The 71,186-nt window shown below is 43.7% G+C and overlaps 3 protein-coding genes, 1 long non-coding RNA gene and 1 pseudogene across 8 annotated transcripts; 4 read left to right on the top strand and 1 right to left on the bottom strand.

The window, feature by feature from the left end:
* The first annotated feature begins 12,115 nt into the window (after positions 1–12,115).
* LOC150064954 (uncharacterized) lies at positions 12,116–29,921 on the top strand. 3 transcript variants are annotated; one of them, XR_016534871.1, is made up of 5 exons: positions 12,116–12,300; positions 24,999–25,145; positions 25,344–25,456; positions 27,779–28,101; positions 29,306–29,921. It is a non-coding gene; the product is annotated as an uncharacterized LOC150064954 (long non-coding RNA). The 3 variants fall into 3 exon arrangements; XR_016534869.1 differs by lacking the exon at positions 29,306–29,921 and having other exon boundaries at positions 27,779–29,299; XR_016534870.1 differs by lacking the exons at positions 12,116–12,300; positions 24,999–25,145; positions 29,306–29,921 and adding an exon at positions 24,853–24,957 and having other exon boundaries at positions 27,779–29,299.
* On the top strand, positions 12,826–16,041 carry LOC150064955 (PC4 and SFRS1-interacting protein pseudogene; annotated as a pseudogene).
* LOC150064956 (large ribosomal subunit protein eL42-like) lies at positions 21,078–21,493 on the top strand. The gene has a single exon (XM_090329022.1). The coding sequence runs from the start codon at positions 21,078–21,080 to the stop codon at positions 21,408–21,410; it is 333 nt and encodes a 110-aa protein (XP_090185148.1). The 3' UTR covers positions 21,411–21,493.
* On the bottom strand, positions 23,683–44,883 carry LOC150064957 (uncharacterized). 3 transcript variants are annotated; one of them, XM_090329551.1, is made up of 4 exons: positions 32,058–32,219; positions 29,471–29,607; positions 28,027–28,381; positions 23,683–24,745 (listed from the first exon to the last, which is right to left on the bottom strand). In XM_090329551.1, exons 2-4 carry the CDS (start codon positions 29,534–29,536, stop codon positions 24,528–24,530), a joined length of 639 nt encoding a protein of 212 aa, XP_090185677.1. In that variant the 5' UTR covers positions 29,537–29,607; positions 32,058–32,219; the 3' UTR covers positions 23,683–24,527. The 3 variants fall into 3 exon arrangements, with proteins under 3 accessions (XP_090185677.1, XP_090185676.1, XP_090185675.1); XM_090329550.1 differs by lacking the exon at positions 32,058–32,219 and adding an exon at positions 44,725–44,883 and having other exon boundaries at positions 23,684–24,745; positions 27,925–28,381; XM_090329549.1 differs by having other exon boundaries at positions 23,685–24,745; positions 27,925–28,381; positions 32,058–32,218.
* An 11,444-nt stretch (positions 44,884–56,327) lies between these two features.
* Positions 56,328–59,751, top strand: LOC150064958 (peroxiredoxin-like 2C). The gene is made up of 4 exons (XM_090329059.1): positions 56,328–56,510; positions 57,075–57,143; positions 58,998–59,138; positions 59,581–59,751. The coding sequence occupies exons 1-4, from the start codon at positions 56,328–56,330 to the stop codon at positions 59,647–59,649; spliced, it is 462 nt and encodes a 153-aa protein (XP_090185185.1). The 3' UTR covers positions 59,650–59,751.
* Positions 59,752–71,186: the final 11,435 nt, after the last annotated feature.

Below are 71,186 nucleotides of genomic sequence, written 5' to 3' on the forward strand. Positions count from 1 at the left end.
TTTGATGCGTGTTGCTGAGCTGGCTGATGAGTGGTAGCACATGGATTAGGGGGCTCGTCCCCAGAAAGCCAAAGCCTGGATCAAAAGGCTGGGGCTTTTCAACTGGAAAAACAGAGTCTACGGCAGTGCTTATCACCACTGGCCAATCACGTAGCTGCTCAGGCCTACATGATGAACCCACCATGAAAACCAAAAACCATGGGGTTCACAGCACCCAGACAGTGCTCTGAGATAAGGGAGAGCACTGACAAAGGAGGTGCCATTCACCAAAGCAGTTTATGAATATGTTCCATTTTGATCAATGTCACTCCTTCCAACATTCTTACCCACCCTGTCCAGCCCAACCAATCCCTCTTCCCTTACCGTTTTAGGTTATGTATTGGGTTTTTTTCCATGTAACAAAAAGTTTCCATGTACAATGCATCTCCATGTGTCACTACTTCAATATCTTCATCCTCTTTCAATCCACCCTCTTCCGCTGTATTTCTCAATTCTGTGGTATATACACTGAATTCCTCCCTGCATTCTCTCTATATATTAACCAAAGTAAGCCAACTCTGAGAAACTTAAGTTGCATAGTTTCTCTCATTTTGGTAGTTAGAATGTGCCTAGAAATCTACAAATAAACACACTGGGCAGTAAGCTAGAGATTTCAAATGAACAATCTGAAGTGTAATAGCCTCTATGGAGCACAGATAGCATAACTCTTTAAAAAGACTAAGTCAAAGCCAACAAAATAAGTACCAGCAAATAGGTACTTGCAAAAGGGGAGGATGCAGCCAAGGAGAGAAGGGTATTTCATGGGTTTGATCCAATTGCAAGCTAGATGTTCTTTAAGCACTTCACCATGTACACACTATCTATATGTAAACACACTATCTATATGTAAATACAATCTATTTTTGTCCAGTGTCCCTGGTCCCTGTGACTTCATTAACCCTGCTCATTAGTGCTAATAGATTTTACTGATACCAGGGAAGTTCCTACATAATTACGTAGTCTCTAAATAGAGATAGTTTTACCTCTTTCTCTGGTCTGACATAACCTTCTTTCCCTTACCAGACTGCACAAGTTAGGATCAGTACAGCTTTGTTACATCCTCAGTATCAGGGCAGCAGTGAATCTTAAATTCAATACTGTAGTCAATACTTGTAGTTCACTATGTAAGAGTCTGAAATCTAAGGACTGCAGGTTGAAACCAGCCCCTTACCAAAATCTGTGAGGCTCTTATTTCCAATTAACTGCAAAAAAGGCCAGAAGTAGAGTTCAAGTGTCACCAGCTTTGAGAAAAAAAAGGGACAGTGCCCAAGCACTGAGTTCAGGTGTAAGTACTGGAATCGATTGGATAAGCAATTAATATGCAGTTGTCCAATGGAATTTCCCTCCTTTCCATGTGCTGAGTTTTCGATCATAAAAGAGTGGCATTTTGTTAAAGCTGTGAGATATGTGCAGGTCTCTGCCTTATTCTACTAACGTAGCTAATTTTCTCCAGAACAGCACCTGCATTCCTAGATGAACCGCAATGGCTCATTTTCCTACAGGCCTGCCTCCACTCTTCCTCCAGATCCCCACAAACCCTGTGTGGTTAATACTATCTATGTGCATACTTTCTAAACTTATCACTCACAAGACAAAGCAACCTAATCCCTCTGGATTTCTCAGACATCAGAAACCCAAATTGTGAAGATGACCAGTGTCACACTTTGGGAAATGGTGTTAGGTCAGAGTGCCATTCCCAATCTAGAGCTCAGAACACACAGCATCTGGGAATCTCAGGAAAGACAGAGCCTTGCCCACAGAGAAGAGCCACACTTACTTCAAGGATCCTCACAATCTTGTCATCCAGACCTCTGGAGTTAGCTCCAAGTCCCTTGTAGGAAAGCTGTGAGGCTGAAAAAGGCTTGAAAGGTGACCATAAGGATTCCTAAGGAAGCCAGGTCTGTCAGGTGCTGGTGGCTCAGGCCTGTAATCCTAACTAGCTACTCAAAAGACTAACAGCTGAGGATCTTAGCCATAGGTCAATGCCAGCCTTGGCAAGAAAATCCAATTAATAACTGAAAACCAGAAGTGGCACTTAAGTGGTAGCTCTTGAGCAAAAGAGCTTAGGGGCAATGGCCAAGCCCGGAGTTCAGGCCCCAACCAACAACAAAAAAGCCAGATCATAAAGGGAGCTGTGCCACCTAGTGGTGGCAATACCCCAGGCCCCACAATGCTGGATCAGACTACCAAAAATGAGGGCAAGACCTTAAAACACCAAATAAGTGACATTGTACTCAAAATGAATGGCAGTCATTTTGACAACTAAAGATAATATTTAAAAACTATGCAGAAAAAAATGAGCCAGGTTCCAGTGACTCAAACATGTAAATCTCACCTTCTTAAGAGGCTGAGATATCACAATTATGGTTCAAAGCCAGCCCAGGCAAGAAAGTCTGTGAGACTCTTATCACCAATTTACCACCAAGAATGCTAAAACGAGTAATGTGGCTCAAGTGGTAGAGTGCCAGCCGTGAGTAACAAAGTATAAGGGAGATTTCCCAAGCTCTACTACTGGTACACACACATACACATACACCATATGGCAGGCTCCCAGGTCACTCATGCAACTGCTTTGAGGCAACTTTAGGAACTAGCAATCACACATGTGAACTAGCAATCACACATGCCTGGGCATGACTTGCCAACGTTCTAATGTGCCACTTCTCCTGCAAGGACACAACCCACAGCAGAATGATAAACTCTTCCCTGCTCCTACAAGCCCTTCCACCCATTGCCAGCAGCATGTTCAATCTCACTGAGCACAGGCTTACCCAGGACACCGAACTTGCACAGAAGGTTCCAACAGGTGCTCCCAAACTGCCAACCACCTACCCCCAAGAAAAGCAACAGAAGGAAAATCACATGCTTTTGCTCCAGACTCCATGGGGCTTCATTCCTAGGCCGGTATGGGAATCCTAAGCTCAAGCAGTCCTCCTGCCTCAACCTCCCAAGTAGCTGGGACTACAGAAATGCCACCTTAGAATGGAAACCTTTTTATTTCCCTGCCTGGTGCTGTGACAAGAAGCATGTAATGCACATGCCCTGCCTGTCCTCAAGCTCAAGATGATTCTGTTCAGACTCAATAGAGTAGGTTTGTTTTGAGTGTGTGAAGAATATAACATGGGAGTGGACCCCAAGTTTATTGATTCAAGCCTCACGAGACAATTAGGACAAAGTAAGGCTGAACAAAGAGCCAGGCACACAGCACTGAGGCCTCCAAGATACTAGGCTCCCCATAGTGAGCTGCAAAGCTACAGTACAACAGGTAAGCCACAGGGGAATCTTCCCTAAACACAAGCCACTCTCCAAAGAGCTTGAAGAGACAAGGGCCACCACAGGCCTCACTCCCTTGGCCTCCCAGAAAGCCCATTCAGGCCTTGAGGCCCTTCCTTAGGACAGGATGTGACTCTGCCAGTTCATCACAGCAGGATCCAAGAACAACACTGTGTTCCTCTGCTCCTCTGCCACAGAAGCAGGGCAGCAACTGAGGGAGGCGGTGTCTCATCACCTGAGGGAACCCCATCATCTGGAGAAGGTCTCAATACCTTTCTTTTTGGTGCCAATACCAAAAGTTTTGCAAGTTCATTGGAGATAGAATCTCCCAGACTTTCTGTCCTGCTCAGCTTCTAAACACACTTGTATAGATGACGTGACTTCAGTCTCCTGAGGAGCTGGGAGGACAGGCAGGTGTTACTACAACCTAGCAGATATTTTCCTCAATGAAGACAATACAGCAGAGAAACTCCAGCTCCTCCCTACTGCTCAGTCCTGGAGGAGATACAGTCAATCCTACTAAGGGCCTAGACCAGGGCAGAGGGGAGAACGTTAAGACATGATGTTGCACATGGCTTCCTAAGGACCAGCCATGCTTACAACAGGGTCCTTGGACATAGAAATAGTAGCAAAGAACACAAGAAGAAAGTGGAAGTTCCAGCTGGCTGTGGAAGCCTATGCTACTTTAGCCAGATCAACAGATCCTAGTACTTGACGCCCAGTGCTATGGGCCAGTTCTGCCATGGGGAGGTAGTAGACAGTCTCAGTCCTGGCCTCCTTTACCAGAGCAGCAGGAAAAAATAACCAGGAAGGTGGAAGTCTTAAATCCTGAGCACACACAACAAACTCCATGGGCCTGGGCCCACACTCAATGGCTCATCTGGAAGGTTGAGTGCTCCACCTCCCTGAGACCTAGAGCACTGGGGGAGATCTGGAGGAGTTAAGAGAGGAAGTGGTCATTCTGCAGATAATGCTGGAGAATATAACATGTGGCCTCCTAAAGGACAGAAGAGTGGACAGGAAAGATGGATAAGGAGAACAGCCTTGTGCTGTGACACACACCAGCACTTAGGGGTGGGCCACTCCATCTACCTACCTGCTGTCAATCAATAACAGTCTGCTACTGGGCTCAGAGTGGGACAAGAGTCCTCCATCATGACAAGATTCTTTAGTCCTAAGCTCAGTTTATTCCCACTGATTACCATTACTAAAAGGAATGAGTATTCCCCAAAGTGATTACTTTCTCAGCATACATCATCCTGTAACAAACAGTACAGGACAGACAGTAGCTCACCTCTGCTGGGGCTTCAACAAGGATGTTACAACTTGAACAAGTTGAATAATTCAGCTCTATTCCCCTCCTGCTGTCAAAACACCATGATCAAAATGGGCAGTGTGGAACAAAGCTCCTGCCCCATTCAGAGAACACAAATGAGGAGGTGAGGATTCCTGGCAGAGGGGGACTGCCAAAGGGGTGAGGTGAGGATAGCCCCCCACCCACCTTAAGTGTAAGCCCATGGTCTGGTCCAATCTCTCCCCTCTCTATAGCTTCACCAGCAGCTTCTGAAAACACAAGAACAGCTATGGACCCCTTACCACAGACAAAACAATTATTATATTAGACTGACCATGACAATGCCAAGTCCCTTGACATTGAGTGCTGACAATGGAATGCTCTAAGCAGTTTTGTTGGTCTGAGCTGCTGAAATACTGAAGCCTTCTTCAGTCTCACTCCTTCCTGGACTCACAGACTCAAGTACAAATCACAGGGAAACCATGGCACGATGGTCCTGTAGCACACTGTGCCCACAGTGCAGACCCAGCCCTGAGCCTTGAACATCCATTGCTCTTCATCCTGCATCTATCTGACAGGATGCCAAGTCCCATACAGATGGATTTAAGGCACAGACAGATTTAATGCCATAGCAAAATTTCTCACAACCCCAGGGCAGCCTAGGACCAGCCAGAGCATTAGGCCCACACTTGCCCACATGCTTCACATTGCCGCTCATACTCCAGCTACTCCTCACTGCTTCTCTGGAATGGAAGTAGGCCATGAAGACCATGTGCACTGGATCAGCCTCCCATCATTCCCGAGGTGCCCAGCACAGGCCTGAGTTCCGTGCTTCTTAAATTTATGGTGCCTTCTATGGGCCAGCAGGTACAGGGTAGGTAAAGCCAGTGCTCTTACATCACTACATGGCAAATCTGATCTGAACACTTAGTGTGAGCAGATGCTGTTACTACTCCTCACTGTGCACACAGAACAGATGTCACACAGCCAGCAAGCATTCCTGCAGGACTTCAGACAATGACTTTAGAGCCCTAACCTTTTCTAATCAATTTCTAACCAAACAATATTATGGGTAGAGAAACAGAAAGGTACTTAGTGTGGAGCCATTTTGGCCACTGGTGAACCAGCTGTCTGTGAGGCACAGAAGGGTCAAAGGCTTTGTGGTAGACCCAAGTCTTCAGCTGTCCTGATAGACTCTTCACCATCCAAATGAGGGCAGCTCAGGAACTGGCAGTGGGGTGAGGACAGCTGACAAGGGCCAACATGGTGAACAGATACTAGCAACTTTCCAATGCTGCCAGCATGGGCATCTACCCACAGAGCACCAGGCAAGTGCCAGTAGAGGCTGGAAGAAGAAACACAGTAGTCTACTACATCTCTCTCACAGATGCCATGTGCCTTTCTTTCCCTGAGTCAGGTCTCTGCTAATGTGAGGGCAACTGCACACATTCAGCAGCCTCAATAAATCCAGTCTTTTACTGCTGCACTTGAGAAATTCATAATGCGTTTCACTGGGCTAAACACTGGTATCAGTTTGGTTGTGATCCTTTTGGAAACCCCAGAGAGGATTCACCTTCTGCTTTCCAACAGTGTGAAGCACCTATATCCTTTGGCTCAAGGACCCTTCCCACTATCCCACAGTTAGCAGAGGCTGGAGCAGGCCTTCCTCCCCACCTCCCTGAAGCCACTGGGCCACCCAGACAACCCCGAATCATCCCTGGCCACAACCCAGCTCCCAGACAAACTCATACAGGAACACATTCCCACCAGCACAGCACCAGTCAAACTTCAGGTGAGCAGATTTTGAGTGTGACGAGATCACCAGGGTCACATGGGCAGGGCAGAAGGCAGCCCCACAGGTACAGCTCACCCACTTGACCCTTACCTCCTCACCAGAGATTCCTTCAGCTTCTCTCAGTGGTCCAGCTTCCTCTGTGAGGAGCCCATTGTTCTCCCTCATCAGGACTGGCCATAGTCACTCCAACAGCCACATATTGAAAAGGAACCCAGTGACCCAAGATCAACTGGAGGCAGATCAGCCACACCAGACTCCTCAACACAGTGAACATTCTTCTCCTGGCATCAGTTCAGCTCCCAATTCACCCAGGACAGCTGCAGCAACTTGAACTTCATGTTCCTCATGACAAGTGTGTCTTGCTCCTTTATACAGGCACAGCTTCTGCTTCAGGTCCTTTGGGAGACAGACACAGAGGACAAAGGACAGTATGCACTAGGAAACAGGAAAACTGCCTCTACTGGTAGAGAAGCCAGGAGGCTGAGATCTGAGAATTTGCAGAAAGTCAGAAGTGAAGGTGTGGCTCAAGTAATAGAACACTAGCCTTGAGCAAAAAAGCTAAGTAGAGCAAGAGGTTTCTGAGTTTTAAGCTTCCATATCTGCATGCACAAACACATATGCACACATGTGCATGTGCATATACACAATCAAAGCAGAAAAAGATAGAGACATGAGTCACAGAGTAGATCAACTGCTTAGCAACTGTGAAGCCCTGAGATATAATTCCACTATTACAATAAATGTATGTATGCATGCATGTATGTATGTATGTATGTATGTATGTATGTATGTATGTATGTATGTATGTATGTCATGGAAACCAGAACAGTCTTGTGCTCAGTCGTGCCAGGATCTCAGTGATCTCCTAGTTCAAGTGCCACCCACAGGCCCTCTGTGAAGCCTACTCTACCTAAGAGTGCCTCTAGGTGGCACCTTTGTCATACATTTCTAGAGCAGCCCTGTTCACCACACACCAGAAGCCATGTCCATGGCACCTTACCACCATCCAGCCCTCAGTTCCCTAACAGCAAGATTTGTCTGTTACCTAAGACACTCTCCTTGCAACTTAAGTCTGCTGCTGCTGCTGTGCAAACAGTACACCCAAACAACTGCAAGGACAGGACAGGAAAGGTTTTCCTTTATTGGATCTTTCACCTTAGGACGCAACAAGTCACTGAACAGGGTGAATAAAAATCAAGACCAAACAAGTCAGCCATTCAACAAGCCCAATGCGGCCAGCTTTGTCTAGATGCCAGGTCAAGTCAGGAGAACAAGGTAACACAGAGGACCAATCTGGCTGTTTATACAAATTATGAGAAGGGTCAACGGCTGCAAAAGGAAAGGTAAAAGTCAGGAAGAAGATGACAAAGAAGGCAAAAGGGGAAGGGATACACTAGCAACGAAGGAGAGCAGGGAAGGTAGAGAGCCAGCTGGCACAGATCTCACCCAGAGTATGAATGTTCTCCTATTGGCAACAGAATACTCGGGTGTGATCTAAAGGCACCATCAGTCCAGAAAAGAAGTGCAGCCTGAATGCAGGTCAGGTGGCATGGTGTGGAGACACAGTTCAGTTATGGCAGTTCAACTCTCAGTGAAATTGCAGCCTACCTCAGATGACTACTCAACCCTCAGGTTTCCATGGGTTCTCCAGCATCAGAATATGAGTCTCTCAAAGCACTTTCTGTGACCCTGCTGGCCAGCGGACTACCTGTGCACTATCCAACTTGGACACACAGGGACAATCTGCTAATGTCATCACATTGTATATAGCACACTCCGCTGAGAAAGGCCTGGGGTGGCAGAAGAAAAAGGCCACCAGCTTTTTGTAGTAGCATATGCAGGCTGATATGAGGCAAACCACCTTAGCCTTCGCTCAAGGTCTTGTTTGTTGGCTGGTTTGCAGCTCCTTGATCTCCTGATTCACTTCCTGCCATTGTTTATGGAAAAGAGAGAATGTCACATGCAAGGCTAGGCCCCAGCATGATCCATATATGCCTGCTTCAGGGGAATGACAAGTCCTGGATTAGCCCCTATGCCAGCACTATGGCCTCAGTATCCTCATCTGCAGGGGACAATGGGTGACCTGTGTACTCCTGGCATGGATGCAGGCAGCAGAAGCCCACTGGAGCCTTCCCACTCCTCTCCTCCAAGGACAAAATGCTCCTAGATAAAAATTGCTCAGGGATAGGGCCAGCTCTTTGGGGAAAGCATATGGCCTTCCATGTGCCTCATGTCCATATCTGATTTATTTGGTGTGACTTCTGCCCCTGGAATGGCTTTCCCAGCCAATGGCACTAGACCCAGGGGCAATTCATGCTCATGATAATCCTTCTCTGTAATCACATTTCAAAGAGACATGGTACCTCATGACAGAAGAAACAAAGGAGCTCCAGTTACAGTCAGAAATACTAAGATGCTATCCTGTTCTCATACTTATTTTCCTGGCTTCAGAGACCACAATGTGGATCCCTCCTGCAATCTGTGGATGAGGACAGCACTGGAGGGCTTAGTATAAGGCAGAGCCCTAGGCCCCTCCCCTGTGTATCGGGTCTAGCTCCTGTTTCTCAAATCCCAGGCGTTTTACTTACACCTTCTGGTCCATCATGTTCATTGCATTCCTGAGATTTGTCCCTTAAACACATCGATGGTCTAAAAACCAAGGGGCATCGAGATACTCATTGAGGCCCAACTGCACAGAGAAATAGGTGAAACTTCCATGGGAAGTAGAAGCAACGGGGAGGGGCCATCACCTCCTCTCTGCTACCTGAACGTAGAGATGGAGTTCCTTTTCCTGGGGAGTTAGTGACTGCTAGACAAAACCAAGTCCCTGCCTTTCTTCTTTCACCTTGACAACCCACTGGAACACAGCAACACTGCTCTCCTTCACCCTTTGGGAAGACACACAGGAGTTCAATCTGTCACAACAGTGCATATCAACGTACCCCGTAGAAGACAGAGGTATTAAGCCATGTCCAACAAGGAGAATGTCTCATTGGACTCAGAAAAACACTCACTGAACTCTGCGATGCAGGACAATATCATAGGCAGCTGGTACCATAGCTTCACTGTGAGGAAAGCCATCAAACTAGATAAAGGATAATGCAGCCACATGCAGGCTCTAACTCAGGACTGAACGGTCACAGGGGCTTCTCTGAGCCCTTCCTCTTTTCTTTATTGAGGATATGCAAGAGTCCTCTCCAGCACAGAGTAGCACATGGGGCCAGGGACCCAGAACCTGGGGCAACCAGTGGAGGATAGGAGCCATTTTCCTTAAAAGCCAGTAACAGCCTGTGTCTCCTGTCAATGCTTCCCTAGACCAGCCCTGTCCTCTGGTCCCTCATTGCTACTCAGGAAGCTCTATGAAAAAAGTAAGGATGGCACCCAGGATGGACACAGTCAAAGCCAGGTCTCCAACAAGCCTGTGATCAAGACAACCATCTCTCTGGTTAGCATTCAGTCTCTCATACCAACTGCAGAAACCCTTGATACTGAGCAGTGAAGACTGCCACAGTCCAATTCAGGTCCCAGAATCCTCTGGCCTTAACAGCTAGGCTATAAATCCCCAAATATTTGCATCAATTATAGCATCTTAAAGGCAAAAGCTACCAACTTCTTATATTACCAGTAATCAGACAACTTGTCACTTATCAGTATCTCTCACAAAAGTATTTTAACACCAAAACAGAATGTAGGAGACCTACACTTAAAAGACAGTGCTTGCTGAGAAGGGCAGTATATAACATACAACTGTAAGCAACACTAATCCCATCACTCAGCAGGCTGATACACATAAATCTCATCTGTTCCTTTGTTCATCTGCTTCAGGACAGCACTAGAGAATGGCTCTAGGGAAGAGTGGGGGAAGGAGAACAGGAAAAGAAGACAAAAGTAGAGAGCCAGGGAGAGGCCTGGTACAGCAGTCAGTGAAGTGACACCCAGGACAGGCTCTTTCAGGTCCAGGCACTCAGACTTGGTTAGGACTAAGCCCACAACTCCAGAGTCTGGAAACCTTCAGGAGATCTGACCCTTTTGTCAATGTCCACAGTGAGCATTTCCAAGAACTTCAAGTTAAACAGGACTCAAATGAAGATAAAACAGTGCCACCGGAAAAATAAAATCACCCCACAGTACACAAATGACCCTCCACAGGCTGAGGCAATGAAACATCCAGTCCTGCTTCTCTGTCTGGATTTCTCATGATATTAATGGCCACTTATGTATACAGCACAGCCACCTCATGCAAGGGGGAAGACACACTGGTGCTTGTGTTCCCAGGCTCTCCAAGCCAGTTATCAGCATCCATGCATAGGAGTCCATGAATGGGAGCACCATTCGTAGAGACCACAAGTATAAGAGTACTCACCAGGATGAGAACACTCACTCCTCAGGAGGAGAGCACTCGCCACTGATCTGGAGAACACTCAGTTACCAGGAAGAGGACACCCACATCAGGGGGAAACAGAACTCTCTCACCAGGAGAGTACTCAGTGGGAAAGGGGGTGGTCGGGCAGGGCTTGGGACCCTGCCCACTCCTTCCCTTTGTCCCCCCTCCTCTCAATACACACAGTCCCCATATAGTGATCCTGACTTCTGCTGCAGGCCCCACAGCTCAGCATTGCGTCTGCTTCCTTCTTGGATTTCCCTTGCCTCATCCCTGTCCACATGTGTCTGGAGACCCCGGTTTGGGCCCTTTGAGAGTTTTAAATAAAACCAGAAATCGCTGGTTACATGCGTGGATGCTTTACCAAGGACGTTTCTAGTAGTTTCTAGCATGGCTGGCTGTCCCAGGTCTCCGATCTGGCGTGGGTGAGGACCTGCTACTCTAGGCTGCCTCCCTGTTGGTTCTAGAGCCCAGGGCAACTCTGGAAAGGTATCTGCGAAGACCTGGGCAAGAGGAAGGTTGGAGAGGGAGACGGATAGGGTCTGAGGGCGGCCCTGGAAGAGGGACCAGGAGGCAGCTGGAATCTTGGGGTAGCAGAGGCCGACCGCTAAGTGCATCTCAGGATGAGGGGCTGGATGGGGTCTTAGGGTGGCGTGGGGCTAGGGGAGGGAAGCCAGACAAGTTTCCAGGGAGCCCAGGGGAAGGGGCAGGAGGGCCGGCTGGGGTCTCCAGGCAATCCCGGACCAAGGGAAGAGGACCGGCCCCAATCACAGGGCTGCCTGGGGCGAGAGAACAGAATCCGGCCGGGATCTCAAGGCAACTGGAGGCAAAAGGCCCCGGGCCGGAGCGCCTGGGGCCCAGCAGGCGAGTACCGGGGACGCCCCAGACCCTGCCAAGGGGCCCGGGCCCGGATCGGGTCTGGAGGAAACACCAGGCCAAGAGCCAAGAGCCGGGGTCGGAACTGCGGGGCAGCAAGGGGCCAAAGGCGGGATCCGGCCGGGGTCTCGGGGCGACAGGGGGCGCGCGCGCGCGGCCGCGGGCCAGGCCGTGTCTCACGACTCCTCCAGAGGAGGACCTAGGGCCAGCTGGGGTCCTGCGGTAGACCTGGAGGAGAGGCTGAGGGTTCGGTGAAAGGTCCCGGAGAGCCTGGGATAAGGAACAGCTAGGTATCCTGGGGTGTCGAGGCAGAGGCAGCCCAGGGCCACAGTCACCTCAGCCACCGCTCCCTAGCTGGGCGCCTCGGACTCCCTCCGCCCCGCCCCGCCCCGCCCGGCCCCGCCCACCGGGCCCACGATTCGCACTTGCGCCCTGCGAGAACCAGAAATAACCGATTACCTGTGGGACGTTAAACCCAGCCGGCCAGACCCAGGTCTGGGGGGTGAGGCCGGGTACCGGAACAAAGGGCTGCACCCCCTTCCTGCTGGGGGGGCTGGCAGCCCCCCTGCCTGCTGCAGCAGCTCTGGACCGCCAGTGTCCTAATACCACTCAATTCCACAGAAGGGTCCTAAAGAGCCCCCAGTGAGACGTGTGGGAGGTGTGGCTCAAGGGGGAGAGCGCCCACTTAGCAATGGTAGTCCCTGGGTTCAAACTTTCGATGTAATGAATGCAGACTGACAAAAGAGAGAAAAGTAAAGCAAGCTGGGGGAGGAGGAGGCACCAGCAGGAGAAGAAGGGTTAAGGACAAGGGGTGATTGAAGATGAATGTATCTGCCTGTGTGAGAATGCAGCGATGAAATGCATGTGTGCACACACACACTGCTGACTTTAGACCAAGGAAGAACTACAAGCCAGTAAATGAAGGTGGCTACTAGGAGATAGAAAGAGCAAAGAATGGAACCCTTTTCAGAGTCTCTAGAAGTTACACATGTTGTGCCCTGAGACGGGGTCCCCAAAGAAAACGATCGAGATTGAGGCGTCCGAATTGCAAAAGCAAGGTTTATTGCGGGTTTCAAGCCAGGCAAGGAACTCCTCGCACCCAAGATAGGAGGAGGAGGAGGAGTTGTCAATCAGGGTCTACCCGGCAAAAATCACAGATTTACAGCCATGGTGGCGGGGGTCGGGTTGGGTGAGATAAGGTAGGGATTGGGGAACTCCCTGAGCTAATGGCCCATTCAATTTTCAGAGCATAGTTTTATGGCTTAGAAAACAAATGCCATCCCTTGAATTTGGTTAATTTTAACACAGACAGGTCTTGACCTCAAGAGTCCAGATTCCCAAAGCTTCAGTATCATTATTATCAAAAATTAGGTTAGTGGGAGAGCAAAGATGGTGGTATAGACAGAGGCAGAGAACATGTTCCAGCTTCTCAGCAGTTTGGAAGTGAAACAAGCAGAAAATTGTGTCTTAGGTAAAACTGCTAAAGAAATTATAGCTGGTGGCACAGTGATCTAGATTCTAGATATCCCATGAACTTTCTAGTAGCAGAACAACATGGATTCATTAACTCTGTGCCACTACTGATTGTGTACCATCATGTATGGTCTTAAAAGTGATGCAGAAGCCAGGTGGCTAGTGACTCATATCTGCAACCCTAGCTACTCAGGAAGCTGAGGTCTGAGGATCCTTCCTGGGTGGGAAAGTCTGTGAGACTCTTATCTCCAATTTACCACTAGAAAAGTGGAAGTGGTGCTGTGGTTTAAAGTGATACAGCAAAATAGTTCAGGGCCAGCACCCAGACCCTGAGTTCAAGTCTCACAATCAAATAAATAAATGGAGAGGATATAGAAAAACCTGACAAGGAAATTCGCAGGCCCTGCACACATTAACTGCATCTTCGAATTCACCAAGAGACAAAAAAAAAGAATGCTGATGCTTGGTTGAACAACATTTTCAGTCTCAACTCCATCCAGGAAATTCATGGACCTTAAAGAACCATGGAAATGCCAGACACCACGGCCTGAGAAAGGAACAAGTGCCTATAATAGAATCTAAGCTTCCTCTGAGTGGAATAGGAGACTGGAACCAATGTCTTGAGTGGTGATTGAACACTAATCATAAAAATTCATAACTCTGCCATCACCCATATACACAAAAACACTGTAAAAATCTCTAACTGCAAGGTCATAGACAAATATTCCAACCAAAAACTTGCATTCAACTGCATAAATCGCAATGTAGAAATATTGCTAGAATGAAAACAGTGAAATACAGGTCCTCCAAAAAACTGAGAAGTCAAAAGACCAATGACACCAGGATCCAGTATCTCACTCCTACAATCTTAGCTATTCAGGAAGCTAAACTCTGAGTACCATGGTTTGGAGCCAGCCCAAGAAGGAAAACCCAAGAGATTCTTATGTTCAATAAGCTACCAAAAAAAAGTCAGAAGTGGAGCTCAAGTGGTAGAACACTAGACTTGAATAAAAGAAGCACAGGGATACCACTCAGGCTCTGACTGGGCTCAGACCCTAGGACTGCCACAGATTTTTTAAAAGCAATGACAAGAATGATCAGTGAAATAAAAAAGATATATAGGTGCTTAATTGCAATCAAAGAAGATACAAATAGCTAACTGAACGAAAATTCTAATCAGATGAGTTTAATAGGTAAGACAATGTAGAATATGAAAGTAGAATTCCAGAAAGACAGAAACAATGAAAGAAATAAAAATGAAAATTTGGAAACTAAAAACACAATAACCAAATACGAAGTCTTGCTAAGGTCAGGCTCTGAGGATTTGTACCTTCTACCTGTAATCCTACCTATTCAGGAAGCTGAGATCTGAGGATTGCAGCTCAAAGTCTATGAAATTACCTCCACTTAATCAGCAAAGAGATGAAAGTGAAGTTTTGGCTCAAGTGTTAGAGAATCAGACTTGCATGAAAAAGTTCAGCAAGAACTGAAGGTCCACTGGGTACTGGTGGCTCATGCCTATGGTTCTAGCTACTCAGAAGGCTGCTATCTGAGAATCATGATTCAAAGCTAGACCACTCAGGAAAGTCCATGAAACTATCTCTGATTAATCACAGACAAAAAAAAGGAAGTGGCACCATGGATCAAGTGGTAGAGTACTAGCCTTGAGCACAAAGAAGTTCAGGGACAGCATCCACACCCAGAATTTGAGCTCCAGGACCAGGAAAAGGAAGAAAGAAAGAAAGAAAGGAAGGAAGGAAGGAAGGAAGGAAGGAAGGAAGGAAGGAAGGAAAAAACAAAGAACTGAAGGCCCTTAGTTCAAGTACCAATATGAGCACACACACACACACACACGCACACACACACACGCACACACACACACAGACACAGCTTGTTAATAGAGTGGAATAAGCTGAAAATACCAAAGACTGAAGATAAACTGGAGAAAAATAGATCAGTCAGATAAACACAAAAAGAAAATACAACAACATAGATCAAATTAAGAACTAATGAGTGGTGGGGGAGTAGACTCCCGGCCAGCCTGGGAACAGAGAGACACGGGGTAGGACCCAGGTTCGCAGCCTCGCTCCCACATCCCTCCACCCACCCGCCCAGCGCCAGGTCTCAGGACCCTGAAACATGACCTCGTCTTTGCCAGGATGAAAGGTTATCCCCATTGGCCAGCTCAAGTAGATGAAGTTCCTGATGGAGCTGAAAAACCACCTACAAACTATCCATTTTATTTGCTCTTTTATTTTGGACCAAAGGAAATATTTCCTTACTCAGAAAATAAGGAAAAGTACAGCAAACCAAATAAGCGAAAAGATTTCAATGAAAGTTTATCGGAGATATATAACAATCCAAAAGTGAAATTTTCAAGTGCACAGGCATCAACCAATCAAATGCATCCATCTGGTGTTGAAATTGAAGAAAAAGAAACTAGTGTTTCCAAGGAAGATACCGATCAAGAAGAAAAAGCCAGCAATGAGGATGTGACTAAAGCAGTTGACACAACTACTCCAAAAGCTGCTAGAAGAGGGAGAAGGAGAAAGGCAGAAAAACAAATAGAACCTGAGGAGGCAGGAATAGTGACAACACCAACAGCATATGTTAATCTCAAAGTCCTAAAAGAGGACAGCCTGCCGCTACTGAAGTCAAGACTCCAAAACCAACAGGCAGACCTAAAACAGGAAAATAGCCCTGTCCTTCAGAGTGACATGACCACTGAGGAAGGCAAAAGTAAGAAAAAGGGCAAGAGGAAAAACCACCAAAGAAGCAGCTTAAAAAGGATGAAGAGGGGGCCAGGAGTTTGGCCTAGTGTTAGAGTGCTTGCCTAGCATGCACGAAGACCCGGGTTCAATTCGTTGGTGCCACATACATAGAAAACGCCAGAAGTGGTGCTGTGGCTCAAGTGGGTAGAGCACTAGCTTTGAGGAAAGTCCAATGGCAGGGATCAGGCCCTGAGTTCAAGCCCCAGGAATGGCAAAAAGAAAACAAAAGGATGAAGAGGGACAGAAGGAAGAAGATAAACCAAGAAAAGAACCAGACAAAAAGGAAGGAAAGAAAGAAGTAGAATCAAAAGAATAGTTTAGCTAAAATGGGAGTTACTTCAACATCTGATTCTGAAGAAGGAGATGACCAAGAAGGTGAAAAGAAGAGAAAGGTTGGAAGAAACTTTCAGACTTCTCACAGGAGGAAGCTGCTAAAAGGCCAACAAGAGAAAGAAGCAGCAGATCGACATAGAATGGAAAACTGAATCAAAAAGCAAGACCTAGGCCGGGAGTTTAGCCTAGTAGTAGAGTACTTGCCTAACATGCATGAAGACCCAGGTTCGATTCCTCTGTACCACATAAATAGAAAAAGCCAGAAATGATACTGTGGCTCGAGTGGTAGAGTTCTAGCCCTGAGAAAGCCCAAGGATAGTGCCTAGGCCCTGAGTTCAAGGCCCAGGACTGACAAAAAAAACTGCTCAGAAAAAGCTAGAAGCGGCTCTGTGGCCCAAGTGGTAGAGTGCTAGCCTTGAGTACAAAGAGGCCCAGGAACAGTTTCTAGGCCGGGAGTTCAAGTCTCAGGACCAGCAGAAAGAAAAACAGAAATAGAAGAAAGAAGGGAAGAAAACTTAAAGTTCCTAAATTCTAATGAAAGTGAAAGAGCAATTTTGGGATACAGCAAAGGCAGTCCTAAGAGGACAGTTTATAGCTTGTGAGTGCCTAAATTAAAAAAAAAGTAAGATCTGAAATAGCCTAATAATACTCTTCAAGCTCTTAGACAAACACAAGCAAGCAAGGCCCCAATTTCCAGACAAAAATTGGCTGCTTGCATAGGTTGCTTGGCAGTTCAGCAATGCTGTTGGATAGTGGACTCTCCTCTATATGTGCACAGTCCTTGATCCATGTAGGACAGCTCTCTACAGCCTCACCGCAAGCTTGGAGGCAGAGCCTGTGAGTAAAGTTATCAATAGCTCTTAGGCTCCAGCATTAAGTACTTGTTAAATAAAAACATGCTGACACTACATGTCAAAGAGAGGAGGACAGTTGTCCTCAAGGCAGAGTACTTCTCCTGCATAATTGCCAGGATTTACTTCCCTACAACTTGTCTTCCCACATTATAGGAAATCAAATAAGATTTCTGGACTCTGGCAACAAACAAAAGGCTTCACAGCTTATGAAAGTGATGGTAAATTATGAGACATAAGACAGCTCACATGGAGATAGCATTTAGAAAAGGTGTAGAAAATGGGTATGGTAGAGTGTTTGGGGATTACTTAAACCTGAATCCCTGAATCCCTAGTGGTTCCTTACACTATACCTCTGTCCTGAATTCAACCTGGAGCCTTTCCTGAAACCCTACCCCAATCTCCATTAAAACATCTCCCTCCTGCCTAGATTCAGTTTCAATCCCTGCTCCTAATCCTACCATCTCTGCTCTAACCTAGCCAAGGTCTTGCAGAGGGTGTTTCACAGACTCTAGACTGAGGCACAATCTTCCATGCCATCTAAAATTCATCACCTGGAACATGATGTGTTGTGGGGGGAAAAGTGTATGGGTTTACTGTATGCAGTCCAAAAATCTTGGACATTTGGCCTCCAGCTTCCAAGCTCTCATAGGTCAGGCAGTCTTCCCCATCCTTCCTGGAGATTTCCTTCTCAACAGTAAACTAGGGAAGAAATTGAAATAATATCTTCAAAAGAAGCTCAACTCACTGGGGCTGACCCTTCAGGATCCATGAACCTGTGTCACAAATGAGTCCTCAGACAGAAATCGCCCTAACCTCTACGTCAAAAAGAAATCATTGACCTTTCTGGATCTTGTTGCAACATATCAAGCAGCAAGGATCTAAACAACTTTGGCTTTAGCTAACCCAGAAGCTTTGATGAGGGGAGCAGTGATACTTCTTCTAGAGGCGGATGTAGTAAAGGAATAGAGACTTAGTCCAGAGATTGGCCCAAAAGACCAAATATAGGGGTTAGGGATTTAACTCAGTGGAAGAGTACTTGCCTGGCAAGTGCCAGGCTCTGAGTTCAGTCCTCAGCTCTGTGGGGGGAGGGTCAGGAAGAAGGTAGAACAGCTACAAAAGACCAAAAAAATGGGGGGCAACTAAAAGACCAAATATCAAGTGACCCAGAGGTCACGTAATTGTCTGAGGTCTAACTCTGAAATAGACATAGAAAGTCACTTGTGGAGTCTATAAGACAAAGGATCAATGGCCTTAGAGGCCTATTTTAGAGACTTATGGCCTATGTCAGAAAGAACTTGAAATGCCCTAGAAGTACATGTATGCAAGAAATTTGAGGAAAAAAATAAAGGTTAGATTCTTATGACAGCATCAATCATGGCCTTTTATCAATATGGCATTCTTTTTATCTGAGAAGTTCCCCATCCAAATCTAAAGCAGATTTGTTCACACTGAAGAGAAACGACAGCTATCTGAATACCTCTCAGACTACTTCATCTCTTGGTTCTAGCTAACAAAACATATTTAAAGATTGTATTGGGCTTTAATGGCTCATGCCTATAATTCTAGTTAATTAGGAGGCTGAGGTCTAAAAATCTTGGTTTTGAACCAGAAATTCAGGAAGACAAATTTGAGAGACTCTTATTTCCAATTAATCAGCAAAAAGCCAGATGTGTAGGCATGTCTCAAATGATAGGACTTCACTGGAAGCTAAAAATTGAGTGAGAATATGAGAACAGTAGGAAATTTTTTTCATATATACATGTCACCATATGTGTATGCATATATGCCATACAGTTTACACATAACTGTGTATATGTGTTGTATCATATATGTGTATTTGTTGTATATGTTGTATATTTGTCTATATGCATGTATGTATGCACACACTTCTATATGTATATTAACATATATATCGGCATGTGTGTATGTATATATGTATATATACATATATATATATGCACACACATACACATTGTGGGTGACAGTGATTTGTGGCCTTCCCCATCAGGTCCAGGAATTCATAGAAATCTTTATAACACAGAGTCCATTTAGATATATTCCTTGTTCAATTTTCTGTCTCTTACTTTCCCTCTCATTGCTGCTGTGAATTCTAATCTTAGAACCTCCAAGCCCCTGGCTAAAGAGCACTCCTTTTATACTATCATATTCTACTGTGGAACCCTACAAAGGTCTAACCTTGTAGAATTCAAATTTTAAATTTGGCCTTCCAAATTTTCATGAAAGGTTATTGGTGGATGTGGAAAATAGATACATTTTGAGAGTTTGTTAGGTTGATTTAAACTCTTACCTGTCGGAAACACAGATCTCCATTTGTACTTTTCCTCTTTGCCCTCCAAATCTTTTTTTGTTCATTTTTTATCAAAGTAATGTATAGAGGGGTTACAGTTACATTCACCAGATAGTAGGTGCATTACTTCTCACACCCCTTCTTATGCTTTTGTCCCCATTTCCCTCTCCCACTCCTTCCCAATCATCTTGGTTTTCCCCCCTTCCCTTTCCTATTTCAAATAAATAAATGCATATACAATATAACTAACAGGTAACAAAGTCAGTAACAATATGAGATTAACCAAAGGGCAACAAAGGAGAAGAGAAATAACCACAGTACATTAAGAACAATAATCACTCAATATAACGCTCTTATTTCTAAATCCTAGAGATCCTTTCATTTAGTCTCATCCTATATGACCTTATCTAGGTTTTGCGCTATTGTAATCCTCTGCTTAGAGAGTCCTAGATGTGTACTAATTATGACAAATGAGGAAAACCATATTCCTTTATTCCTATATTCCTTTGGGTCTGGCTTACTTCACTTAATATGATTTTTCCAAGTCTTTCCATTTCCTTCTAAATGGAGCATTGTCATTCTTTCTGATGGCAGCGTAGAATTCCATTGTGTATAAATACCACATCTTGTTGGTCCACTCATCAACTGAGGGGCATCTGAGTTGGTTCCATATCTTTGCTATGGTAAATAATGCTGCAATGAACATCGTTGTGGCTTTAGGATGTCCTTGTCTCTGGACTTTTGGGTAAATGCCAAGGAGTGAGATTTTAGCCCCCCAAATCTTAGGAGGTAATTCTGTGTCTTAGGTTCATTTGGCGTTCCTATGACAAAATACCAGAGATTCATAAACACCAGATTTACTTGGCTTACAAGCGGGTTGTCAGAAAATCCAAACATCTCAACACACCTGTAAGGATCGCTCCACTTATTATAACACAACTTTAAGAGAAATAAAAATGAAACCTGATTCATGTAGAAGCAGCCAAGGCCTCTGATAGCCTTGCTTTACAAAAACCAACACTCTGAAGACCAATCCCCCCAAACACTATTCATCTATTTTTGAAGGTGGAGTCTGGTTCTGTCACCTCAACACACTGAAGACCCATTGGGGTACTCAACACTATAGTCCCTATGGTCTCACACTGAGAACCATAGCAGAGACCCTTTATATAGAATTAAAATACATGACAACAATCACATTTGTGCGGAGACTGAGGTACATGGTAATAAATGGCTCTAATGGATGGCACATCTGGAATATAATTAACGAACTAATAAGCATTGGTTACTAACAGATTAAGAGTGTTGTAATATCTTCTTCAATCCACTAAGAGAATGAGAAGATAATCTATAACCAGCAAACAACTAGAAAAGGGGAAAGAAAAACTGTAAAGTATTTTAAGAATCCAAAAGTAAGCCATAAAAATGCCAAAATACTGCCCAAAGCTATCAAATTCAATATAATATTCATCAATATCCCAACAACATTCTTTGATGAAATGAAAGAAGCAATCCAGAAATTCATTTGGAATGATAGAAGATCCCAAATAATGAAAACAATCCTTAGCAGGAAAAACAGTACTTGAGGAATATCAATACCAAACTTCAAACTCTATTATAAAGCTGTAGTTATAAAAAAAAACAGCTTGGAGCTTTTTTTTTGGCACTGCTGCAGGCTTCATGCCATCATGGTTAACTAACGTTCCCAAAACCAGCTGGACTTTCTGTAAGAAGTGTGGCAAGCACCAGCCTCACAAAGTAACTCAGTACAAGAAGGGCAAGGATTCTCTTTATGCCCAGGAAAATCGTACTTATGACAGAAAACAGAGTGGTTATGGTGGTCAGACTAAGCCAATTTTCCAGAAAAAAGCTAAGACCACAAAGAACATTGTACTGAGAATTGAATGTGTTGAGCCCAACTGCAGATCTAAGAGAATGCTAGCTATTAAAAGATGCAAACATTTTGAACTGGGTGGAGATAAAAAGAGAAAGGGGCAGGTGATCCAGTTCTAAGTTGCAACTTTTATTATGAAGACAGTACCACCCTGATGTCTAAGTTCCAGCTTTTGTTGTGAAGACAATAAAATCTTGAGGCCAAATTCAAAAAAAAAAAAAAAAACAACAGCTGGAGTCAGGTGCAGGAATTGGGGGAGGGGTGGGGAAGTGGCTCATTCTGGTAATTCTAGCTACTCAGGAGGCTGAAATCTGAGGATCATGGTTCAAAATGGTTTGAAATTCTATGAAACTCTTATCTGGAATTAACCACCAGAAAACCAGAAATGGTGCTGTGTCTCTAACGGTAGAGCACTAGCTTTGAGCAAAAGAGTTCAGAGACAACAGCCAGGCCCATTATTCAAGCCCCATGACTGACAAAAAGTATAAGAAGACAATTTTTTAAATTAAAAACAGAAACAAAAACAGCTTGGTCCTGGCACATGAACAGGCCTGAGAACCAATGTAATAGAATTGAAAACCCAGTAATGATCCCACAGACCTATGGCCACCTAATCTTTGATAAGGGAGCCAAAATTATCAAATGGAAGAAAGACAGTCTCTTCAACAAATGGTGCTGGCAGAATTGGTTATATAAGTATAGAAAACTTAGAGCCTTGTACTCACCCTGCACCAGAATCAACTCCAAATGGATTGAAGACTTCAAAGTAAGAGCAGATACCCTGATAAAATTACAGGAAGAGATGGGGGATACACTAGGATTCCTTGGCACAATTCAAAACTTCCTAAATAAAGATCTAGAATCACAACAAATCAAAGAAAGGCTGGATACATGGGATTGCATTGAACTGCAGAGCTAGCAAGATAGAGAGCACACAGAGTAGTAGAAGACATTACTAGACATATGACAAGGGTCTCGTGTCAAAAATATACCTAGAGGACTGGAAATGTGGCTTAGTGATAGAGTGCTTGCATAGTATGCATGAAGCCCTGGGTTCGATTCCGTAGGATCACATAAACAGAAAAGGCTAGAAGTGGCACTGTGACTCAAATGGTAGAGTGCTACTTTGAGCAAAAAAGCTCAGGGACAGTGCCTAGACCTGGAGTTCAGTTCCCAGAGATGGAAAAAAACAAAAAACAAAAAAAAACTAGGGCTCAAAAAATTAAGCCCCCAATAACAAAGCCTCAAAGAAACAACCAACCAGTTAACAAGTGGGCTGAAAGAATTAAAAAGAGACTGCTTTTCAGGAAATAAAAATAGCCAATAGGCACGTGAGGAAATGTTCCACATTTCTGGCCATAAAAGAAATCCACATTGAGATTCTACCTCCCCCCAATTAGAATGGTCATTATCAAGAAAACAAATAATAGTGGCACTTATTATACGAAGACAAATTATTTGTACCTAGTCCGAAGCTTAAGCCAAGATCTGAGTGCTGTCCCTGAGTGTTTTTTCTTAAGGCTACTACTCTACCACTTGAGCCACAGCTCCACTTCCAGCTTTTTTGGGGTGGTTAATTGGAGATAAGAGTCTCAAAAACTTGCCTACCAAAGCTAGCTTTGAATTGTGATCTTTAGATTTCAGCCTCCTGAGTAGGATAACTGGCATGAGCCATGAGCATCCAACTTACAAAGGCAATTTTTAAAATAAAATATTGGGAAATTAAACCCAGAAATCTATTTTAATGCATCTATAAATTTACATAGTCGAGAATATTTCTTCCATGTTTTCTACAGCATATACTAGAAGTAGTTTTTTTTCCTGAAGGACTGTAATAAACACTTTTTAAAAATTATGTTTGTCTTGCTTGAAGCCAGGCAAGCCTTGAACTTGTGATTCTTCCATGTAAGTTTCCCAAATGCTGCAAACTAACAGGTATTTACCACTTTGCTGGCTCTCATTTCAAAATATATTTATTTTACCTCTCTCTTTAAAGATAGGTTATCTAGTTATAGAAATCCAGATACACTTGAATAATATATGCTACCAGAGGCCTATCATATCTACTGTCAATGAAACTTCCCTTGTATATTATTTCTTTGACTGTAACCCATCTCCCTTTAATTCTTTTCTTTTGTGTTTGTATGGGTCCTGGGGCTTGAACTCAGCGCCTGGGTGTTATCCCTGAGCTTTTGCACTAAAGGCTACCACTCTACCAACTGAGTCACAGCTCTACTTTGGCTTTTTAGTGATTAATTGGAGATAAGAGCCCCACTGACTTTACTTCCTCAGCTGGCTTTGAACCATAATCCTCAAATCTCAACCTCCTGAGTAACCAGGATTATAGGTTTGAGCCACTGGCCTCTAGCCTCCTTTTAATTTTTAATGCTCCAAAGTTTCCAGTAGATTTAAATGCTAATTGATCAAGAAGATTTTTCAACTCAAGGTCTATGTTTTTTTAATATTTTTTTATTTTTAAAGTTATTGTTTGCTGGGGTACGCATGGAATTCTGGATGTCTTATTTTCTAGGCAGTGCTTTATATCCTTAAATTGTATCTTCAGTTCCGAATTGTTATATAGCTTCTAATTTGGATTTAATAATTTAAACATCATCTCTTTTCTGTTCTGCTTTCTTGCATATTTCCACTGTGAATTTCTTCCACTTCTGAATTTCTTGTTCCTCAAATTACTCTTTTATTTGTAGGCTCCTTTGTTGTACTATGTTAAGATCTAGAAGCTTTCACTGTTATCTTTCAAGTCATTAATCCTTTTTCTTCAAAGAAATCCAATGTCCTATTATTTTAAAACTTTTGTTTTACAAAATTTATGCCTTTTAAAATCTTCCTGTGTTTATTTCATGGATACTACTTCCTTCCTTATTCCACTGAGTAATAAACATGTTGAAAATATTCTTAGACTGATCTCTAAACCTACAGGAATTGGAAAATATAAACTGTTAAATTTGTCAACATTTTCTGTAATGACAGATTTCACTTAGTGTTTAAATTGGGAGGTAGTTGTTGGGAATTGAACCTCAAACCTTTATTAGGCTTTTAAGAGTTATTCTTGCTTGAAAGTCCTTCTTAAGCACTTTTTCTTTCCTTATATCAGTATTCTTTCAGCTATGATCATGGGTTTTGCAGGTTTAATCAAGCTTAGCAGATCAACTTGGATTTTTACACCATAGTAACATTTCAATTTGACGATTTGCGTTAAGTATTGTATAGACTTCGTTTTAAGAGAGTAAGTTCCATCTTTTTAAACTATCTTGAGAAATAACCAAAGGCTTATGAAGTAGAGGAAGAAAAACAGGAGGCATGTCCTGGCTCTTTACAAATCTCTTCTCAGTGTCATATATTATATCTGTGGTTAAAATTCTAGGAGTGCGCTTCAACTTCACGAACCCACTCAGATATCTCTGCTGCAGATCCTGTAGATCCTGGAACTGGTGTTCTGAAAAGAACCACATTGTCAAAGAATTACATGTTGATTCAACCTTTGGTTATGCAGAGATGGACAGCATAAATCATAAACTTGAGTCTCACTCCTTCTGGCACTTCCAACTAAAGGGGAAATAATGGTGTACATCTGATCTAATACCCTTCTCTAAGCAGTAAATTAGTCTGGCTAACTGGGTTCTAGCGGATCCTACAAGATCAGAGCAGGTAAAGAGAGTGTCTCTTCTTTTTTTTTGGTGTTTATACAGTAATGAAAGGTGCAGATGGAAAGAGAAAGACAGACCGGGTACTGATAACAATAAGAATGAGGAAAATATCCTAAAATGAGGTACAGAAATGAGCAGAGTGATCAGAGCTACACAGACACTGTGTCATTTCTTTCAACATATGCTAAGGTAAGTCCTGAGTATAAAAGGGCAGTGGCAATTAGTTAGGATTCAGCTGTCTTCTATAATGTTTCAGAACTTACCACCTTGGAGGGGTCATTAGTCACTGCAATCTTTTCAAGGAGCCATTGAGCATTGGAAAAGCAAGTAAAAGTATACTGTATGTCCCTCTACTCAGCCATCATTTCCCCTTTCCTTCTTTTAAAGTCCTTTCCTGACTAAATATGCTTCCAACCTAAGATCCAAAATAAATGGCATCAACAAGAAGACTAAGTCTATAAGAAAGGCTTGAATGTAAAACTCATGGACAGAGAGAAAAAGTGAGTATAAAAAGGTAATACCGGGCCGGGAGTTTGGCCTAGTGGTAGAGTGCTTGTCTAGCATGCATGAAGACACAGGTTCGATTCCTCGGTACCACATACATAGAAAAAAGCCAGAAGTGGTACTGTGGCTCAAGTGGTAGAGCTCTAGCCTTGAGAAAACCCAAGGACTGTGCTCAGGCCCTGAGCCCAAGCCCAGGACTGGCAAAAAAAAGGTAATACCATGAGAAAAGCAGGAGGACATGTGTATTTCTCATTACCATCATCCCCATGTGGTGACCACTCATGGCTCAAGGATTGAAAAGACAGAGCTCCTACCCCATCAGTCCTCCAAGCCTTATACTGTGAACGGCCTAGGATTCCCAAGTATCCCAAGTATACTTAAAAGAATGTCTTCATAACTAGTCTAAACATACAGGAAACAAATGCTTGAAGCCAGGTGCTGGTGGCTCACACCTATAATCCTAGCTACTCAGGAGGCTGAGATCTGAGGATCATGGTTCAAAGCCAGCCTGGGCTTTGAGTCTATGAGAGTCCATGAGACTCTTATCTCCAATTAACCGCCAGAAAACTGGAAGTGTTTCTGTAGCTCAAGTGCTAGCCTTGAGCTGAAGAGCTCAAGGACAGTGTCCAGGCCCAGAGTTCAAGCCCCACAACCCACAAAAAAAATATTTGAATTCATCCTTTGAAATGGAACATAAACTGGAGCTAACTTACTAGTCAACAATTTGCCCCCAGAACCAAGTCACCAAGTTTCCGAGAGCTCACAAGATATTCATAGCAGTAAGGTTTAGGAGAAGGGAAAAAAGATTTAGCGAGACAAAGACCTAGTGGTAATGATTTTCATCAAATACATTTAGGACATTTTCTATGGTAGAAGTAGTAGATTGATTTCTTCCATGCCCACTACAATCTCCTTCTGTCTGCCTTTCCTATAGAACTATATATTCATCTACCGGCTTGCAGGGAAAGGTGGCTACTAGAAATAGAAAGAAGCTTTCTGAGAAAACTACTTCCTTATAAAAAGGAGATTGAAGAGGTTATTCGTATAACTCAGTGGTAGAGCACTTGCTTAGCATATGTCAGACTCTGGGTTTGAATCAAAGCTACCATACTTCTCCCAGCTTAGAATGTTATCATAGAATTTGAATGTAAAGGAGATGTTCTTTGACCATAAATACAAAAACTACCCACGAACAATGGCTGAACCAGGATAGAACCTACATCCGTTTCAGCTAGGCAACTGCAATTCTAGCTACTCAGGAGGCAAGATTTGAGGACTGTAGTTCCAAGTCCTCCAAGCAAACAAATCTGATAGACTCTTGTTTCCAATTAACTAGCAAAAAACTGAAAGTGGAGGTATGGCTCAAGTGGTAGAGCACCAGCCTTGAAAGAAAAAGCTAAGGAGATTACAAGGCCCTGAGTTCAGAGCTCAGTACTGGCACAAAAAAGGAAAGGAGACGAGAAAGGGAGGGGAGGGGAGGGGAGGGGAGGAGTGGAAAAATGCTTTACTTCTGAAGAGTTTTTATATTGATAATTTGGGGGTTTGTTTTATTTGGGTTTTTTGGCCAGTCCTGGGGCTTGAACTCATAGCCTAGACACTATCCTTGAGCTTTCTCAAGGCTAGCACTCTACCAACTTGGGCCACAGCACTACTTCCAGCTTTTTCTATGTATATGGTATCAAAAGGGGCTTATGCATGCTAGGCAAGCACTCTACCACTAGGCCATGCTCCTGGCCCCATAATTTGTTTCTAATCACACAGAAAGATCAAATACTACTTCCTGTGCTTTTTATTTTCCAATACTGGGGATCAAACCTAGGGCCTTGCCCAGTAGGGCAACTGTTTGCCATTGAGCTAGGCCTCCAGCCTTTGTAAATAACATGAGGAAATTAGGAAACAGAGAAACACTTCTCATTAAAATTTATCATCCTATATATTATGTTAGAAATCTAACATTCTCTATGTGATCCTTTGCCTTTTATAAGTATATGTCTATTAATCTGAAATCAAGAGCTTTCTTCCTTTTTATAGTCTCCATTGAAAGCCTTGATAAAGATAGAATGATTCATTTTGTTTTTTTAATCTCTAAAAAAATCTCTAAATCTCAGTCAAGCCAAGATGTATAGAAAATATTGCATTCTACTAATTTTAAAGAAGAAAAGGGCACCTACGGGGAGCTGTACAAATTGAGTCTCACTGGTCATTTCAAAAGAAGAATTTAAGTAGAATATCTAAATAATACATCTTTCAAGAATTAGTCTGAAACTTTAACTTAGAAGTTTATCAAATTATTTCTATATATTTCATTGCCACTACAGCTTCAAGAAATACTGCTATGAACCTCAGAACAAACAATATTTCTCCAGGTCACTATTTGGTTATTTCTGCTTTGGAAAGCCACTTCAATTTGCAACAAGATTTCCATGGACTTTTTCCAAGTAGCCTCATCATCTATTTAAATTACCTGGTTCCAATGGGGTGTATTTGGGAAGCCTATCATCAAAGACCATCTGTGGGCGTAAGCCCATAGAACTCATTTTCCGAATAATAAATTGGGATACAGAACCAGGGTCCTTGAGGATAATGTAATGAAAACTCTGGTTAGAGGTCTCAAGTTGGACCAGTCTATGACAGGAGTCAGGCAGCCGCTCCATTGAGGGGGTGATGCCGATTAGCAGGCGCTGGTAGGAGAGTTCAGCCATAGACTGCCGTGACCTTCTTTCCTTTTTAACAACAGGACATGTATAAACAATTTCGGAATCTTCACTTCTTGCCTCAGTTCCATGGGTGCATGTCATGGCATTTAGGTTTTTAGCAAGTAGTTTCTGTGCTTCCTTAAGAGAAATGCTCTGAGTTTTTAGGAGACTTGATTTCTTGCATTCCTTGTTAAAAATATGCATCAATAAATATAATTCAGGCAGCTGTGAGAGAAAAAAAAAGGAAAGTCACAAAACCCATGAAAAAAAATCATCTGGCAGATCCCAAACTCTGAAAAAAATTTGGACAACCAATAGTCACAGAAACAAAAGCATTTGTTTTTAGAAGATATCTTTGCCTAAGTAAACCAAATCAGTTAGGAACAGGGAATAGAGAGAGCAGAAAGTTGATTACTTAGATTGTGTTCTTTATGTATGTCATGTAAGCTCTCAGCTGCAAAATAAGCCAGCTAGTGCTGGACTTCAGAGTCTCTTAGATTTTTCCATCTCTATAATTCTGAGTGACTATCACAAAGGATAGCTCAGGAGGCAGTGACCAACTTTACTCGATTTGAAGAATACATTTCTTTTAAGGAAGGAAGGAAGGGAGATCATATTGATTTCAAAGCATCATCTGGATGTCTCAAGAGCTCAGAGTGGGAAATGCAGTAGAAAGGAGACTGTAAATGGTTGTGATTGGCTGGAATAAAGTTAGTGGTTTCATTTGTAGAGTGATTGGGGGTAGTTGTCATCAGAAGAAGAAAAAAAACAATAAATGATTCATCAAAGTATATTTCTCTATACAAAATGCTATATAAAAGGAATGAAATTTTCTGGTTTCCTACCTATAAATCACTCCTAAAATATTTTGGGCATTAACTCAGAAAGCCAAAAAAAATACAACTCAGCTAAGAGCCAAAAATTCAGGATATTTGGTTGAGGATGTGGTAGAACACTCACATAACATGCTCAATGTGATGGGCTTAAGTCCCAGGACCACCATTGTCTGGCTCATTGCAATTTCCTTTCATTCCTATTGGGTTCCATTACAACAAGAGCAAATGCAAAGTGAAATAAAGTTAGCAACTGGCTCTTTAAAACTGATTACCATCCTTAGGAAAACTTGTGTATATGCTCATTCCGACTTAGAAGAGCTAAATTTTGCTGGGATAAAAGATGTTAAGTCATGGGGATGAAATTTTAGTATTCCTCATTGTTCCCAGATGTGTCAACCCATGTTCCACATTTTGAAATTGTATGGGTTTTGGATGTAGATTTTCCTGTGAACAGTTGTATGAAGTTTTAAGTACATACCGAGCATGGGTGATACTCTAGTGCCGTACTGAGTGAAGTCAAACTGGTGGAACTTGACGAGGACATATTTTTGACACTTTATTCTCTAACTCTTGAAAATTAAACATCAGGAAAGGCAAAATATAATCCGGAATCAGCTAAAATCTAAAAGGAGGTTAGTAAACACATAAAAATCTGAAATTTGTAAATGGAATGCTTTCCTATTTTGTATACTTTAAATTTTTATTCTTTTTTTTCTCTTGGTCTATGTTTTACAAAATAATCTTATTTCAACCAACTGTTTTTCTGTGAAATGCCCTCACATTCTTAAACAAAATATATGTTCACACTTAGTGCTATTTCAATGAACCTTATATAAACTATTTAAGTAATTGTACAAGGAGATTTCAATTCAACAAGTTGCATGCATCTTGATCAATGTCACCCTCCCAATATTCTTCCCATCTTTCCAAAAGCCATCCAAACTCAAGTTATATAATTCAATATATTACATAATGCACATTGAATGTTATGACTGTAGTTTCCTTGCCCCTCCTCCCTTCATTCCTTTGCCCTCTACTTGTAGATTGTCTTATTTTAGTGTAATATTTTCACCAACTTTTATTTCAACCAAAAACACTTTTAAATCATCTACATCCTTATCTAGGAAAAATGTTCTTTACCCAGGAGACAATGACCAAGACAACAAAACAATGAACAATTGAAATCATTTGCTTTGTGTCAAGTATCTCAAGATTTCCTGTTATGCTGTATTGATGGGACTGAACTCAAACCTCAGATGAAGGATTAAAAATAATTTAAGAATCCTCACAATTTATCTCATTAATCAGTGACAGTTAAGTCCTCTTCCACATTTGACCCTGGCCCTATTCTTGACTTTGACCACTAGGCAAGTGGCACTATATGAGACTGTGTGCGTGTAAGAATCTAGACCTTCAGAAACGTTGTGGCTTCCCTTCACTTTCTTAGAAGGCTGAGCCATGTGGAAAGAAGTCGAGCTCCTTTTCTAAGAAAATCAGCCAAGAACCAGTTCCAACTTTTAGACATGTCGCAAAGTCATGTCAGTTCATGAAGCCCATAGGTACCTGCAGATCACTACAGCTTCATGGCCTACCCCAATGGAGCCTCTGTATTCTGCTGTTCTTTGTTCAGCTGAGCCTGGACAGAAAAATACCACCTCCATCTCCATTTAGAGATGTCTGAACTGGCCAACTTCAATTATGACTACCATAATATTTATTTTAAGCCCTCGGGTGTTATATAGTTATATAGTCATAAATACAGATGTGCTACAAAATATCCCACATGCTTGGCTCCATTTATAAGTGTGAACCCGCTATTGTAGATAAAGGGAAAACAGAGGGGAAAACATCCCTAGGTAGCTCTGCATGCGGTGGTCACTGGATGAGTGACTGGGATGAAGCAGAAACACTCACTCGACTTTTGGGAAGAGACCAAAGCAGGCATGGTCTTTCCTTTTCCCTAGAAAAATTGGAAAACCTGTCTGGAGAATGGCTCTTCATTCTATACACGGTTACATCCTGATAAATCTATCCTAAAATAAAAGTATTTCAAGCTGAAATGTGTCTTCTTCAATGATCCTGCTGACCACCACAGCTTAAACAAATTCCCCACTTTGGCGTTCCTCACTTCCTCTTGTGGTCATGGGGGCTGCTGGGTGCTGTTGCTCACTGCCATTGTCCAATCTCCAGGGAGAGAATGTTACACAGTATCACTATTTCAGAAGATCAAAACCCAAGATCTGAAGCATGATTTCTACACTGTATATATTGCTTTATAGCTTTGTTAAGGCCACATGAAATAACACTTGGCTGAGTTTTCTCTTTTTAACTGTTGAATTTTTTATTATCTTGAAGTAGTTATACAAGTTTTAATGCAACATATCAGTTTATAAGTTCAATGAATCTTAACCAGTGTCACTCCTGCCTTGATTATGCTTTCTTTGTATGGTTTCTGCAAAAGGAAAAATGTGCTCTGCCACGCTTCACCTAAAATCATACCAGCAGACAAAATCAGCAAGGACATAGTTAAATCCAATGATAATCCAGAAAATAATTGGGAAATCCCCAAGTGATCTTGTTTTCATTTGTAGTGAAAGTTCATGTATTCATTTAAAAATCTAAGTATAGCTCAACAGTGGTAGTCTTTAACAGTTCAGGGTAGAGAGAAACTTACACTTTTCTCACTATTAAAAAAAAGTCTAAGCAGGCCCTAGCAGCTCATGCCTGTAATCCTAGTTACTTAGGAGGCTGAGATCTGAGGATCACAATTAGAAGTCAACCCACACAGTCAATGTCTATAAAACTCTTATCTCCATTTAACTACTAGAAAATTGGAAGTGAAACTGTGGCTCAAGTGGCTATCTTGGAATATAAAAGCTCAGGAGCAGGGCCCTGAGTTTGAGACCCAGGACTTGTACCAATGCAAATATAACGTACTTATAACTTTCTTTCTTTCTTTCTTTCTTATTTTCTAATGTGGCTAGTAGAAAATATGGGATCACATGAAGGCCTCTCATTTTACTTCTATTGGAGAGCACTGAAGTGTAAGATAAACGCTGACTTACCAGGGTCTCAGGCAGACACTAAATAGAGCAGTAGATACATAACTAAAATCAACTTCTAAATGGATCCAAATTTCTAAAAGAATGTATAGAACAGAAGTTATTAGGATAATAAAGTATGTCAGTGTTCAATGGGAAAAATTGTCTTTCTTGGTGAAAGAATGATTATGAAAATCTATGTGCACAAAGAATGTCATGACAACAATGGAAGCTCTTTGTATCCACCCTAAACCCCTCTCCCTCCCTCCACCACCTCCCCACCTGCCCCCTTCTTCCATAGGTAACTATCTTCCAGAAGCTTATGTCTATTACTCTTCTTTTCTATATTTTTTTCAGTTTTCTTAAATGTGTATGTATCCCTCAACAGCATATTGTCATTTTTGCATGCATTGAACTTTACCTAAATAAAAGCACCTTGTAGATCTCTCTGGCAGATTGTTTCCCTCTTTTTTTAAATTTCACATTTTATTTTTCTTTTGCATGCTGCTTCTTGTTTTTGTATTGGGAAGATTGATACAAGGTCTTCTTGCCTTCATGTATTTTTGACTTGCCTCAAACTCAGGATCCTTCTGCATAAGCCTTCCAAATGCTGAACTTATATTTATACACCACTATGCTTTCTTTTAATTGTATTTTTAACTATAGTAAAGTACATAAATTAGTACTATAATAAAACACATAAAATTGACCATTCCAACCATTCGTAAATATAATGTTCAGTAGTGCTAACTACTGTTGTATATTGCTTGCTTAACAACAGGAGGAAGCCAGGCATGGGTAGCTCAACACCTGAAATCCTAGCTACTTAGGAGGATGAGATCTGAGGATCACAGCCCAGGTAAGAAAGTCTGTGAGACTCTTATTGCCAAATAACTACCAAAACCAAAAGTGGAGCAGTGTCTCAAAGTAGTAGAGCACTAGCCTTGAGCAAAGGAACTCAAGAACAGTGCTCAGCCCTCATCTCAACTAACAATAAGAAAGAAAGAAAGAAAGAAAGAAAGAAAGAAAGAAAGAAAGAAAGAAAGAAAGAAAGAAAGAAAGGAAGAAAGGAAGGGGAGGATGGAGGGAGGGAGAGAGGGAGGGAGAGAGACAGGAAGGAAAAGGGAAGGAAGGAAGGAAGGAAGGAAGGAAGGAAGGAAGGAAGAAAGGAATGAAGGAAAGGAAGAATGAGAGAGAGAGAAAGAAGGAAAATAGAACAGGAGATATTCTTAAACATGTGTCTTAGGTAATTTTCTGTTATGTGAACAAAATAGTGTATTTATACTTACTAAAATGGTGGCCAGACATGGTGGTATACAACTGTAATCCTAGCTATTCCAGGGAATGAGGCAGTATTGGGAGTTGAAGGACGGCCTGGATTATATTTGTAGAAGTATCTAAGACAAAGCAAAAGCTTCCACAACAATAAAACCAAGATATCTTTGATATATTTATATAATGATATTCATTCCCATGTTTTACATGACTCAGAATTGTCTGAAACATGATGTGATGAAGGGTTGTATATGTACATTCTTGTGGAGCAGATTTCTACTACTTTATTTTTGAACACAAAAACTTTGTTCTTGGACCGGGAGTTTGGCCTAGTGGTAGAGTGCCTGCCTAGCATGTACAAAGACCCAGGTTCAATTCCTTGGTACCACATACAGAGAAAAAGCCAGAAGTGGTGCAGTGGCTCAGGGTAGAACACTAGCCTTGAGGAAAGCCCAAGGACAGGGCTCAGGCCCTGAGTTCAAGCCCCCGACTGGCAAAAAAAAACCAACTTTGTTCTTACTGAAAAAAAATTCCTATCTTCCCTTGCTCCAGCACATGGAAACCACCATTCTATCTCTGAGTTCAATTGTTCCAGGTACATTTGTGGAATCAAATATTTGTACATGTGTGTGGGGTGTGTGTGTAGTGGGGATGACTGCCTTATTATATTCAGCAATATGCCTTTTAAGTCCATTCACATTGTAGTATGGTTAAACTGTCCTTCCTTTTGAAAGCTTTTATTTAACTGAGAGTATATGTACTTTTGCCTATTGTGACTTGTGCTACTATGAATACAAGTATGTGTTGTTTCTTTCATTGTTGGTTGGAATCATATTTGCTGTTCCAAATCATGTTTAACGGATCTATTTATTACATCAGCACAGAAGTCTAGGCAAGCAAAAGACTTCGGTCCAGGGGCTTACACCTGTAAGGCTTACTCAGTTGGCTGTCATCAGGAGGATCGAAGTTCAAGGCAGAAAGTTCCTGAGACCTCTTTTCCAATCAATAGTTGGATACAATGGGAATATGCCCTAACAATACCAACATTGGAAGGGTTTGTTTGCAACTGTCATGTTAGTTATGATGGGAAGCTTGAAATAGGAAGATGGATCCAAGTGTAGACCTGAGCAAAAAGTTGGACCCTAGGACCAATGTAAAAAAGGGACTGGAGGTATGGCACAGCTGTAGAGTGCCTGTCTAATAAACACAAAGCCCTGAATTCAAAGCCAATATGAACAAAGGAAAAGAAAACAATTATTTACCATGCATCTTGTACTTTTAATGCGGAAATAGAATGTTATTTATCAGTTAGAATGTACTTATGTATTCACTTAAATTGTTTAGAGGCCCTGATGTTTAAACTCAAGACCTCAAGTGCTCTACCACTTGAGCTATCTTCTCATTCCCTTTTTTTTTGCTTGCTAGGAAAGTTGGTTTGATCCCCAGCACCACTGAAAATGAAATTGATTTTAAATTTTATCAAATTTAAAAATAAATAAAAATTTTAAAAAATGCAATATTTGAAAGCCCACGTTTCTTCTTTCCTAGCCCACAAAGTCCAAACATATTTGTCTCCACACCAGGTCAGCTCTACCATGTCCTATTTCCCTGCCTGTGCCTCTATGCCCTCATTCCCACTGGAATCAGAGCTCTTCTTGGTGGCCTTTGATCTCGATAGACAGAATACCATTGCAAAATGGTGATGAAAAAGGATAATGTCAATCTCCTGGTTCCTGTGAGAGTTAGAAGAGCTGCTGTCTGTTTCCAAGACAGCCAGTTCTCCAAAAGAGTTCTGAAACTCTTCAAAATTGTCCACTCTGAAACACATTCAAAACTGATTACTAATATAGTGGTGCTGAGGAAGACGCCTTTCAATGATATTCAGTTGCTATTGAGTAATTCATAGGTTGGTTATCATAAGAATGGGGCTATAAAAGGAGCCCATTCCTTTTTGTTCTCCTCTACATGGACTTCTTTGCCCATCTATTTCCTACTACAATGGGGATACCTAAACATGTTTAAAACTATAGTTTTAGCTCAATGACAAGTTTACACTTCTTACCAGTTGATTTTAGTTACACAGTTGTTTTGTTTTGTATTGTTTTTCATTATTTCCTTGCTGGGCACTGGTGGCTCACACCTGTATTCCTAGCTACTTAGGAAGCTGGGATCTAAAGATGGAGGTTCAATGCCAGCTTAGGCAGAGAAAAGTCTGTGGGACTCATCTCCAATTAACCACCAGAAACTGGAAGTGGCACTATGGCTCAAAATGATAAAGTGCTTGAGCAAAAATTGCTCAGGGACAGTACCAGGCCCTGAGTTCAAGTCCTACAACTGACCAAAATATTTCTTTGCTTTCTCTGTCTTATCTCTTTCCCCTAATCCTCATGCAAAATAACTCAAGAATGCCTTTACAACTCAGGGTAAAGACTTTGGGCTCTTCTTATCTCACTTTCAATGGAGGGACAAAATTATTGGGGAGAAAGCTCCAGTGATATAGCTCCAGCTATACCATCATCAAGTCCAAAGTTATGCCTCAGCACATACATCCAGAAGCCAGTGGGGCTTGGCTTTTTGCTTAAAACCCATGTTTCCTGGGTACCAGTGGTTCTCACCCTATAATCCTAATTACTAGTAGGCTGAGACCTAACAACTGAAGTTTAGAGTCAGGCCAATGAGACAAATCCATGAGATTCTTTTAGGTCCTAAATAGGACTCAAACTCAATACCTGATGCTTTTGCTCATAGACTAGCACTCTACCAACTGAGCCATACCTCCAACCCCAAAGCATGAGATTCTTATCTCTGACCATCAAAAACCTTAAACTAAGCCAGGTGCTGGCAATTCATCCTTGTAATCTAGCTACTCAGAATGCTGAGATCTGAGGACTGCAGTTCAAAGCCAGCCCTGGCAGGAAAGTCCATGAGACTCTGATTTCCAATTAACCACCAAAAGCCAGAAGTAGATCTGTGGCTCAAGTGGTAGAGCATTAGACTTGAGCAAAAAAAGCTCAGGGACTGTGCCCTGGTTCTGAGTTCAAGCCCTAGGATTGGCCCCAAGGAAAAAAAGAACAAACTGGACATGTGGCTCAAGTAATAGAGTGTGAGAGAAAAGCCAAATGAGACTCTAAGTCCCAGTATTGGCATAAATACACACAAAAACATTATCCTTACTCCACCTAATCCTTATCTCCTAAGCTAGAAATTATTTTTGTTTGGATAGAAACTCATATAGTCCTCTTTTTCCCTGCAAAAATTAGTAAATGTTTATTTCTTTTGTCCAGAAACCTTGCTCTCATTTAGAAATTGGCATTTAGTTCATGCATCTGAATTTGCAGTTGAGTCATTATGTTATGTTATAGCATGAGGGACTCACCAGATGGGCTGTTGAGAGTCAAAGAGCCAAAATCAAATAAACCAAATAAAAGTCAAATAAATCTCTTCCTTATAAAAATAGGGCTGGGCAAAGCGGCCGGTACTTCTCTGAAACACAGCAGGGAACTGAAGGGCAGGGGCCAAACTCACACTCAGAGAGCCAGGAAGGCATGGCTCCACCCTTGGAACCCAAGTTCTTAGCTGGGCCCTGCCCCTGGGTACAGGGTAGTCAAACGAGCCATCCACCAGGCTAGCTGAGACCAAAGTGCGCAACTCCATCCTACCGCCCACTGTGGGGCCACTGGATGGGCTGAGAGCTAGCTGTGCAGCGGCACACAGCCTCTGGGAAAGGGCCAAACACCTGTAAAAGCTACAAACTCTGACCCAGTCAGCAGCAGAACTAATTTGGCTGAGAATCACACATATACACAGATTCCCAGAACCACCAGTCCCAAACCAAGTAAAAGACCGCCACCTACTGATCACAGAGTAAACCTACAACAACAGTCTTCAATGCAGCAGAAATCGCAGAGGCAAATCACAAATTATATAAATAATCAAAGTCACACACAAAACCCAAAAGGAAACAAGAGTGTAGGGATGAGAGAAATGTCACCATCCCAAGAAATGACACCTGAAGAGATATGAAACATGACTCTATTTAAGGAGATGATTGTGGACATGACTAAATAGATTAAAGCAGAATTACAAAAACAATTCCAGGAACGTAAGCAGGTAAATTACCAAGGAGCTCCTTGAAGTCAAAAGAGAAATACAAAAAACAGTATACATCCCTTGAAGAAAAGATTAATACCCTCACAGCAGACATGATCAGTTCAGTGTCCACAATGCAAACAAAAATGGAAGCATTAAGCAGCAGATTGACTGAGATGGAAAATAGGACATCAGGAACGGAAGATAAAACACAAGAGCTGGAATAGAGAATCATCAACCTGGAGAAATAAGTCAGAATTCACCAAAGAGAACTCGAGGACCTGGCAGACACAGCCAAGAAATCTAACCTTCGTGTAATAGAGATGGAAGAAGGGGAGCAGTTTTTTGTTTGTTTGTTTATTTTGCCAGTTCTGGGCTTGGGCTCAGGGCTTGAGCACTGTTCTTGGACTTTCTCAAGGCTAGCACTCTGCCACTTGAGCCTTAGCACCACTTCCAGCTTTTTTTGCTATGTATGTGGTGCCAAGGAATCGAACTTGGGTCTTGTGCATGCTAGGCAAGCACTCTACCACTAGGCCAAACTCCCAGCCTGGGGAGCAGTTTTTGTTTTTTTGGTTTTTGGTTTTTGCCAGTCCTAGGCTTAAGCTCAGGGCCTGAGCACTGTCCTTGGATTTTTCTCAAGGCTAGAGCTCTACCACTTGAGCCTCAGCACCACTTCCGGCTTTTTGTAAGTATGTGGTACCATGGAATTGAACCCGGATCTTTGTGCGAGCTAGGCAAGCACTCTATCACTAGGCCGAACTCCCGGCCAAGGGAGCAGTGTTTTAATAAAGGAATGCAACCCTATTCACCAAAATCTTAGCAGAGAACTTTCCCAACCTCAAAAGGGAAAATACATTATTGAAGGCTTCAGAACTCCAATCAGGCAAGATCCTAGAAGGAACTGTCTAGACACATCATAGTAAAGACATTAGACTCGAATACTAAGCAGCTGATCTTAAATGCCACAAAAACAAAAAGAGCTATACTACAATGGGAAAAAATTAGAATAACTGCAGACCACTCCACGCAAACACTAAATGCAAGAAAAGCTTGGAAAAAAATCATTCATGCACGGAAGACCAATAACTGCCAACGCAGACTGATAAATCCAGTGAAACTTGCATTTACATTTGAAGGAGAAACAATAATCTTTCATTCCAAAGAGAAGCTATATGAATACATGCACACTAAACCAGCATTACAAAAAATATTAATTAATCAAGAACAAATCACAGAATGGCAAGAACCCCAATCAAGAAGCGATCACCTATAAATCACTGAACACAAAAAGGGAAAAAAAGAGAAAAAAACTCAGAAGTAAAAATAAATAATGACAAAGGACACTAACCGCTTCTCCATAATTTCCCTAAATATGAACAAGCTGAACAATCCAATCAAAAGACACAGAACTGAAGACTGGATTAAGAAACAAGACCCACCTATATGTTGCCTCCAAGAGACCCACCTCACTGCCAAAGACAGAAGCAAATTCCAAGAGAAAGGATGGAAAAGAATTTTCCAATCCAACGCACCAGGCAAAAAAGCAGGAGTAGCAATCTTAATCTCTGACAAAATTAACTTCTCAGTAAAATCAGTACATAAAGACAAACATGGCCACTACATATTAGTAAAGGGTACAATCCATACCCACAATATTACAGTTATAAACATTTACTCCCCCAACGCGGGAGCACCCAAATTCGTCAAGCAAACTCTCTTAGAATTGCAGAACAAATAGACTCAAACACAATCATAGTGGGAGACTTCAATACGCCACTCTCACCAAATGACAGGTCAGCTCAACAAAAGATAAGCAAAGACACCATCAACTCAAACGACACCATAGCCCAACTGGGCTTAACAAATGTATACAGTCTTCCATCCAATGGTGAAACTTTATACATTTTTCTCAGCAGCACATGGAACATACTCCAAAATAGATCATATAATAATTCATACAGAAAACTTAAGAAAACTTAAAACAAGAGGCCTGATATAATCCCATGCATTGTATCTGATCGCAGTGGAGTCAGGCTAATTCTGGACAACACAGTAAAAGGTTAAAAAAACATTCAAACACTTGGAAGCTGAACAACACACTTCTGAATAACTCCTGGGTTACAGAGCAAAACAAAGAGGAAATTCAAAACTTTCTTGAATGTAATGACAATCAAGATACCTCACAAAGGAACTTAAGGGACACAGCAAAGGCAGTTCTTAGGGGCAAATTTATCACACTAGGAGCCCATATTAAAAAGACAGAAGAAGAACATGTAAATAACCTAAAGAAGACATTGAAGCACATAGAAGAGCAAGAAAAAGTTAATTCTAAAACAACTAGAAGGACAGAAATAACAAAAATAAAATCAGAAATATCAAAGATTGAACTAAGATCCACTATACATAAAATTAATAAATCAAAAAATTGGTTCTTCAAAACAGTCAACAAAATTGATAGACCCCTGGCAAGATTAATTTTTTAAAAAATGAGAGGGGAGACTCAAATAAACAAGATTAAAGACACCACGGGAACAATCACGACAGATATCCAAGAAATTCAGTCCATTATGAATAAGTAATACCAGGGCCTATATTCAAAGAAACAAGAAAATCTAGTAGAAATGGATGATTTCTTAAATATAGTCTACCCACACTGAACAAAGAAGAGGTAAGCAAATTGAACAAACCAATTTCATACGATGAAATAGTGGAAGCAATCAGGGAAATGCCAACCCAAAAGAGCCGAGGTCCAGATGGTTTCACTGCAGAATTCTACAAGACTTTTAAGGATGAAGTAATACCTATACTCTTGAAACTCTTCCGAGATATACAAGCAGAAGGAGCAAGACTAAACTCATTTTATGAAGCTAATATTACTCTCATCCCCAAACCAGGGAAAGACCCAACAAAAAAAAGAAAACTGCAGGCCTATGTCTCTAATGAACACAGATGCAAAACTCCTCAATAAAATATTAGCCAACAGAATCCAGAAACAAATTTAAAAAATTATACACTACAATCAAGTAGGCTTCATCCCACAGATGCAAGGCTGGTTTAACATTCGCAAATCAATGAATGCAATACATCATATCAATAGAGCTAAGGATAACAAACATATGATAATTTCTTAGACACAGAGAAGGCATTTGACAAAATACAACATCCATTCATGTTGAAAGCACTAGAAAAAATAGGAATAAGAGGTACATTCCTTAAAATAATTAAAGCCATATATAAAAAACCTACAGCCAGTATTATACTAAATGGTGAAATACTGAAACCATTTACCTTAAAATCAGGAACTAGACAGGGATGCTCACTCTCTCCACTTCTCTTCAATCTAGTGCTGGAACCCCTAGCCAGAGCAATAAGACAAGAGAAGGACATCAAAGGGATCCATATAGAAGAAATTAAACTATCCCTATTCGCAGATGACATGATCCTCTACCCGAGTAACCCAATAAGCTCCACTCCAGAACTCCTAGAATTAATAAACCACTTTAGCAAAGTTGCAAAATACAAAATTAACCTGCGAAAGTCAGTACCTTCTTATACGCCAACAATAAGCAAACAGAAGGCCAGATCAAGAAAATGATCACATTTGCAATAGCCCCCAAAAGAATGAAATACTTAGGAATTAACTTAACCAAAGATGTAAAGGAATTATTTAATGAAAACTATAAAAGCCTAACAAAAGCAATTAAAGAGGACACTAGGAAATGGAAAGACATCCCAAGTTCATGGGTAGGGAGAACCAATATAGTGAAAATGGCAATACTGCCAAAATTGATATACAAATTCAATGCAATCCCTATCAAAATCCCAAAGACATTCTTTACCAAAATAGAAGATATAATCCAAAGGTTCAGATGGAACAAGAAGAGACCTAGAATAGCCAAAACAATTCTAGGCAAAAAGATCAATGCAGGTGATATTACAATACCAGACTTCAAACTCTACTATAGAGCCATAATAATCAAAACAGCAGGGTATTGGCACAAAAAATAGACCAGAAAATCAATGGGACAGAATAGAAGATCCAGGAATAAAACCTCATACCTATAGTCAACTTGTATTTGACAAAGGAGCCAACGATATACAGTGGAACAAGCACAGCCTATTCAATTATTGGTGCTTGAAAAACTAAGCAGCCACATGTAGAAAACTAAAAATTGACCCTAGCCTTTCACCATGCACAAGCATTAACTCAAAATGGATCAAAGACCTCAATGTCAGACCGGAAACCATGAAACTGTTACATGATAGAGTAGTAGAGACACTGGAACTCATAGGCACAGGCAAAAAATTGCTGAACAGAATCCTAGGGTCACAACAGATTGGAGAGAAACTCAATAAATGGGACTACTAAAAATAAAAAGTTTCTACACAGATAAAAGTATAGCCACTAAAGTAGGGAGACAGCCAACCAACTGGGAAAAGATATTTACCAATAATACATCAGACAAATGCTTAATATCCAGTATCTACAGGGAACTGAAGAAACTAATCCCTCTCCCCCAAACCCAACAAACCAGTCACTAAATGGGCAAGGGAACTAAAGAGAGACTTATCAAAAGAAGAAGTTAAAATGGCAGAGAAGCATATGAGAAAATGCTCATCATCCATGGTCATAAAGGAAATGCAAATAAAAACAACCCTAAGATACCACGTCACCCCAACAAGAATGGCCAAGCTTTTGAACTCAGACAATGACAGATGCTGACGGGGTTGTGGAGAAAAAGGAACCCTACTGTGTTGCTGGTGGGATTGTAAGCTAGTTCAGACACTCTGGAAAGCAGGGTGGAGGTTTCTTAAAGAACTGAAAATTGACTTTCCCTACGATCCCTCCATACCACTTCTGGGCATCTACCCTGAACATCATAACCCAAGAGATGATAGGGACACCTGCTCAGCCATGTTCATTTCTGCTGTATTCACAATAGCCACAATGGAAACAACCCAAATGCACCACTACAGATGAATGGACAGAAAAAATGTGATATATATATATATATATATATATATATATATATATATATATACATACATACATACAATGGAATTCTACATAGCCAACAGACAAGATAAAATAATGGCAATCGCAGGAAAGTGGATGAATCTAGTGTGAATCATGTTCAGTGAGACAAGTCAAGACCAAAGAAGCAAAAGGCACATGGTATCCTTAATATATGGCTATTGGATCCAAACAGTACAAGAGCGAGGACTCAATATTTGTGTACCCAATGCTATGGACATGGTATTGGAAATATAAACATAACTACATAGACATAAAAATTTATGACTCTATAGACATAATGTTTTATTACATAGATTAATATGCATCTATGATATACAAACCCTCAGCCTAATTTTAATTATGTTCTAAAATTAAGTGCCAGTGATTATATAGAGAGATTCCCTTCTTGAATACTTGTTTGTTAAATACGTCATTTGAAATATGATGTAAAAATCAATGCTAATAAATTCTTTAATAAAAAACTAAAAAATATAGGGCTGGGATGTAGCTCAGTGGCAAAGTGCTTGCCTAGCAAGTGCAACATCCTAGGTTTGATCCCCAGTACCAAAAAAAGAAAAGACAAAAAAAATAAAGTTTAAAAAACAACAACAAAAATAACCTGTTTCAGGTATTTTGTTGTAGCAATAAAGACAGACTCAAGTTCCTTAGGAAAGAGCATTAGAAGGGGCATACCATAAAAAAAATGTAAAGGAATTGGAACCTAGTACAAGATCTGTGATTATAGTTTGCTTTTTGTACTTTTTTTTAAGCAGTCCTGGGCTTGAGCTCAGGGCTTGAGCACTGTACTTGGATTTTTCTCAAGGCTGGAACTCTACCACTTGAGCCTCAGCACCACTTCTGGCTTTTCCTAAGTATGCGGTACCAAGGAATCGAACTCAGGTCTTTGTGCATGCTAGGCAAGCACTCTACCACTAGGCCAAACTCCTGGCCCAGTAGTTTGCTTTTTGGAGGCAACAATACTTGGTCTATACAATGGAATCCTGAAACGAAGGACCTAGACCCCAAAGTTATAAACCATAATAGTGATGCTACACTTTTTAGTAAGATTACTAAATCTGTTACAGATTTCTTTCATAATTCCTCTAACCCCAGCTCTATGCCCATGGATCTCCATACTTACAATCTTTTCTTCTCCTACATCCTTTAACAACAAAGAAAAAGTAAACATCTGGAGTGAGGAGTTAGACCTCCATCTCATCCCCAGAGCATTGGTAATTAATCTGAATTGGCTTCTAGCCATGTGCGACAAACTGGCCAGGATTCACCAGCTGCAACCTTATGTGCCAGCTCAATAGCAGTGTGCTTGTGTATGCTCCTGGGCAGCCTGAAAGATGTCAGTAGGGCTAGAATTCTAGCCAATAGCATTTCATGGGCTGGGGTTGGAGGTGTGGCTCAGCTGGTAGAGCACCGGCCAATGAACAAAGCATCAGGTACAGAGTTTGATTTCCAGGCTCAGAACAAAAGAAAGAAAAGAATTACGTGGACCTGGAAGTGTTGCTCAATGGCAGAGCACCTGCATAGAGACCTGTGTTCAATTTCTAGCACTGGAAGATATAGATAGATAGATAGATAGATAGATAGATAGATAGATAGATAGATAGATAGATAAATGGAAACCTGTCTTCACTTAATATAGGAATTCCAAGATTTCCTGGGCAGTCTATAGGTACTGTACCCGCTTAGGGACCAGGTGGTAGATAGACTGTGACCTAATTAGAGCCTTTAGGACTGACTGGAGTGGGGAGAAGTAATTCCTGTTAGTTTTAGATGGATTCTAATTTGGCCTATTGCCTCTTTTCACTATTCGGTTTTGGTTCTTGTGCTCTGGTTCCAATAAAGGGAAGATAAAATCTATCATCCTTTTATTTCCTCCCTTTAGATTCTCAGGTCTCTGTACTCACCAGAAGGGAACCTGTGGATATGGAGGAGAAAGGGGCACAAAGCATGGGGGGTGGGGAGATACAGAGGAAAGGGCTAGGTGTCCATTTGGAACTGGCAGAGTTGAAGGAGACACAAAAGTCTAAGGAGAGGGCTGGCTTGCCAAGGAGAAGTGTGGAGGTTTAGTTGAAACCTGCTGAGTTCCATCTTTCTGTGGCTAGTCTTGTAAATTAAAGAGCCTTCCCACCTCTGTTAATAGAAATGATCTTAAATACTGTCATCTCCCAGCTTACAAACCCCTCATCTCCCTACTATCCACATTTCCCTGCTTCTCCTTGCCAGCCAGGCACAGATTGGCTTAATTTCCATGTTTTCATAATGTTCCATTTCTATATCTACCACTGAACTTACCAATTATCTTATAATTATCTGTTTATGGGGCTATATCTCTGTCAAGAACTTTGCAATCTGAAATCCATGGCCGAGTCGCATTTAATCAGACCTAGCCTTCAACCTGAAACACATTAGTGTTAAGCAAGTAGTAAGTGAGTAACTGTTTACTGTGACAGTGGACACTCTCCAGATCACAAAGAGCTGTGTGACACTTACAGTCAAAGGATTCTTTTACTACATGGAACATAGAACATGAAGGATGGAATGGCATTTTTTTCATGTTTTTAGACTTGAGTCCCATCCCTGAGATAGCCATGCATACACAAATATTTCAAACTATAAAACATCTGAAATAAGGGATATTTCACTCTGTGGTATATATAAAGTGAAAACTGTGGACAAACTGTCCTGGAACAATGTCATTTCTCCTTGGCAAACTATCTTATAATCATCAGAAATTGTGAACATCCCAGTGTGGGCTTAACAGACACAATTATCACTTAATTCTATACAGTTCTCTAGAGAACAAAAATGTTTTAAATTCTTGCTGTCCAGTGGTGATGTGAAGAGTCAACATAGACTACTGCCACTACTATTAGCTACTCAGGAGGCTGAGATCTGAGGACTGCAGTTGGAAGACAGCCTGTGCTGTGGGATTCTTTTCTTTCTTTCTTTCTTTTTTGTGGGTTATGGGACTTGTTTTTTGGTGGGTAATAGGGCTTGAACTCAGCCTAGGCGCTGTCCCTGAGCTCTTTAGCACAAGGCTACCACCCTACCCTTGAGTCAAGCACCACTTCTTATTTTCTAGAGATTAATTAGAGATAAGAGTCTCAGGTCCTTTTGTGCCCGGGCTGTCTTTGAACCTTGAACCTCAGATCTCAGCCTCCTGAATAGCTAGGATTACAAGCATGAGCCACCACGCCTGGCTCTGCGGGATTCTTATCTCCAATTAACAATCAGAAAACTGGAAATGGCCTATGGTTCAAATGGTAGGGGGGCTAACCTTGAAGGAAAAAGCTCAGGGACAACACCCAGGCTTCCAATTCAAGCCCCATGACTGACACAAAAAGAAGAGAAAAAGAAACAAAAATGTCATTCTGTTTTTCTAGTATATACATCATTTTTCTCATTAAATCAGCTTTCATATTTATCAATTGAAAAGAATATCCACACCATATTACTTACCTTTTCTTTGTTTGTTTACAGTGCTATAGAATAAAGCCAGGTACTTACATGTGGCAGGAAGCAATATCTCATTGAGCTACAACCCAACCAACTCCATGTTAATTGCTTGACACTTAATATTTAGCATCTAGTTTGAAAAAAAAATCTTCACCAAGGCCGGGAGTTAACCGAGTAGTAGAGTGCTTGCCTAGCACGCACAAAGACCCAGGTTTGATTCCTCAGTACACATACATAGAAAAGTCAGAAGTGGTAAGTGGCTTAAGTGGTAGAGCACTTAGCCTTGAGGACAGAGCTCAGGCCCTGAGTTCAAGCCCCAGGACTGGCCAAAAAAAAAGTTGCTTGGCCAGGAGCATAGCCTATTAATAGAGTGCTCTCTTCACATGCATGAAGCCCTGGGTTTGCTTCCTAGGTACTACATACACAGAAAAATCCAGAAGTGGTGCTGTGGCTCAAGTGCCAGTCATGGGGCTTGAACTCAGGGACTGGGTAGTGTCCCTGAGCCTCTTTGCACTCAAGGTTATTACTGTACCACTTGAGCCACAACTTTTCTGAATAGTTTATTGGAGATAAGAGTCTCACAGAGTAAAATATCCCTTATTTCAGATGTTTTTTATTTTGAAATATTTGTGTATGCACAGCTATCTCAGGGATGGGACTCAAGTCGAAACAATGACGAAAAAATGCCATTCCATCCCTCACGGTCAAAGCCAGCACAGACAGGAAAAGTCTATGAAATTCATATCTCTAATTAATCACCAAAAAGCCAGAAGTAGTATGGTGGCTCAACTGGTAGAACCTAGTCTTATGCAAAAAGCTCAGGGAGAGCACCCAAACCTTGAGTTCAAGCCCCTGTACTGGCACATACACAGGCACACACATACATACCATCCATATGTACATAGATGCAATTTTCTAACAATCTCTACCTACAATTTCTGTCTTAGGGACTGTTTTCTCATTCAATTACCTTAATCAAATTATCATCATCTTCAGTGTTATTTCAAACACATACAAAAATCTCTCGAAAGCAGCAATATGAGAAATGGTCAACTTATACAACCATTTCTATAATACTTGAAGAGCCTCATAACTGATGGTCTCATTTGCCAGGTGCTTGCACTTCATGGTCTTCAAGGGCAGATGCAGGAAAGGCCCAAATTCAGAAGGGTCACCCAACTGTGAGGCTTGTATACATTGATGCCACCATAAATAATGACCTAGCCCCGCAGTTCATAGTCAATAGAGGAGAAAGACTCATGAACTAGAAATGCTTACAAATGTAGCAGGACACCTGGTGAGAGATGTTTCCACCATCCCTGAAGCCTTCTGGAATGGGTAAATGGGTCAGGGAAGTCTTTGTGCCCTAAGTTGTAGACATTAGAATAAGAAGGTACTATCAATTATGCTCTGCAAACATTGTGGGTCTTGCAACAAGGCAGCTTCTAGTCCATCCAGCCTTCAGTGGTGCTTGGACCATGCCATTGTCCTAGGTAAAATCTATTCTGTTCCCAAACATGGAACAGCTTGGATCTTCACATGATTATGAAGTAAGAATAGGGTTAAAAGGAGCAAGAACATTTCTGGAAGAAGGCAAAGTATGGGCAAACATAAGACTATACACTGTCTTTTTTGGTGAAAGGGCTGGTGGATTTGTGTAATTAGTGGGTTGTTTTTTATTTTTGTTTTTGTTTTGCCAGTGACTCATATCTGTAATCCTAGCTACTCAGGAGACTGAGATCTAAGGATCCAGTTCAAAGCGAGCAAGCGCAGGACAGTACAATTAACCATCAAAAAGCCAGGAGTAGAGCTGTGACTCAAGAGGTAGAGCACTAGCCGTGAGCTGAAACAACTCAGAGAAAGTGCTCAAGCCCTAAATGCAAGCCCAAGACTGACAAAAACTAAAAACAAAACAAAATCTGAAGCTACCATAGACACCCATAACTAATTGTCTCCAAAGCACTGACTGTTCTGAGGAAGGAAAGAAGGAAGGGATGTAAGGAGAAAGGGAGGGAGGGAGAGGGAAGGAAGGAAACTTTGTTATGATCTACTTTGTCAAAGCATGCTTAGAGTCTATAGAGTGTTAAGTAAAACACTTAGATGAAAGTCATACCTCCACATGAGATACACCTTTATCACTGACACACTCAATGCCACTTAAGATACTCATTCTCTCAAATTTCAGCAATCTTGTTTTTGTAGATACTGATCTGCTAATGCTATAGACAGAACAAGGAACTAGAAAACCTAAAACAATACTGAAAATGAGGAACAAAGTTGAAGAATTTATACTACCAGATTCCAAGACTTTCTGTAAAGTTAGAGCACTCTAAACAGTAAATCTGTACCCCTCCCAAATGTGGATATATAAAACAATCCAAAAGAAATGCATTTTAAAAAATAACTTAAAATTTTGTTCTCCAAACTCCCCATGTTAATTTTACATTGTGGTGATTTTATTCATTATTGTCAAGAATTGAAAAACACCAGATGTCTGGTAGAGGAATAAACATCTCTGTGAAAAAACATTTGTCAGTTATCATGGTGCTGTCACCTCTATCCTGCCAGTCTGGTATTCAGAGAGGTAGAGTAAATCTCTGCTCACTACAGTTCCTGGGCATCAGACAGGAAGGCAAGATCAGCATTGGCTTTTGTTTTTGCTTTGGTTTTGAATAGAAGCTGAGAAATTTCATCTTTTAAAAGCACTTGTCTACCCCGTACACATCACCTTTTCAATAAAAATTAAGAAAATAAAAGCATTTGTTTTCCTTAAGAATTCAGCAAATTTAGGGATACAAATTTTAAAATTACAAAATATTGTTTACTTATAGAGATGAAAGTTTTGGGAAAATTATTCATTGTATTGAAATAATGTTCTTATTTTCTCAGTGGAAATTTTGTTTGTTCATTTTCTTTTTGCAAAACCATGCTAAGTCTGTCAGCGCTCTACTACCAAGCGATACCCTAGTCCCATCTTGGTATGCTTTCTTTTGGTTTCTTTCCATTGCATTCTTGCTTTTCTTTCCTTTCTTTCTTTCTTTCTTTCTTTCTTTCTTTCTTTCTTTCTTTCTTTCTTTCTTTCTTTCTTTTCTATTCAAGTGGTAGCACTCCACCACTTGAGCCACACTTCCAGTCCATTAGATTATAGGAGATAGACTCACATTGACTCTTCTGCTGGAGCTAGCTTTGAGCTGTGATCCTTAGATCTCAATCTTTTGAGTAACAATCAAGAGCTATAGGTACACAGCCCCAGTTTAAGTGAGATTAATAATGAGCCTCTTTCCATGTCTTCAAATGCCAGGGTTTTTTGTTTGTTTTTTCATCCATACTAAGTTTTGAACTTACGGCTTTGTACTTACTAGCCAGGTGGTCTACTGTTGAGCTGTACTTCCATCCCATAAAAGTCAGTTCTGATACATATAACATTCTCACTTTCTTTCTGGAGTTGACCTTCCACTGCATAGAAACACTGCTGTGTATGTCTACATTTTTCTTATAATATTGAAATTTGAACTCAAGATTTGAACCTCATGCTTGTCAAGCTGAACCATGCCTCTAGCCATTTCTTTACACTGGTTATTTTTGAGATAAGGTCACACTTTCTGCACAGGCATATGCCTGGACTTCTATTTCAGGCTTAGTTGGGATGACAGGCACAAGCAAACGTGCTCAGATTCTTTTTACTGAGATAGAGACTAAGACTTTTCTCCCCAGGATTGGCCTGAAACCTCAATTCTTCTATCTCAACCCCCCCCCCCTAGTTCAGGATAACAGGTGCATGCTACCACTCCTAGATGTCAATTGGGAAAGGGTTTCTTGAATTTTCTGCCTGGGCTGGCATTTAAAGATGATCCTCCTCAAAAAAAATCCTCCTCTACTTCCAAGTAGCTAGAATTGTATTTGTAAGCCATTAGTTTCCAGCTCAGGACCCATTTTGAAATATTTATCAATAACACACAGGTTAAATATAAATATATTGTTATGCATGTTCAATTTTATTAGAATCATTAAATTTTTATTCAAATGAAAATATGGATATTTTAGGCTAACAAAGGTAAACATCCAAAAAACAACTTTTAGTCTTGAAAACTTTTTACTTCATGACTAGCTAGGATTACAGGTGTGTGCTTACTGTAAATATTTCTAAAAAATAAAATAATATGTGATCTCTGTGAATGTTTCTTTTACTTAGCATACTGTGTCCAATGTTCATCTGTGTTATGTATCAGTATATCATTTGGTTTTATGACTGAAAAATATTCTATTATACAGATATATATTTTTCCCCTGAAATCTTGTTTTTACCTTGCTACTCAGGCCAAACTTCAAAATCAATCCAAAGCTAGAAACAAAAACTAAAGAATTCTACTTGATTTTCTTCCTTCCTTTTTTCCTTTCCTCCTTCCTTCCTTCCTTCTTTTCTTTCTTTTATTGGGGGGGGGTTAGTTCTGGGGCTTGAACTCAGAGCCTGGGCACTGTCCTTGAGCTTTCTTTCTTTTTTTTTTCAGTTTTGGGGCTTGAACTCTGGGCCTGGATGCTGTCCCTGAACTCTTTATTTCAAGGCTACCACTCTACCACTTGAGCCCCAGTACCACTTCCAGTTTTCTGGTGATTGATTGGAGATAAGTGTCTCATGGACTTTAGTGTCCAGGCTGGCTTTGAACCGTGATCCTCAGATCTCAGGCTCCTGAATAGCTAGGATTACAGGCATGAGTCACCAGAGCCTGTCCAGTCCTTGAGTTTCTCAAAGCTAGTGCTCTACCACTTAAACCACAGCACCACTTCTGGCTTTTCTGTGGATGTGGTACCCAGGAATCAAACCCAGGGCTCGGTGCATGCTAAGCAAGAACTCTACCACTAGGCCACACTACCAGCCCTTCTTGCTTATAGGAAATATCACATTTTATTTATCCATCAGGTGAGGAACATAAACCATTCTTTCTTTTGGCTGTTACTGAATGGTTGTTAACTTGTGCAAACAAGTTTTTATGTGGACACTTGTTTTCATTTCTTTGGGAAATAAACCTAGATATGGCATTTTTTAGTCATATGGCAACTCTGTTTATTTTTTAGATTCTGTCTTTGAGCTTTTGTTCAATGCTTACTGCTCTACCACTTGAGCTATTCCTCACTGGCTTTCCTGGCTGGGCTGGCTTAGACCACAGTTCTCAGATCTCAGCCTCTAAGTAGGTAAGTCTGGGCTTTACCATTTCTTTACTGACATTTTTTCCTGTCCTAGGGCTTGAACTCAGGGTCTGGGTACTATCCTTGGGCTTTCTCAAGGCTAGTGTTCTACCACTTTAGCCACAGTACCACTTATACCTTTTTCTGAGTAGGTGGTACCAAGGAAGCAAACCCCTGGCTTTGTGTATGCTAGACACACACACTCTACCACTAGCCCATGTTCTGGCACTTATCATTTCTTTAATCCATAAATATCAGAATCCTTTTTGAAATATTTATTACATAATTGCTTTCCATTGTCACCTTACTGAGCAATAGTGCACAAGAATTTCTTACCTCCCCCCAGCTGTAACTTGGTACCCATTACCAACCTTCTCTACTAAGTCATCCTCCTATGCATCCGGCTCTGATAACCACATTCTACTCTCAATTTCTTTTTTTAATATGTGGATACATTGATTGATTGATTGATTGATTGATTTCTTCTGCCAGTCTTGGGCTTAAGCTCAGGGCCTGAGCACTGTCCTTGGATTTTTCTCAAGGCTAGAACTCTACCACTTGAGCCTCAGCACCACTTCTGGCTTTTTCTAAGTATGTGGTACCAAGGAATCGAACCCGGGTCTTCATGCATGCTAGGCAAGCACTCTACCACTAGGCCAAACTCCCAGACCTCTACTCTCAATTTCTAAAATCAACATTTTAAGATTCCACATATAAATGAGATCATGTTGTATTAGCCCCTGAAGCATGGTTCATCCACTTAATATAATGATCTTCAGTTTCAACCATGACGTTTTAACTGACAGCATTTTATTTTTATCCAGCAAATTTGTATTCTAGTGTGTTTATGCACTATAATTTCTTTATCTATTCACTAGTTTACAGACACTGTATAGTCATGTACTCATGGGAGTACATATTGACTGATTTACTTGAGGGAAAAAAGGGGTTAACCCTGTGTTCTCCATTAGGGGGAGGAGGTAGGTATAAATATCAATTATATTCAATATCAAAGATATTCAATGAGACTGGGGTGCTCAGCTTCTGTCCTGCCTTGGGTTAAATTGTGAGCCCAAGTAAAGAGTGAGAGTTCTTTGGCAAAAGCAACTTTTAAGCATTTGTTTCATACCCACTTCTTTTTAGCAGTCCACACTGTAATTTGTCAGTGTCTGTTCTTCCTTTGTGTGTGCAGATACTGAGGCTTGCACTCAAGGCCTAGGCACACTCCTTTAGGATTTTTTTGTTCAGGGCTGGACTTTACTACTTAATTAAAGCTAAGAATTCCACAGTCTTCCCCAGCTGCTTTTGAATTGTGATTCTCAGGATGCAGCCTCCTGAGTAACTAGGATTACAGCTTTGAGCCACAGTGTTTGGCAAGGGTCTGTATGGCAGATTTTGTCCACTACTAGAAACTGCTGTTCTGAAAAGGGGTATCTAATTTCAAGTTTCTTTCAGAGATGTGACCTAAAACATAGGTATATCTTTTGTCCTTGTCTTGCCAAAAAAACCAATTCATGTTACCTTCTGTATTGGTAACATCTGCTTCCATCAACGTCCTTACAGAGGGGTACTCCATAGCCTTTGCCTTTTCAAGTGCTTCCCATTTCCATGTGATTCCCTTCCTAGGCAATATAATGGATATAAGCATTGACTAAATGAAGAATGAAAGCACCCAGTGACCTCTGAGTCTCACAAAAATTTACCTTTATAAGAGAGAGGGAAGATTTGTGCTTTATCTGTTACTGTGTGCAGACTCAAATAGGTCTTACCTAATTAGACTATCCCTAGGAACTTTATAGACTACAAAGGGCCTTGAACCCTGTTGGCATTTGCAATCCATCTTCTCAGGCATAGTAGCTCAGTTATTCTACTGAATCCTATAAGCATCTAATCTTCAGTAATTAGCACAATATCAATATAATGGAACCAGGGCTTCATGCATGCTAGGCACACATTCTACCACTAGGCTGCTCTCCAAGCCTGTCCCTGAGCTTTTTTGCTCAAGGCTACCACTCTATCACTTTGAACCAAGGTGGTTTTCAGGTGGCTTTCCAAAGTCGTTTAGCTGCTGTGCCAATGGAGCTTGTGCAGATGAGACTCAATCGTCTTGAACTCAATTTTTCTGAGCATTGAGAGATTGACAGTATGATGAATCAGAGATTACAGTGTTTTGAAAGGCAGGAAACTGTCTAAAAAAGAGGTTCCCAGGGGCTGGGATTTTGGCTTGCCTAGCATGCACAAAGATCTGGGTTCGATTCCTCAGCACCACATACATAGAAAAAAAGCCAGAAGTGGTGCTGAGGCTCAAGTGGTAGAGCTCTAGCCTTGAGAAAGTCCAAGGACAGGGCTTAGGCCCTGAGCTCAAGCCCAGGACTGGCAAAAAAAAAGGTTCCCAAACTTTCTTGATATATGGGGCCTCCCAGATTCTCAGCAATTTATAAGTGAAAAGAAATACCTTACAATTCCCTTCCTTAAGAACTTTAGTCCAAACCAGGCATTGGTGGCCCTCATCCATAATCCTAGCTACTTAGGAAGCTGAGATCTAAGGATGGAGGTCCAAAACCAATCCAGACAGGAAAGTTCATGAAACTTTTATCTCCAGTTAACCACCAGAACACTGAAAGTGGATGTGTGATTCAATTGGTAGAGTGCAATCCTTGAGCAAAAAAATTTCATGGACAGTGCGCAGGTCCTGAGTTCAAGCCCCAAGATGAGCACACACACACACACACACGTTTACCCATACACATACTATAATGCAATAATGCATTATACACAAATAATGCAGTAAGTATGTCCTAACAACTTTGTACTCATTTGAAAATACAGTACTTATATAGGACTGCAGTATATTTTAGTGGTAGAGGATTTGCGTAGTATTCATGAGGCCCTGGATTTGATCACCAGTGCCAGAAATAAAGGAGAGGGAGAAAGGAGGTAAAGGGGACATTACAGGACTTATAAATTAAAGAGATAGTAGCAGAGAACAAGGGAAGGGGTGATCTTGTCCCAAAAGAAATATACTCTCTTATGTAACTGTACCTCCTCTATACATCATGTATATAATAATAAAAATTAATGAAGAAGTAATGTTTTATTTCATTTCCTTAAAACCACAATCACATACTAAGGGAATATTGGGCTGGTTATAGACTCTGGACAACTCTTCAGACCTTGGAAACAGATTAAATATCACCACATTTCTTTCTACTTCTATTTTCATCAAACATGTAAAATGTACTACTTTACACTCCAGGGCATTGCAGGGATCTTGATTCTAAAATTATGTATGTCTGTATGTCTGTATGTCTGTATGTCTGTATGTCTGTATGTCTGTATGTATGTATGTATGTATTTACTGTTGGTCATGGGGCTTGGATTATGGGCCTGGGTGCTGTCCCTGAGATCATTTTGCTCAAGGCTAGCACTCTTTCATTTTGAGCTACAGTACCACTCTGGTTTTCTTGTGGTTAATTGGAGATGAGAGTCTCACGACTTTCCTGCCTGGGCTGGTCTTGAACCATGATCTTCAGATCTTAGCCTCCTGAGTAGCTAGGATTATAGACATGAGCCACTAGTGCTCGGCTACATCTTTATTTTTAAAAGGACTTATGATTAAATTCTTGTAAGTACACTGTTGGGCTTCTCAAACTATTACTGAGCACACAACATGCTCAGTAATGGAAGATGCTGGATAAGCCTCTCTTGCACTTGATGGCAGAGTCAGATTGGTCCCAAGCTCCTTACTTGTATTCACTGCTGAAGGGCTTCATTTAACACATGCTTTGGAGGATCATATTTTCTTTATTGGTGATACTAGGGAATCAAACCCAGGGCTTTGAGTTTTTCTGCACTACCACTAGAGCCCAGCCCTCAGAAAGGGTCTCCCACTGTCCAAGTTGGCCTTTAACCATGATCCTCTTATTTCCACCTTCTCTACAGCTGGGACTTCAGCACCAGCCAGGGTTCATACATTTCTTTTATAACTCAAAATGCAGTCACAAATGTGAGTGAACTTAAGATTAAGACAAAAGATCTGGAATGTCATTTGGCCTAGCCCTGCAAATCTTGCCATTCTGCCACCACTGATGGGACTAACTGCCATATCCAGGCCAGTTAGGTCTCCAACAGGCTATGCTAATTCTTACATTTCTCTGAAGCTGAGGTGAGGAACTTAGGTGACAAATGAAGTATAGCATTTGTACAAATCTTCAGAGCCATCTAACTCCTCACCCCTGCCAGCCTACCTTTGACACTCATCTGTGCGTTATCTCATTGGAATGGTCTTACCTAAGGATCTTCACAAGCCCTGGCAGGGTCTCACACACACACAAATACACCAAAATGTTCCTGAATTTAGGACAGTGAAACGGGCTAAAAATGGGCCTGAAACCAGATGCTAAGTGGATCTCCTTCCTTGTAATTCTAGCTACTCATGAGATCCAGAGGATCATGATTTGAAGTTATCCTTCAGGGAAGAAAGGAGAAAGAAGGGGAAAGAGAGAGGGAGATAATGGCCCAGAGGAAGGGAGGAAGGAAGGAAGGAAGGAAGGAAGGAAGGAAGGAAGGAAGGAAGGAAGGAAGGAAGGAAGGAAGTTGTTGGGGTGGGGAGTCTGGGGAACTTTTTTGCCCAGGATGGCCTGGAACCGTGGTTCTTCTGAGCAGCTAGAATTACAAATGTAAACCACCCAGGCTAGCTGGTGCTTTGAGTAGGACTGTTTCCTAAATATCCTGCTTTCTTTTTCAATAGTGCGCCCTCCCACCCCATAGACTTCTCTTCCAGTCCTGAACAGCTGAGTCCACAAACCCGGGTGCACTTGGACAGCTTTGCAGAGGATGTAGCCAAATTAAAACCCGGACTCCCTAACCTCACCTCTGCAGAGGTCAGATAGCCCCTGCCCCAAGCCGCCCTCCCCAGCTCCCAGTGGACATTCTTTCGGCCCCACCCTTCTCCCTCTCACTGTGCGCAGGCTCACCCTCCGCCCGCCCCTCTAGGCCAAGCCCCTCCCGCCCCGTTTCCTCCCTCCCATCCAGCTTACAGCCCAAGCTCCTCCCCGCCCCTCCCATCTAGGCCCCGCCCCCTCGGTAGGCTCTCAGCCCCGCCCCCATCTAGAGCCCGCCTCGACGTAGTCCCTCCCAAACAGGCTCGCAGCCCCGCCACGCCCCCCGAGGCCCCGCCCCCGCCACGCCCCTTCTCCCACAGTTCCTCCCAGGTGCCTGTAGGGAGGCCGCGGATCCCAGCCAGACCTCTTCAGATGGCTGCTCCGATTACGCGGCAGGTCAGCGGCTGTGCGGCCACCCCAGCTCCAGCCAGCTTCGAGTGCGGGCAGCCCCTGGCGGACGCCGTGGCCGCACTGCCGGTGCTGGACGCCGCCGGGGAGCGGGTGCAGTTCGGCGCGCTGTTCCGGGAGCGCCGGGCGGTGGTGGTCTTCGTGCGGGTGAGTGCGGGCTGCTGGCGGACCTCGCCCGCGGGCTGGGATAGAGGGGCCTTCGGGAGCCGGGAACGCGGGGCCCAGGCCCTGGGAGCGGCGGGAGTGCTGGCGGGGAGCGATGCTGGGGGCTTTCGGCAGGCCGGTGGGCTGGCTGGCCTTTCCCTTGCAGGCCACCAGGGGCTTGGGAACCCAGCGGTTCTTCCTTCATGTCGCAGTGTAGACACACAGCCACCTACCTGCTCCACCAAGGCCATTTTCCCCTGGAAAGGCCTGGCAAGGACCGGTGGGGCCTGATGATGATGATGATGTGGAGGAGGAGGAGGAGGAGGAGGACGAGGAGGAGGAGGTGGTGGAGGTGGTGGTAGTTGTATCAAAAGGGCTACAATTCCATAAGTCACGTTATAATTACAGCGCCTTTTGATTGCTGTCTGATAATATCCCATCATTCTTTGGCACCCTTATTTTCCTATCCTTCTGGGAGTTGTTTAGTCTTTGACGCGTAATGGAGAACCTAGTCTCTTCTGGAACGTAATGTTGCTAACTTGACTTTTTGTCCTTGTTGGATTTCAGCATTTCCTGTGTTATGTCTGCCAAGAATATGTTGAAGATTTAGCCAAAATCCCCAAGAGTTTCTTACAAGTAAGTTTTCTGAGGGGGGGTGAGGGAGGGAGGGAGAGAGAGAGAAGCATTGATGTGTTTCTAAGCACCTCATGAAAATCGTCTGTAATTTGTAAGCCTAGAGGGATGATGTGCTGGTGAGAGGGGAGGAGGAGGGCGGGGTGCAGGGGCCTCACCTCTGGAGCAAACTCTCATACCCCAAATTTTCTCCACCTCCTGAACTGGAGAGACAGATCACTGATCCATTTCTGCTCTAATTTGTTGCTATCTGTTCTGAAAATATGATAGAATTAATAATTTTGAAGTTACTTAGTAAACTGCCTGTTTTCAAACAAATAATTAATAGTTCCTATCATTTTGTATTACATTTTAGGCTTTGTTGTTGTGCTGTTGCTTTGTTTTGTTTGTACAGGTACTGAAGCTTAAACCCAAGATCTGGGCACTATCCCTCAGCCTTTTTGCTCAAGACACAGTTTCACTTCTGGCTTTTTTGATGGTTAAGAGATAAACATCTCATGGACTTTTCTAGTTAGGTTGTCTTCAAAACATCAGCTTCAGGGGCGGAGAGTTTGGCCTAGTGGTAGAGTGCTAGCCTAGCATGCACAAAGACCCGGGTTTGATTCCTTGGTACCACATACTTAGAAAAAGCCAGAAGTGGTGCTGAGGCTCAAGTGGTAGAGCTGTAGCCTTGAGAAAGTCCAAGGACAGTGCTCAGGCCCTGAGCTCAAGCCCAAGACTGGCAAAAAAAAATCAGCTTCACATCTCAGACTTCTGAGTAACTAGGATTACAAATAGTTTTTCATTGTTGGTAACTATTAATCGATCTTGAAGATGTCTTACAGTAGATTCTGTCAGTTTTTCCTCCAGCATAGGTTCAGCAAAGGTTTCAAATGAAGGGATTGGGCAGCCTTAAAACTTACAAGTAAAAAGTATGTTTCCGTCAGACCTTCATCAGTTGGGATATGAAAAAAAAATTGTCTGATTAACTCTACTTTAGTGGAGCTTTTTTTGTATGCCAGTATTGGGGCTTGAACTCAGAGCCTGGGCACTGTACCTGACCTTGAGTCATAGCTCCACTTCTGAATTTTTTGGTAGAGATAAGAGTCTCACAGACTTTTTTGCCCTGGCTGGCTCAAACTGCAATCCTCAGATCTCAGCCTCTTGAGTAGATTTATAAATTTTGCAGTTTTTATTCTAATGTATATCTTTAGGGAACATGTAATAAATTATTGATTTTTGAAGGAAAAAAGACAAAATCTTATTATGCAGTCTAAACTGGCTTTGATTTTTCTTCTGTTTGTCTTTCTTTTTGTTGATAGCATGTTTTGATGTTTTGATATATTTTAATCTTAGAGAATGATAAGTCAAGCTATTCATGTATCTTGAAATAACACTTAAAATCTGTTACAGTTTAGCAGTTTTTAAATACACAGTATTAGAAATGTCACCATGCTGTTGGAAGATTTCCAAAATTTTCTTCTAATACTTTACCTTAGGAGCAACATCTCCCTGACCCCTCTCACTTCCCACACACTTTGATAATCACTATTCTCTTTCTGAGAGTTTGATTCCATATGTAATATGAGATTGTGCAGCATTTGTCATCCTGTATCTGGATTAGTCTATTTTTAATGACTTCCTTCAAAACTATTCAAATTATTTGTAGTATAACTTTTAATAGAGATTAATGGTTTGCATATTATTTCCCCCTAATCTATGGGATCTCTTTTTTACTCTGTTTCTTCTGTGGAGAAAAAAGCTTTTTTGTTTGCCAGTTGTGGGGCTTGAACTCAGGGCCTGAGCACTGTCCTTGGACTTTTTTTTCCTCAAGACTTCCTCTTCTCGCCGTCCTCACGCCGCTCCCTCTCTTCACAGACCTGCGCCACACTCCCAAAACCCCTGCGGGCCAAAGCCGGCCGCACCAGGCCAGAGGAGACTGTGCCGCACAGCTCCCAGCTCTCAGGTCCCTCTCTGGTCGGTTGGAGCATCTGGAGCCCACTGATGCACAGGCTGCAGGTGAGGGCCGCCACCTCCCTCCAAGGAAGGGACAGTCAGCCTTGGGCACACACACCAGCGACCACACGCCCTCACACATGCAACGCGACACAGGGCTGGGCCAGGGCAGAGGGCTGTGGGTTTCTATGTATGTGGGGGAGGACGGGAGCAGTGTTGGGGGCAAGGAGGGAGGGGGCGGGAGCTCCGACATCGTGGCAGGACCCACCACCATCAACTCGGAGCTTTGGTCCATCACGGGGAGCCATAGTGAGCAGAGATTGTTTTCTCCCAGCACCCACACAAGCTCAGGTCTGACTCCGACTCACTCTCTTTCTCTCTCTCTCTCTCTCTCTCTCTCTCTCTCTCTCTCTCTCTCTCTCTCTCTCTCTCAATCTCTCTGTCTCAATGTCTCTCTCTCTCTCTCTCAATCTCTCTCTCTGTCTCGCTCTCTGTCCCTTTGCAGCTGAGGGGACAGCTCCTGCCCCAGCTGTGCGAGCATCCACTGACCTCCTACCGCCACTGCCACTGCTAGTGGCAACAGCAGGCCCCACAGTCACCTTGAAGCGGAGCAGCTGTCCACACCCGACCTTCCTGAGGATTCCTCAGACAATGCCAAGCCTAAGCCTCCCCATGCCTCAGCTTCTTCCACTCACCTAGCAGCCTTCCCTACTTAGGACCCCACTATTCATATACTGTTTTTTGTAGTATTAGTATTAGTATTATTAAAATTGATTTCAAATGAAAACCAAGGCAAACCGTGAACTCTGTGGTGAAAGATGCACAGGCATACATGTGCCTACGTGCAGAAACACACACACACACACACACACACACACACACACACACACACACACCAAGTCCAAATGGTGGCCTAAAGTTTTTCCAGGTGGTACAGCCCCTGGCACTGTCTTCTTGGGAGCAGAGTCCTCAAATCATTCCTCTTTACGGGACTCCCTCCTTGTGTGGCCGCCGAGGGAGCAGACAGCCTTCCTCATTCTAGAACCATCCGCCATCGTGCTGGTGACGTTTTATCTGCACACAGCATTTGTCCTCCTCTTTGCTCTTGTCCAGGGAATAGCCTGTGATTCTCGTCCCAAGTCTGTGTCCCAAGGGGAACTGGAAAGAAGAACAGAATTCCTTGGGGCAAAGGGAAAGCCTGGCCATCCTAGTTGGCATCCTTCCGGGGTAGCAGGAACTTTCAGAGGACGCCAGTGTCCAAGTCACACACAAAGCGAAGGGCCTATGGCAGCCCTTGCCCCTTCCAAGGTCTGGGTCAAGTGTCAGATCATTCCTTGGGCCCGAGGCGCACGCCAAGGTCCAAAGAACAGCGTTTCTCTCTTGGGGATCCAGGAGGGAGAGAGAGGGAGGGAAGAGCCTGTCAAGGCAAAGGACATGGGCGGCCCACGTCTCCTCTTGCTCCCCGTGTCCACGCGCACATGCACGGTCAGAACCCCCAAACAACCTGGGGGCGGCCCAACACCCACGCACCACGGCATCTTTTCTGGCCAGCACGCTGGCAGGTGGCTTTGAAGGAACTGCTGGCCAGCACTCAAGGGAAGAAAGAATGGTTGGGGGAGAATTCACCTGGGCAGGACTCTAGCTACACAGACCCGGATTAGCTGGGAGACCCAGGAGGAGGCAGATGAGACAGTGGAGAAGAAGGAGGTGGAGGAGGAAGAGGAGGTGAAGGAGAAGGAGGAAGAGGAGGAGGAAGAGGAGGAGGAGAAGGAGGGCAGGTTAGGTGGGCCAGATCTCTGTCTCCGAGAATGCAGGAAGCCTCCCCTACAATAAAATGAATTTAATTTGGAAAACTGTCGCTATCCCCTCGGCCGGCAAGGAAGACGCAACAAGTGAGACTTCTTCTCGAGCAGCAGTTTATTCAGCAAGCTTACAGCTATGCCGGGTCGACCCCGACTTCCTCAAAACCCTGGGCTTTTATAGGCCCATCATCCAATCACATTTGCTCTCTTACAATTCTATAGCCAATAATATAAGTACACCTCTATAGCACATTCTAAACAAGTAGCAATATGGCATTACACATACTTCCAATCATGCATAAAGCTCATGAACAATCACATTTTTTCCTGGAACCTTTCATACAAACAACTCAGTGGCGCAACCACAAAGGCGGATGCCAGTGCCATCTTGTAATGGCAAATGTAATAGCTCTCTACATCTCCCCCTTTTTTCTTTTGGCTGAAAGCGAAGAGAATTTGAGTAGGAATCCAGAGATTGATCAGGTCTCCAAACGCCTTCCCAATTTTCTCATTCAAAGGGTAAGGGATCATGCCCGTCTTAGGTTGGAGAGATGCCTCTTGGTTCTTACCCGTCTTCAACATCCGATAGTCGAGCATCGGAGTCTGTCTTAGGTTGATACCAAGACCAATCTCTAATCTTACCCGTCGTTGACTACTGATCCAGCATACCCAGCCATGCTTGGGGGGATTCCTGTTGCTAGTGAGTCATAAGAGCTTGTTTAATGACCATGTGATCGCGCTTTCTCTGTCTGATAATTTGTCAGCGCAGAACAAAAACGAACCAACACAATGATCCTAATCCAACACATAATATAACAATCAAGGACACACTTCCAGCCCATTCCTTAACCCAATTTAGGGATTGGGAAATCCATCTACTAATTCTCCCACAGTAGTAATATTTACACGGGTGGAATTAACAATCATAATTTCCTGTCGTAATTGATTAGTAAGATTTTCAAACTCTTGAGTCCAAGATCCTTGAAGCATACGACCCAATTCTCGGGATAAATTTGCAGCATGTGAAAAATTATAATAATTGAAGGAAGTAATACATAAACCAGACGTGGTTCCTACACACATTAATTGAGCAAATTGAAACATATAGTCCATTTGTTCCTGCAACAAATCTACTCTTTGATTTAAAATCATAAGTCCTCGGGCTAAATGCTGATTTACTTGTACTTGAGTATCCATAGCTTTTGAAACCGCTTCGGAGAAAGTATTTACAGCAGTCGCAGTCTGAATGGAGGTAACCATAGCGGCAGCAGACGCAGCAGCAGTTGCAATTAATGAAGACACTAAAACAATTAATGCAGTCACTCCAAAATCACGCTTTGGTCTTCTTCTCAATTTCACTATTAAATTCTTTTCTGTTGCTTCTACTGGAATTGGAATAAAGGTAGGCATGCGCATAACCACAGCAGAATCAAATTCACTAACATTCCAACACTGACTTAAATAACATTCAGAAAGGGAACAATTTATAATTCCATCAACAACATCAGATGAATTGAAAATAACAAACATAAAAGGAAACCATACACATACAGGGGTAGGGCCATAAGTACCATTAAATTCACAATAATCTAGGGTAACATTATTTCTTGATGCCACAGCAGAACACCCTGATTTTGAACCGGAATTACATGACTCTGAACTGGGACAACATGGCCCTGAACCGGGACAAACAATCATAATCTCACGTTTAATGGTACTATTACAATGCCTAAACTCTCCTCCATTAATAAAAGCCAAAGCATTACTAACACTACAAGCATATTTCCCACAAATTAACCAAACATCAAAGGGGTTCTCAGTATCTGCATCTGCTCTTTAAAAAATATAATCACGTCTACATAAAGCATGGGTAATATTCCCAAAATCAGCAATAGCAGGGGAAAAACGAAAGCCAGAGGCAACATGAGCATATCTAGAACTCTGACAACCTGTCCACTCCCAGGGCCACCAAGCACTACTAGTACATTTTGGAAACAATAAAGGAAAATTTTTTGTAAATCCATTTTGAGTTTCCCCAATTTTCACATGATCTCCATAAGATGGAACATACCCCGAATATCCCACCAGCCTTGCCTTTTGAATTAACGTTGAAACTGTTGTCGAATCACCATTTGGCTGGGGATAAAACATTCCCATATTTTATCGATGAAAAATTATACAGGCACTCAAATTCATAGATAAAGTAAAACACAACGTTCGAGTTAAATTCAAACTTAAGGAAAAATTTCCACGTCCCGAATCACAAGGAATAGAAGGTAATTTCAAGGAACTGTTAGTTGTGAATATATATGGGTATACTTTAGAAGTACTAGTCACTGGCATTGGCAGAGGAAACGTCTTCATTATTGCCCACAATACTCGAGTCTCCACCAATGGCCACAACAGCATCATCAGTAACAGCATCATCGGCAGGATTTTCAGGACGATCATCCTTCTGCACTTTCCTCACCAAACGTTCCGGCACCCAAATGGGATCTTGTGATTTCTGTGGAAACACACAAACAGCTCCTCGTACCCAAGAGAGCACGGGGTCTGGCCCATTCCATTGGCCAGTTAATACATCCTTCCATTTCACAAGTCCTTTATGCAGTCCTATAGCTGGTGAAACATGTCTATCAGCGGCAGAATGGCTATGAATATCCAAATTTAACAAATTTAAAGTAAAAAGAACAAGGGAAATTCTATCTTTAGGTGTTTTCTTATATCCAATTCCCTCTTTTTGTTTTTGTAAGTAGAATTTTAAGGTGCGATGAGCACGTTCCACAATACCTTGTCCTTGAGAATTATAAGGCAATTCATGTAATAATTGTACTCCCATAGTCTGGCAAAAGGTAAGAAATTGCTTACTAGTGTAAGCGGGGCCATTATCAGTCTTTATTAAATAAGGTATGCCCCAGGAAGCCCAAGCTTCCAAGCAGTGAGTTACATGATGAGTTGTTTCTCCCCTTAAAGGAGTGGCATGAATAATTCCTGAACATGTATCAATTGAAACATGTAAAAATTTTAACTTTCCAAACTCCATAACATGGGTAACATCCATTTGCCAGATTTTTAAAGGAAGGAGGCCACGAGGATTAACACCTAATGACACAACCGGAAGGTGGGTTACACATTTTGGGCAATTTAATACAATTTGTCTGGCCACTTGCCGAGTTAATTTAAACCGAGATTGTAGGGTGCGGGCATTAACATGAAAATGATTATGAAACTCTTGAGCTTGTTGTTCCGGGGTAAAGACAATAAAAGCCATTTGCCTGCGTGCACACTTATCTACTACATCATTGCCCAAACTAAGGGTCCGGGCAATCCAGTATGTGCACGTATGTGTACTGGAAAAAATGGGGCCTTGCGGGCACAAATTAATTCTTGCAATTGTCCAAATAAATTGCATGCATTACTACTTTTACTTATAGACCCAGCAAGTTCTAAATATTTCAAAGCATTAACTACATAAAGGGAATCAGAAATAATATTAAAAGAAAAGGAACAATTCTTAAAAACAGAAATAACAACTTGTAAGTCTACCTTCTGTGCTGATCCAGGTTGAAACTGACACAAAACTGGTTCGTGTCCTTCAATTAAATAGGCCCCTAATCCATTCTTAGAGCCATCAGTAAAAATATTAACTGCTCCAGAAATAGGTTGCTTTGCTGTAACTACCGGGAAAACTACAGGATGTTCTTTAAAAAACTGTAAAAAAGGACTCTTAGGATAATGATTATCTATCTTTCCTGTAAACATACAATTTAAAATAGCCCATTCATCAATGGTGGCACTTAAAACCTGAATTTGATCAGAAGTATATGGAACTATAAGAAGATTAGGTTAACAACCAAAGTGTTGTATACTAAATTTAATACCCAAAATGGACAAATTTGCAACGGCTGTGAGATAGTATTCAATTGATTTTGCAGGTGACAATTTAGGGTGAACCCACGCCAAAGGTCCAGTCTGCCACAAGACTCCTGAAGGCTGTTTAAAAGAAGCCAAAATAATTAAAGAAATTTCTAGTCCTGCTTCTATTCTTTGTAAAAATGCTGAATCTAATCTTTCTTCCAAAACTTCTAAAACTCTTCTGGCTGCAGGGGTTAACATTCTTGGTGAGTCTAAGGCAGAATCACCTTGCAATAAATCAAATAAAGGCTTTAATTCACTATTGCTCATAGGGAGGGAGGTTCTAATCCAATTAATATCTCCCAACAATTTTTGGAAATTATTTAAGGTCTTAAGGTTATCTTTTCGCAACTGCCATTTCAATGGCCATATTTTCTGAGATGTTATAATGCTTCCTAAATACTGGGATATTCTATTTTTCTGAACCTTTTCAGGGGCTATAATTAATCCTTTATATTCAAGGCACTTTACTAATAAACTAAAAGCCTCATTCAACATTTCCTGGTCTTTGGAAGCCAACAAGATATCATCCATATAGTGTAAGCATCTCACTGATGGAAATTCCTTTCACAGGGGGGGTCAAAGCTGCGTGTACATACAGTTGACACAAGGTGGGGCTATTGGCCATTCCCTGAGGCAATACCACCCATTCAAAACGTAGGGGGGGTCAGCGCCTCGAAAAAAGGAACTTCCTGTCCTGCATTAAGGTCTGCTTTCTTGCGCGACCTCTTCCAGTCTGATGTAATACAAACTCGAGATACTGTGCCTAGCACAGGCTCCTCTAAATTAGACTCCTCCTGCATATTTTCAGGCGGCAAGGGGGGATAAATAGAAGGAACCTTTCGATCCTCCCCTGAATTCTCACTCCTTGATTCTGATCTTTCCTCCTTAAATTCCTCCAATGCTATTTTTCATTCCACTAGCGCGCCGGAGCAACGCTCATCAGTCAAATAGCTCCTAACTAGTTTCCATATGGGCTTTACTCCTGGTCCAAGTCTGCCTTTCTCCGCACCTCTATCTAAATCTTTTCCTAACTTATCCCAGGCAGGAAGGGAGAGGTTCCCCGAAATGGAGAACCAAGGAGCTACCCCTTCCACATTTAATAGAAAAAGTTTCAATGTACTTTGTTTCACCTTCAATTCCTTTGCACGCAATAAGGCATCTAAAGCTGCCACCAACTGAGATGATACTGAGGCTCCCATAACTTGAAACTGGAGCTTTTCCCCGCGATTTCTTTATTTACAGAAAAGAGCAGAAGTAATCGGTCCCCTTTTACCCAGGACTTTAATTGGTTCCTCTTACCTGGGACTTTAATTGGTCCCTCTTACCCGGGACTTTAATTGGTCCCTCTTACCTGGGACTTTCCGGTGCACAACCTCGAGTTCTGAAGTCTGTTGGAAGTGAAGGTCTTGGCGTACGGGTGTCCCCGTACGGGCCACAAGTTGTCGTTATCCCCTCAGCCGGCAAGGAAGACGCAACAAGTGAGACTTCTTCTCGAGCAGCAGTTTATTCAGCAAGCTTACAGCTATGCCGGGTCGACCCCGACTTCCTCAAAACCCTGGGCTTTAATAGGCCCATCATCCAATCACATTTGCTTTCTTACAATTCTATAGCCAATAATATAAGTACACCTCTATAGCACATTCTAAACAAGTAGCAATATGGCATTACACATACTTCCAATCATGCATAAAGCTCATGAACACATTTTTTCCTGGAAACTTTCAGACAAACAACTCAGTGGCGCAACCACAAAGGGGGATGCCAGCGCCATCTTGTAATGGCGAATGTAACAGATCTCTACAGAAAACAAACTGCAAGCAAAAAAAGAGAAAAGAATCAGGGAAGCCTGGCATAAACACTTCCTATCCCCTGACAAGGCAGTTGTGGGGCTCTCGAGGTGGAAAACGCCACATCGACCTTACAGGGTTCACCTGGGAGCAGACACAGGGGCCCAACCATCCCTGGCCATACGTGACACAGACACACTGTCCCAGGAGACAAAAGCCATCGCGAAAGCTGACCCAGCCGACCGGGACCCCAAAGTCCCGACTGGCTGAGCTGGGACAGAAATGCTGCCGGCTGTTCCTTTCTTCACCCAGAAAGCTCAGGCTGCCATGTCTTCCTTGTGGTCCCCGTTTTCCCCGGGGAAGGGCCTGCTAGCCCCTCCACCCTGGGCTCACACTGGAGATGAAGAAACAGGCGGTGTTTCCGCTCTAAGGGCGCACAAGGGGAGGCAGGGACTGTTCTTCCAGGGAAAGAAGGAGCTGGAACAGGGCGAGAAGAGAACTAAGCCACGCAAGGTTGGATGGCTGTCTGCTCCATAGCCACGTGTGCTCCCAAGTGGAGTTTTGGTCCAAGCCCTCCCTCTCCATCAATCCAGGCTCCCTCTGTCTCTGGTGGGTAAGACTGGTCTGAAGAGAGTTTCTGGTGGCATCGTGTTTGTCTCTCGCTCTCCCCCTCCCCCCTCCCGCCCCCTTGCCCCTGTCTTCCTTTCTCCTCTTCTCCACACCCCTCCATGCAACACCACCCCAAAATTGCTTTCCAGGCTTTGCAAGCTAGGGGATCACACGTGTGATCTCATCTGGCTAACCCCAAGAGTGAAGGAGAATCCAAACGGCCCAGGACACAGACTACCGAGGGCCAAGGGTGTCGGCCACTGGTGCCCTTGCCCCCAGACAAGGCTACCATCCCTCTGCCAGCCCCTGTCCCTGGCTTGCTAGCAAAACCCCCAAGCGACCAAATGACTCTGCCCTCACCCAATGCCACGATGGGATCCCTAGCAGGACACTGGGTAGAAAGCATGCTGTGTCCCGTGGGTGGGCCCTGTGGCCCGGGCACGGCCCCACCCCAGACCCCCACGGGGAACGCGTGCTGACGTAGGCAAAAGGGCCCTAAAGGGCCAAGAGGTCAGAGGGCGTGGGGCCGTGGGTGGGGAAGGACGAGGGGATCTGGGCCTCTTTAAGGCCGGGGTGGGGGCAGGGCGGGGGAGGGCCCCAGCCGAGCCTGCCCGTGACCTCACTTCCTCGGTGACCAACAGCCACAGAACTCGGAACCCCAGTTACCCAGCTGACCCCGTCTGAGCAGACGGCGTCGTGCGCTCCTCCCTTTGCCCCAAAGAGACACGCAATGTTTTGTTGTTGTTGTTTCCCCTGGGCCCGTGGCCCTGGCCGCCGGCCCGAACGCAGCCACGAGGACCCGCGCGCCCCGAGCGCCCCGCAGCGCTTGAGACGCTGGCTCAGGACCCACTCCACGCCAGCAGCGCTATTTGGCAGGCGGCGAACACGAGGGCCGCAAGGCCAGGCCCGGGCCCCGATACTGGAAGACCACGGGGCCGACCCCCGGGCCGGGAGTCCCACTGGCCCGGGACTGGGCTGTGAGAGCCTGCCCGAGACCCCCGCGCTGGCCCCGCCATGTGCAGACGATGCGGCCCAAACCCGGGCCGGTCCAGATGGCTGGGCCCACAGCTCTGAGAGCCCGCCTTGCGCCCCTGGCGCCTTCGCTGCCTCTGTGGTCGCCACCGCAAATACCGCCGCCGCCTATGTGGCTGCAGGCGCCAACGCCGCCACCGCGGCCGCTGCCGCCGCGGCCGCCGCCGCCACCTCCACTGCCGCCGCCTCCACTGCCGCCGCCGCGCTGCTCTCCCCGCTCAGCCCCAGGGAGGTTCGCCAAGGCCCGCACACCGCTGGCCCCGTGAGTGCCCACACCCAAGCCTCGCCCGTCCTGTCCCTTCCTCCTCTGCCCGGGCCCGAGGCGGACTGGCAGCAGCGGGCCCCTGACGTCCCCAGGGGACGCTGGACACTGAGCCGGCTGCTGGGCGCCGCCACCACGGCCCTCTCTCCCTCATGTTACCAGGCCACGGTAGTCTGCAGGCCGTGGCCGCCGAGCCTCGGCCCCATCTCGCCCACCCCGTTCCCGCCCAGCCCACCCCAGCCATCGGCCCTGTCAGCCCTCGGGGTTTGGCGCTGCCCGGGGACGGCCACGGGGAGGGCCGAGTCCCAGAAGATTCCACGGGGCCACAGATGGTCCCGACGGCGGCCACACACACTGCGTCCTTCCCTCCCACCCTCACCCTCGCCCTCACGCTCCTTGCCAGCCACCCATGGCCTGCCCGTGTCTTGGCAGAGTGGCACGTGGGACGTCGGCCGGCACACCGGACCTGCTGGCTGCACCTCCGTCCGCATCAGGGTGACCGTGAGGCGCCGCAGCTGCTCACTCACCTGGGTGAGCCTGGCTGCGCGTTGGCTCCTCCCAAGACGGCCAATCCCCCGGGACACACTCACACTGGGCCGGGCGTGGACAGGGACACACGGGGGTCGGTGGGAGGGCCCGGAGGGCGGGGGACCTTCTCTGACCGCCCCAGGACGCCCAAGCTCCCCCTCCGCACCCCTGCACTTTCATGGGTGGGTGGGGGAGGCCACCGCCAGCGAGTCCAGCGCCCAGCGCCACCCAGGCCCCACCTCTGTGTCCGCTCTGCAGAACCGCCCACATCAGGGCAAGGCAGCTGGCTGGCTGCACACCCGTGCACCCACGGAGCCCAAGAGCCACCTCCACGTGACCGCGGTGCACTTGGCACCACGTTCTCACCGGGCCCCTCAGCCCTCCTGCCTGCCGGGGACCTAATGCCTTCAGCACCTTCTGTGGGCTTTCACCATCCAGCATCAGGGTGCAGGCTCGCCTCCTGCAAAATCTCAGGCCATGCTTGCTCCTGCAGGCTCCCGGTCTGTCTGCCCATGTGGGCACGCATGCACATTCACTGGCTCACGGGTCTCCCGGGACCCTCCTTGGTGCCCCACCCTGAGGGCAGTTGGGTTTATTGAGAGCTCGTGCCCCATACCTCCAGCAGAGCGGGCCTTCCTCTGCCAACCGTTCTGGGTCTCCCCCGACAGAGCGCCAGCGGCATGAAAGTCCTGCACGTGGAGGAAAGCTGCAGCGTTCGGGAGAATTGGATGGTGACACGAGGCACCCCGGGGCCAGGGGCACACGACGGGTCACCCGCACCCCTGAGCAGCCATGGCTCTCGGGTGCCCCCCGTGGAGGCGCTGTGCTGCGGCCAAGAGGCCCTGCGTGTGACCAGGTGGGCCTCCTCCAGCCGGGCTCTGGCCGAGCTGGGCCACCGTGGCTCCTTCAGGGTCTCTCGCCCGGGCGGGCGTGCAGGGAGAGCCGCCGGGACCCTCATGCTGCCGTGGGCCCTTGGCCCGCATTTTCCCTCCAGGAGCTCGCTGGCCCTCCGTCACACCTGCCTCGCGCTGCTGAGCCTGGACCCGTGCCACACGCCCCACGCGCAGGGCCTCCAGTGCGGCCCGCAGGGGTCCATCCGGACCTCTCCCACCGACTGCTTTCCCGGGGAGCTGCCGCTCCCACTGTTCATCCCCGTGGTGTTTCTCCCTGGCCCGCCACGGCCTGGGAGTCCCCTCTGTCCCAGGCCCCTGTCCCTCCGTCCTTCCTCCTCTGGGGCCGGCGCCCAGGGCCCTCACCCCACACTGGCAGGCCATCGGGGCCCCACCGCCACTGGCGCTCGCCCTACAGGCACACAGGCTGGCCCGCACACTCACCTGCGGACCAGGACACCCTTCCACGGAGCCACACACGGCCTCCACAGCGCCACACACCATGCTCCTCCCTCCCTGCCTTCCTCTTCTCGCCGCCCTCACGCCGCTCCCTCTCTTCACAGACCTGCGCCACACTCCCAAAACCCCTGCGGGCCAAAGCCGGCCGCACCAGGCCAGGGGAGACTGTGCCACACAGCTCCCAGCTCTCAGGTCCCTCTCTGGTCGGTTGGAGCATCTGGAGCCCACTGATGCACAGGCTGCAGGTGAGGGCCACCACCTCCCTCCAAGGAAGGGACAGTCAGCCTTGGGCACACACACCAGCGACCACACGCCCTCCCACACGCACAAGCGACACAGAGCTGGGCCAGGGCAGAGGGCTGTGGGTTTCTAGGTATGTGGGGGAGGACGGGAGCAGTGTTGGGGGCAAGGTGGGAGGGGGCAGGAGCTCCGACATCGTGGCAGGACCCCACCTTCACGTCGGAGCTTCCGTCCATCACGGGGAGCCATAGTGAGCAGAGATTGTTTTCTCCCAGCACCCACACAAGCTCAGGACTGACTCTTACTCTGACTCTCTCTCTCTCTCTCTCTCTCTCTCATATATATATATATATATATATATATATATATATCTCAATCCTCTCAACCTCTCTCTCTCTCTCTCTCTCTCTCTCTCTCTCTCTCTCTCTCTCTCTCTCAATCTCTCTCTCTCCGTCTGGCTCTCTGTCTCTTTGCAGCTGAGGGGACAGCTCCTGCCCCAGCTGTGCGAGCATAGGCTGAACTCCTACCGCCACTGCCACTGCTAGTGGCAACAGCAGGCCCCACAGTCACCTTGAAGCCGAGCA

The sequence above is a fragment of the Megascapheus bottae genome, chromosome 3, assembly GCF_031878675.1.
Source record: "Megascapheus bottae isolate mThoBot1 chromosome 3, mThoBot2.hap1, whole genome shotgun sequence".
NCBI lineage: Eukaryota > Metazoa > Chordata > Mammalia > Rodentia > Geomyidae > Megascapheus > Megascapheus bottae.

Coding starts and splice junctions, on each gene's coding strand:
- LOC150064957 (XM_090329550.1), bottom strand. CDS start 29,536: ATGTCCTCGTCAAGTTCCACCAGTTTGACTTCACTCAGTACGGCACTA. Junction 28,382..29,470: donor TAGAGTATCACCCATGCTCG/GTATGTACTTAA, acceptor TTTCTCTCACAG/CTGCCTGAATTATATTTATT. Junction 24,746..27,924: donor ATACACCCCATTGGAACCAG/GTAATTTAAATA, acceptor GGTTCTTTTCAG/AACACCAGTTCCAGGATCTA.
- LOC150064958 (XM_090329059.1), top strand. CDS start 56,328: ATGGCTGCTCCGATTACGCGGCAGGTCAGCGGCTGTGCGGCCACCCCA. Junction 56,511..57,074: donor CGGTGGTGGTCTTCGTGCGG/GTGAGTGCGGGC, acceptor GTTGGATTTCAG/CATTTCCTGTGTTATGTCTG. Junction 59,139..59,580: donor CACTGATGCACAGGCTGCAG/GTGAGGGCCGCC, acceptor GTCCCTTTGCAG/CTGAGGGGACAGCTCCTGCC.
- LOC150064956 (XM_090329022.1), top strand. CDS start 21,078: ATGCCATCATGGTTAACTAACGTTCCCAAAACCAGCTGGACTTTCTGT.